General features: G+C 37.5%; 1 protein-coding gene and 1 pseudogene across 1 annotated transcript; one reads left to right on the forward strand and one right to left on the reverse strand.

Moving 5' to 3' along the window:
• The first annotated feature begins 27060 nt into the window (after nucleotides 1-27060).
• On the forward strand, nucleotides 27061-47232 carry Slc5a7 (solute carrier family 5 member 7). The gene is made up of 8 exons (XM_076833722.2): nucleotides 27061-27238; nucleotides 30492-30605; nucleotides 31386-31541; nucleotides 37231-37379; nucleotides 40943-41086; nucleotides 42230-42383; nucleotides 44714-44931; nucleotides 46603-47232. Exons 1-8 carry the CDS (start codon nucleotides 27061-27063, stop codon nucleotides 47230-47232), a joined length of 1743 nt encoding a protein of 580 aa, XP_076689837.1.
• Nucleotides 47233-56837: 9605 nt separating this feature from the next.
• Nucleotides 56838-56975, reverse strand: LOC143380652 (small EDRK-rich factor 2 pseudogene; annotated as a pseudogene).
• Between the last annotated feature and the right edge of the window lie 15114 nt (nucleotides 56976-72089).

Here is a 72089-nt window from a genome sequence, read left to right on the forward strand (position 1 = left end):
CTTCTTTAATAAGACTCTTAAAGCTCAAGAAATAAAACCAAGAACTAATAAGTGGAATGACCTCATATTACAAAGGTTCTGTAAAGTAAAGGAAACAATTAAGAATAAGAAGACAGCCTATACACTAGGAGAAAATCTTTGTTGTCCATTAAAATATTCTTGTTCTTCATTTCTGATATGAGACTCCCTTTAGATAATAATGTGAATAAATTATTAAGATAGTCATTTCCAAGTTAGTTACTTATTCAGACATTGATAATTAAAGGTGATCCTTATGGATGAAGTACATATGATTAAAAACTTACAGAAAAAAATGGCTCTATAACTCTAACTTATATAGTCATCCCAGTTCTAAAATATGCCAGCACATAAATTTAAACTTTAAAGCAGTTATACAATTTATGCTACAACATTTTTAACTCGTGAAACAAAGAAAATTCATCTTTTTAGAACAATATCCAATATCTTGAACCATGCCCAAAAGTGAAACAATTTTTTGAACACAGCATTTTGGTAAAAGATAGAGGTTAAGAGTTTGTGCTAACTTCTGACAGTCTCTAACATTGAGCAGGTTTCTGAGATTAAACTCTATTCTTACCAGCAGAAAAGTGCTTCTATCCATTGTCAAAGAAGTCTGTTGAGAAGATAGATGGTTCTGAGAAGGCATTATAGCTTCTTGGGTGGCTTAGTTTCAAGGGTACCCTATGTCCCTGACAATCAATCCTTACTCAACAAGTAAAAACATTTTGACACCAGTCACGTAAATCTGGCTCATGCTCCGTCCACACCACACTAGAGCAGGGATTAGAGGGAAGATATAAATGCAAAGAACGTGTGTGAAGAGGAGCAGTCTCATTGCCAGCTTTGGACCCACTCCAATACGATGAAATCTCCAATTAGTCAAAAGGCAGTTTATTAGATAAGAGTTCAGTTGAGCCCCACAGCTGTTCTTCTTGTAAGAAGTGATAAGCACATTTCAGAACAGAGTCTGTTAGCTGTGTCAGCTTCTGTGTCTCCAAAATACACAAAAACAACCTAGAGAAAGAGAAGTTTGTGTTGACTCCCAGTATCAAAGTCCCAGTCCATAAATAGCCAGCTCCACTGCTCTGGGCCCAAGGTGAAGTGGCACATCATGGAAAGTGTGATGGAGGGAAACCCGTCCCCTCATGACATCAAGGAAGGGAAGAGGGGCCAGGGGCCATGGGACAGAAATGCATCCTCTCCAGGGCATGCCCCCAGTGACCGAACCCCTCCAGCCATGCCCCATTTGCCAGTCAGTCCACTGAAACTCAGATGAACTGATTAGGTTGCAGCTCTCACAGTTCTCCTCCAAACGGGGGCTTTGGGGGATACCTCATACCAGAACCATAACAGAGTCATAAAGAGTAGAAGAATCGAATGGAAGACAGTAGGGGGAGGTTGTGATACTGAGGAACTACAGTACATACCGTGGGTCAAAGGAAAAGATGCACAAATGTTTACAGATTCTGTTTGTTAAGATAAACCGGTGTTTACTGAGGAGTGATTGGAAAGCAAGAGTTTCTTAAAATGTTTCAACAAAATTGATATATAATGTTACATTGTCAGCTGTTTTGGAAATGCCTTTTCACATAATTACTTTATTAAGAGTTTTCAGATATTCATTAAAGAAATACATTCATGGGGCTGGGGTTGAGGCTCAGTAGTAGAGCACTTACCTAACAGGTGTGAGGCACTGGGTTCAATCCCCAACCCCACATAAAAATAAAAAAAATAAAATAAAATAAAGGTATTTATTTATTTATACAAAATAAACATCTACGACTAAAAACACACAAAAAAAATTTAAATATACTCATACCTATTAGACCATCATTTTCCAAGATTAAATACATGTCACTATCTCTTTTTCCTTTGCTTATATTTATTATACATTAAATAGGGCTTTATTAGAGTCCCCAGTACAGCTATGTTCCACATGATGTGCTGTGAGGCTGTCCAGAGTGCCCTGTCCTGGAGATGTGAATAAAACCCTGAATATGATGTTTGCAGAGTGGTCAAGGAGCTAGCATGATAGTCACTCACATATTATGCATCTTAGAACCCGTTTTTTGAATAAAGAGCAATCCAGGAAGTAATCAAATCTGATCCAAGAAATGGAATATAATTATTACATTTATCCAAGGAATAAAGAATAGAATCCATGCTGGGCACTCAAATACACTATAAGCACAGAGAAAAACAATGCACTTTGAAGTCATGGAGAATTGCATTTAAATCCTGGTTCCACCCATCACTGACCAGCTGTGTGATTTCAGGCAAATCATCATTTCTTTTTTTTTATCTTTATTGATTTTAATGTTTTTTCAAATACACAACAGTAGTGGAATGCATTACAATTCTTATTACACATATAGAGCACAATTTTTCATGTCTGTATATAAAGTATGTTCACGCCAAATTATGCCTTTATACATGTACTTTTGTCTTTGTTTTCTGCATTACAATTCTTAATACACATAGATACCACAATTTTTCATATCTCGGTTTGTATATAAGGTATGTTGACACCCAACTCAAGTCTCCATACCTGTACTTTGTAGAGCATTTAACTGCAGATCATCATCTCAAGAAGGTCTTGGTTGTCTCATCTGAAGAAGGAGAAGAATGGCACCACCTCACAGTGCTTTGGATAGATGAAAAAAATTAGTGAATATAAACCAACCAATTCATTGTGAATTCTTTCCTTCTCGTTCCTTACTCCCTTTCCCCCAACATAGAACATTGAATGACAGTGAGTTCAAGAAATGTCCTAGCTCAAATCACTTGAGAAGTCAGACCATTGTCCAATTAGTTCCAATGATTGTGAAACAGAATGCAAGTATGTTGAACCTACAAAGGGTTTTGTGATACGACTCACGAGGGAAGAATAAATTGGGTAGGGAGGATTTTCAGAGTAGCTGTGAATAACTCTTCTTTTAATACAAGATTTTCTTCAGGTGATACTTGAGCTCATTACCCAGAAATCTAATGACTTAATTAATGTCACTGTGAAAGGAAGATAATTTATAGATGAGACCAAGATAAAGGAAAATTACTTGCAAAATAATTTGTTTTAAGAGAAGTGGGAAGAAACCATTTCCCAGAGACGATGAAACCTTTACATGATTCTTAATATTTGCCAACTATATACATGAGACATGATATTTCAATACGAACTTTTAAAAAGTATTAACGTGATCTGTGTTCTAATGAGAAAACAGCTGTCAGTAGTAAAAAGCAGCTTAGTCACAGGACTCGTTTCTTCTAAAGGCTATTGGATTAAAATGTTGGCTTTTCTCACCTGATCTGACATTGTTACACTTGCTCATTTTCAAGCAGGAATAGTTTAAAGAGAAACAGAAAGAAAATACAGCCATGTTGCAGGGAAGGCACATTTTTGCTGGCTTTCCTGATAGTTTTTCTAACTTCTGCTATTGTTATCTAACTGCTAATCTCCAAATTAAGCTATGGAATTTTTCTTTAGCCCCTTCCGTTTCTTGGTTTTTTCTTTTTTCTTTTTTTTTTTTCCTTAAAGAGAGAGAGAGAGAGATTTTTTTAATATTTATTTTTCAGTTTTCGGTGTACACAACATCTTTATCTTATTTGTATGTGGTGCTGAGGATTGAACCCAGCGCCTCGCGAATGCCAGGCAAGCGTGCTACCGCTTGAGCCACATCCCCAGCCCCCCTTCTGTTTCTTATAATGGAAAGTCTCTGGCTTCTTTTTTAATAGTGTAACAACCAATCCACAGTCACCTTGAGGATTACTGAGCTCTCTGCAGAGCTATCACTTATGGCTTTAAATTATAAGAGCCACAACTAAAGCCAGCGCCACTGTGACTTATGAATTGACTTCTCTCCTGCGGGCCCTTTCAGGCAGCTGGATTAAGAAATAGAAACTCATCTTTTGTGAACCCCTGGTGTGTATAATGAAATAGTTGAAAGTTAGTAATGGAAAAGCCTATTTTGAGAAGATAGATGTTTGGATGTTTAAAAATATTCTCTCCTTTACAATATTGAAAATTCATTAATGGTAACACATTGGCTATGATGGATGTTTGAGTAACAGCAGATGAATTGATCTCACTTCTCTGTGGGATTTTTTTCTTTCCTCTAGGTATTATCCTGTAATTCTTACCAGGAATTATTTTTTCCTCCATAGAAATAATTGTATTCTCCTTAACAAATCAGTAATTAAGGTATTTATTAAGTATTCTCCTTAACAAGTCAGTAATTAAGGTATTAAAAATGTACACCATTAATAATTAGAACTTTTTGAAGACTTGAATGGAGATAACCTTTGAATTTGGGAGTGTTGATTGCTACCTCCATCAAAAAGTTAATATATTTTGTATTAATAACTAGTGAGTGGAGAAATTCAGCTCTAGTCCAGGAGATTACCATGCAATGCTTGGTAAGAGGAAATATATTTTATCTTACATATATTCTGAAAATCCATACCAATAAATTTTGAATCACTGGTCAAATAATGGTAAAGGTAATGTTGATTTTCAATATTGTTCCATACTGAGCATCAGTGGTCACTGTCAGAAACATTCACTAAAAGAATGTATTCATATGAATGGAGTAAAAAGATTATAATCATCAATTACAATATACAGAACATGTTGGCTAATCCAGATGATTCCCAGTATGACTAAGGAATGATTAATATCACTTACTGTTACCAGTTTTACCAAATGGTTCATTATAGTCACATGCATAGGAGTTTTGTAAAAATTGAATTAAATGTAGGTTAATAGACATTAACCTCTAAAACACAAAGATAATTGATAGCAAAAATAAAGAGAACATGGTATATCTTTTGTTTCCAACGTTCATAATATTTGTGCTCTAAAACTCTAGATTCAATCATCTTTTTTATGTAAATGTTTTTTATTTATATGTGAGGCAGAACTGTGTGGTAGAGGCAGCAGCTCACATGAGAATCAGGAAGGGGGGGGGAGAGAGAGAGAGAGAGAGAGAGAGAGAGAGAGAGAGAGAGAGAGAGAGAGATCTGCTTGCCAAATACAAATATATACTCTGAAGCAACACCCCCAAAGACCCAACTCCTCCAGCCACGATCCACCTGCCTCCAGTTACCACTCAGTTAATCTCATTAGGAGATTCACTAATTGGACTAAGGCTTTCACAACATGCTTAAAAATCAACCAAACAAATAATAGCTACAATGATGGTTAAAGATGCACAGAGGCCAAATATAAAACCTCCTAGTTCTAACTCTGTAATAATTCAAACAACCCAATAAATAATGTAATGTTGGATTAAAACCTGAAATGTAAAATCTATATCCATGATACATACTGGCATGAATGAATGAACGAATGAACAAATTTAATTTAGGAAAATGGACAAATTGTCCACACAAAAGAATTTCAAGTAATTCATGCAGATACTCTCTTTTAAAAAAGTGGAGCAAAGCCCCTTAAAATGTGGGTCGATTATAGAGGCTTCCTTCCGAAGAGTACAGTATGAAAAGCAAGATGAGGAGAGTAACTTTTAATCACAGAAACCTGAAAAACTCTACCACTGTCATGTGATCAAGTCAATATCAACAGTGGTAAATCATATTGATAACAGGTACCTATGACATCATGTATTGAGAATGGCATTTTATCTACATGATTAAAGCATTTTTCTTCCCCCAAAACCCCTAATTAAATGTAAACATGAGAAAAGAGTGTGTGTGTTTGTGTGTGTGTGTGTGTGTGTGTGTGTGTGTATAAAGCAATTGGGAATAGTTAAAAGATACCTCATTGTTATTCATTACGATTATCAACTCAATCAAAAACAAGGAAAATCTGACACAGGATCACAGGTTATAGGAGCTGAAGGGGATGTGAGGATTCGATGTGATGTGATACCTAGAAGGAGTTATCCTGGAGAAGAAAAGAACACTGAGTAAAAAACAAGAAAGTCTGAAATAAGGTATGGACTTGAGAAATTAATGGACACATTTCTGTGTTAAAGAAGAAAACTGAGAAATTTTTAAATATTTTGAGAGATTAAAATGAAAGTTCAACTTAATAAATATTTATGAAATTCTGCAAAAACAGTACCTAGAAAGTTATGGAATTAAAAGCATAACTTAAAAATAAGAAAGAACTTAAGAAACTAAAAACAAGAGAGTGAGTTGAATGTAAAGTAAGCAAAAGGAAAGAAATAATAAAAATTAAAGCAGAAATCAATGATAATTGACAATAGAAAATTGATAGAGAAAAATTAAAAAATCAAAGCTGGAATTTTAAAATAATGGTCAACAAAATCAATAACCTTCTAATCAGGTTAACTGAGAGAATAGGAAAGAGAGCAAAATTGCTAATGTGAGACATAGAAGACAGGGTATCAGTATAGAGTTCAATAGACATAAAAGAATAACAAAAGAAAACTATTAATAACTATATGCTCACAAATTTATTAGCCTTGATGAAAACAATCAAATTCCTTGAAGATAACCCACTGGAATTCACACAGAAAAATAAATGCTCTACATAGGTCTATATGTTTAAAGAAATTAAATCAATAAAGAATAAGTTTCCATAACAGAAAACACGAAACCAAGATAGATTTACTAGCAAATTCTACCAAATGTATAAGAAAGAAATTATACTAACTCTCCACAATCTCTTTTCAAAAAACAGAAGCAGAATGAATACTTCCTAACTCATTCTATGAGACCAGCATTTCCCTAATGCCAAAATCAAATAGAGATGTTTCATGGGGAAACAAACAAACAAACAAAAAACTAAAGATCATTATCTTTTATGATACAGATGCAAAAACATTTTTAAAAAACAGAAAATTGAACCCAATAATATATATAAAAGAATATTTCACGACAACCAAGCTGGTTTTATCACAGTTATGCGAGTTCAACACTTAAAAATCAACTAATGTAACTTACATGACCATGATTATATCAATAGAGAAAAGCACTTGAGAAGAACTGACTCATCCAAACTTTAAAAACCTAGGAATAGAACTTCCTCAAGTTGATAGAAAACGATTATAAAAAACTTTCTGGGAACATCATACTCAATGATCAGAAACTCAAAACTTTTCCATGAAGATCAGAAACAAAGTGTTAAAACTGTCAACAAATTAAATTTAGTAGAATCTACTCAAGCAAAGAATGATTCATGAATTGGACAACATCATCAGTAGAGGTTCAGAAAGGCCCACCCAGAAAAGCAGTCAGACAGAGTTCATAGACGTGGGCAGGGGCTGTGACTCAGTGGTAGGCTGTTTGCCCAGCACACATGAAAATCTAAATAAACAAAATAAAGGTATTGCCACTAAAAAAAATTGCAGAAACTATGTGATTGGTTGCAGCACATACAGTATTTGGGTAAAGATTGAAGGAATTTGCCTTATACGGACATAGTCTGGTCAATTTTCTAACTGTGATGGGCTGAAACTTGACTGCTATGGTTGAGAGACTCAGCTATGTGTTACAGAACGTCTTACTAACTAGATTGCAACTTGTTTGCAGCCTGTGTTTGGTTGCAGTTCACTATGTAAGAATTTAAAGTATGGAGATTTAGGCTGAATTTAAATTAATGTCTGGTGTGGCTAGGATACGGAATGGCTCCTAAAAGCTAATGCATTGAGAGGCCTGGTCCATAATGGAGCAAGTCGTAGAGTTGGATCAGGAAGGCTGTGACCTCATCAGTGGATTAACTCATTAATAGATGAATGAACTAGTGGGAGGTGGGATCTCGTTGGAGAGTCAGTCACTGGGGGGCCCGCCCTGGAAGGACTGATCATGGCATCTGGCCCCTTCACCCGTGGTGGTTGGCACAAACTGAGCAGTCTTCCATCGCCACACCCTTCTGCCATGAGGTTCTGCTCTTTTTTATTTTCATTACACCTTCCCTCCCTCCTTCCTTTCTTTCCCTCCCTGTTACCCCCTCCCTTCCATATCAGGGATTGAATCCAAGGGCACTTAACCACCAAGGCACATCCCCGCAGCCCTTTTCATTTTTTGAGATAAGGTCTCATTAAGTTGCTGAGGCTGGCTTCAAACCTGAAATCCTCCAGCCTCAGCCTCCTGAGCTATTGGGATTACTGTCACGTGCCGTCATGCCTGACTGCCACGATATTCTGCCTGGCGTCAGGTCCAGTCAAATGCAGCCAGCTGACCATGAACGACACCTCTGAAACCATAAGACAAAATGAACTTTTTTCTCCTTCATGTTGTTCTTGTCAGTTATTTTAGTCCCAATGATGAAAACTGATTAACACAACATCCAGGAAATATAAATAACTTAGGTGCATATTCTAAAATTTATGTGAGAAAAACTACCAAAATGCGACAAAATAAATCAATGAAGAAATTTAAAAATGCAGATATATTCCATGTTCATAATAAGAAGACTCAATATTATTAAGATGCTGATTCTTCCCCCACTTGATTAACTGATTTAATGAGATTTCAATAAAAATTATAAATTTAGCTTGTGGAAATCAACACAATGACTTTAAAGTTTTTATGGGGAGGGAAAAGACCCAGAATGGACAATTCAATATTTGAAGGAGAACAAAATTGGCGGACTATCATTACCAACTTCAAGACTTTAATTATAAAGTTATGGTAACCAACATGGTAGAGTGAAATGAGATGACAAGCCATGAAAAGACATACAGGAAACTTAGATTCATATTACTAGGTGATAGTAGTCAGTCAAAAAATGCAATGTATTATATGATTGCAACTATCTGATATTCGGGGGAAGACAAAGTTTATGGTAACATTAAAAATGATTGTGAGAGGTTCTAGGGGAAGGAAGGGTGAATGGATCAATTACAGGGGATTTTAAGATAGTGAAATCACTCTATATGGGACTATCATCATGAATACAAGTCATAATATGTTTGATCAAGGCTGTATAATGTGCAACACCAACAGTGAACCCAATGTAAATTCACAACTTTGGGGTGAAAACAATGTGCTCATGTAGTATCACCAATTGTAAGAAAAATGCCACCCTGGTAGGAGTTGTTGAAAATGAAGCTGTGAGTGTGTAAGGTAGGAGGTATGTGGGAAAATTCTGTACTTTCTACCCAATTTTGCGTGTACCTTAAATTACTCTAAGAAAATAGGATTTTTCAAAAAATCCAGTGTTTCTATTGCCATCAGAAGCCAGTCCTTGCCAAATGTGCTCAGGCAACTCACTGACTCATTCTGAAGGCGCTTTAGTAAGAGCTTTTTTAATTCATTTGACCGACCATCCATTATATATCATGAAAATCTATGTGCTCTGTAAATAAGACCTTCTGCAATCAACAAAAAGGCACATGTAACACTAGACTCTTAGAAGAGCCTAATTTAAATTTAATGGAAAAAGTTCACAAATACATTGAAGAAAAATGAAAAATAACTTTTTCAAAAAAAAACTTTTGAAAAATAAAGTTCTTCTGCCTTTAAAGTAATACACAGTACAATAAAAATTAGCTTCACATGTACACACATGAATAGAAATCAATATTTCTGTTAAGTATAGCAGAAATCTTTATATTCTGACGTTTTAACTGAAAAAGAATAGAGCACTCTTCTTGTAAAAGAACCTTAAAGAAGTGGAATGAAATGTAATTATAACCTACCAACAGCATTGAAATTTATTAAAATACATTTTTTATAAGAAGGCTAGAAATGGTTTAAAAAAGAAAAGATCTTAGATGCTTAAGCTTTACTATGAAATGAAGTATACAATTTGGGCATTTTTTAATAATTATGTGATAGATTTCTTTTATATTGGACAATGACTTTAAAAGGTAAAAAAAATTAAATAGTAATCCACAAAATACTTGTTCCAGGTATCACATTTGCCTTCAGTTAAATTATATAAACCAGAAACTCTGAAGCAAAAAATTAAAATCAAGCAGAACATTTTGAAATTTCATCCAGTAGGCCTTCACATCATTTGCTACTACCATAGTCATCTTTTCATAATTTATCTGAAACTATGGACATTCAGTAGCAGTAATAACTTCTTAATGGTTTAAGTAATAGCATTGCACAAAATATTGGGTGATATCAAGGAGTTTGTAAAAATTTAAAAATGGCTCCATTTCACAAATGGCAGCATCCCTGCAATTCATCAAATATGTTAAGACACACATCTTAAACACAATCGCCTGACACACTACCAATTATTATTGGTGGGAACATGCCTGTTAGATTCTGTTTCACCTACATTTTGTTCTAAGAACATTCAAAGATACAGATGAATTGAAAGAATACTGGGGTAGGATTGTGGCTCAGTGTTAGAGCACTTGCCTAGCATGTGTGAGGCACTGGGGTTAATTCTCAACACTGCATATAAATAAAATAAAGGTCCCTTGACAACTAAAACATAGGTTAAAAAAAAAAAGAATACTTAAGTATTTGGTTATTTTACCCAACTATTTATTATAAGAAAATTTAAAGATATAGATAAATTGAACTCATTACATTTTAAAATTAACATTTTGTGGTATTTGCAATTCCACTCTAGTAATGGCATAGTGGTATCTCATTGAAGTTTTAGTTTGTATTCCTCAGATGATAAGTTAAGCAAAGCATCTTTCATGATATTATTATATTTGCATTCCTAGTTTTTCTTTTTTTTAATATTTATTTTTTAGCTCTCTGCAGACACAACATCTTTCTTTTATTTTTATGTGGTGCTGAGGATCCAACCCAGTGCCCCGTACATGCCAGGTGAGTACGCTACGGCTTGAGCCACATCCCCAGCCCCCTTCGTTTTTCTTTGATGAAATTTTTCTTGAAGTATTTTGCCAATTTGCCAATTTAAAAATATTTTTTCATTGAAATTTTAGTGAAACAACTGTAGAATCACATGCAGTTATAAGAAACAATACAGGGAAATCTATGTCACAATTTTCCAGTTTATTTCTATGATAGTACCTCCTAGGACATTGACTTTGACAGAATCTACTAATCTTAATCAGATTTCAGATTTACCCACTCCAACTTGTACTCATTTGTGTGCATTTACCAGCAGAACCAAGACAATAGAAGACGGGGTTGCTTACACCCAAGGACTCCTCAAGTTACCTTTTTAACTATACCCACCTTTCCTCGGCCTACAAATCCCAACCCCAGTCTCTGGCAACATCTACTCTTCTCTCCATTTCGAAAACATTGTCATTGAAAATGTGATAGAGTTAAATAATACTTTAACCCATAAACTGGATGTTTTCTACATGTAATTTCCCAATAATTCATGCAATCTATTGCATATTTTAGTGATTTGTTTTGTTTTGTTTTTCATTATTGAGTACTACCTCATTATGGTATTAATGTGCCACAGTTTGTTTATACATTTGGCTATTGAAAGAAATATGGGGTATTTATACTTTAGAGTTATTATTCATAGCTAGTATGAAAATTCTTGTCTAGGTTTCATATAAAAGTTTTCTGTGCAATAGATACCAAGAGTGCAAATGCGTGGATGTAAAATAATTACATATGAATCTTATATGAGACTGCCATCTATTTTCCAAGGTGAATCTAACATTTTACAACAAATTTGGAAATTTTACATTTTATGGTTTGGCCATTTTATGATAGTGTGTGAGGACTAATGTTTCCACAGTCTTGCAGGATCTGTTGTATTTTTTAGACATTCTATTGGCTGTGTGGTCTGAATCTGCATTTCCCTGATGGAAAGTGATGCTGAACATCTTTTCCTGCGCTTACTTGCAAGCACATATCCTTTCAATGAAATGCCCTTCATGCTTTTGGCCTCCTCCCAATCATATTCTTTGTATTTTTAGTATTGAGCTTTGTTTTTAATACATTCTACAAACTGGTGGTTAGATGGTTATGATTTGCAAATATTCTCTCCCGGTCTGTAGGTTGACTTCTCACCCTATAACACAGTCTTCCATGGGAAAAAAAATTTGTTTGTTCTCATTTGGTGAAGCCCAACTTACCTACTGTGGTCCATGTTTTGATGTCAAATCTAAGAACTATTTGTTTAGTTTTGTATCTTGGAGATTTTCTTATATGCATAATAAAAAGTTCCAGAGATTTTTCAGTTTTATATTGACATTTTAATTGTATACTAGAGAAAAAATATAGGAAAAGAAAAGATGTTGGCAAAATAATGAAATAGGTAATTTCAAATTCCTGTCATGGCACATACTATTTCAAAAACAAGAAGAAATTATCAGAAATAAATTATCAGAACTCTAGAAAACGAAAGCTAACAATAACCAGGTACATGCTGTATAGAGAAATATTTGCAATTTTGATTTTTTGTAGTATCCACTTTTTTATTATTCATTACATAGTAGCACAACTTTTACATGCTATTGAAGACAAGTTATATTATTTCAAGCTAGATTGTTATAAATTTAGGATGTTAATTGTTATTCCCAGAAAACCACCAAGAAAATAACTAAAATATATATACAGAAAGAGGAGTCAAAATGCTAACCTAGAAAAAGTAAAGAAAAAAGAAAGCAGGTATCGAGAAACTGAGGAAGAAACAAGACTTAAATGAAAAATAAGTACAGGTTGGGCATCTGTAATCCAAAAGTCCAAAGTTCAAAGTGGTCCAAAAACTAAAACTTTTTGAGTGCCAACATAATGCCCAAGTGGAAAATTCCACACCACAAAATTTTGTTTTACAAATGAAATTATTGAAATACCATATACAATTACCTTGAGGCTATTTGGGGGGAAAAGTGTATATGATATATAAATAATTTCATGTTTAGACTTAGGTTCCATTCCCAAGATGTCTCATTATGTATATGAAAATATTCCAAAATCCGAAAGAAAAAAATCAAAATTCAAAACACCTCTACTCCCAAACTCTTCAGATAAGGGACCTTTACTCTTTTACAAAAGGACAAAGGTGAGTCTTCCTCATCCCTTATATTTAACACATAAATAGATTCAACTCAATTAAAATACAGAGATTAGCAGAGTGGACTTTTTGAAAGCATAATCCAATAATATGCTATCTATATAGCAGACACAATTGACATCCAATGTCACAAGTAGTTTGAAAGATAAAGGATGGAAGAAGGGCTCAAGTTGTGGCTCATGGTAGAGCACTTGTCTCCCATGTGTGAGGCACTGGATTGGATCCTCAGCACCACATAAATTTTAAAAAAATGAAAGAATTGTGCCCATCTACAACTAAAAATGCTTAAAACCACCACCACAACAAATAAACAAACAAACAAAGGATGGAAGAAGTTGTTGTAACCATGCATGTGGAAATAAAGGAGAGATGGGGGGTGGGTACACTGTCACACAAAATAGACCTTAAGTCAAAAACTAGTATAAGGGTCAGAAGGACTTAAAATATTGTCAATTGCCAAGAAAATACACAAAGTTATTAGCATGTATCTGGGCACAGTGGTGCATGCCTGTAATCCCAGTGACTCCAGAGGCTGAGGCAGGAGTATCAGAAGTTCAAGGCCAGCCTCAGCAACTTAAGGAGGACCTAAGAAGCTTAGCAAGGCCCTGTCTCAAAATAAAAAATAGCAACAATAAAAAAACAGAAAACAGAAGGGTAACAAGCACATACATGCCAAAAAACAGCATTTCCAATTATATAAAGAAGACATCAATGCAACAGAAGGGAGAAATAAAACAATGTAGACTTCAGTAGCCCTTTCTCAATAAGTACAATAGTAAGATTAACAGAGAGAACTTAAATACCATCATATACAAATATGACCAAAAAGACTATGTAGAACTTCCACCCAACAACAGCAGAACGCACATTGTTCTCAAGAGCTAGTCTCTCTCTCTCTCTCTCTCTCTCTCTCTCTCTCTCTCTCTCTCTCTTTCTCTCTCTCTCTCCTATACCTTTGTTGATTTTCATTTGATTGCTTGCTTCAGCTTTTAACATTCAAATAAATCTCTGACAAAACATTATCTGAAAATAATTTAAAGTTACAGAAACATCCATAATGAATCAAGGTGTTGAAAAATAGGTTGGAAGAGAGAAAATCTAATTTCCAGGTTTGTCACATTCTAATCATCATCAACTGCCCAATTTTTTAAATTTATATATGACAGCAGAATGCATTACAATTCTTATTACACACATAGAGCACAATTTTTCATACCTCTGGTTGTATACATAGTATATTCACACCAATTCATGTCTTCATACATGTACTTTGGATAATAATGATCATCACATTCCACCATCATTTATAACCCCACGCCCCCTTCCTTCCCCTCCCACCCCTCTGCCCTATCTAGAGTTTGTCTACTCCTCCCATGCTCCCCCTCCCTACCCCACTAAGAGTCAGCCTCCTTGTATCAGAGAAAACATTCAGCATTTGGTTATTTGGGATTGGCTAACTTCACTTAAGCATTATCTTCTCTAACTCCATCCATTTACCTGCAAATGCCATGATTTTATTCTCTTTTATTGCTGAGTAATATTCCATTGTGTATATATGCCACATTTTTTTTTTTTATCCATTCATCCACTGAAGGGCATTCAAGTTGGTTCCACAGTTTAGCAATTGTGAATTGTGCTGCTCTAAACATTGATGTGGCTGTGTCCTTGTAGTATGCTATTTTTAAGTCCTTTGGGTATAGAGCAAGGAGCAGGATAGCTGGGTTAAATGGTGGTTCCATTCCCAATTTCAACTACCCAATTTTTGACAAAAGGTCATATGCATACAATGAAACAGGAAATTGTGCTTTATTTGAAGAAAAAATACAAATGATAGAAAATGCCCTTGAAGAATTTGTGATATCTGCACTACTAGACAAGGGCTTTTAAAAGCTGTCTTAAATGATCTCAGAGTTAAAGGAAAACATAGACAAAGAATGAAAGGAAACTGGAAAAATTATACTCAGCAAAAATGAAAATACCATCAGGTGCATTTTATTTTATTTTAGTTTAGTTCCTTTATAAAAAGGAACTAAACTAAAATATGAAGGTGAAAAGTATTATAATTAAAATAAAAATTCACTAGAGAGGTTCAATAGCAGATTTAAATTGAAGAATCAATAAATTTGAAGATGAAAATTAAATTACAAAGTCTGAAAAAATACATATAAAAATAATTCATAAAAGTAACCAGAGCTTAAGGAACCTGAAACCACCAAGTGAACTAACGTATGCACTGTGTAAATCCCAGAAGAGGAAGAGAGAGGCAAAGAACCAGAAAAATCACTGGAATAAATACTGCCCAAAACATCTCAAATTTGATGATTAAACAAAAATATACTCATTAAAGAGGCTCAATGGACACCGAATAGTTTAAACTCGGAGAGACCAACACCAAGACATACTATAAATAACTGTTGAAAACCAAAGACAAAACCTTGAAAGCAACAAGAAGCAACAGCTCATCAGGCACAAGGGAACCACATTTAGTTTATTTGTTGATTTCTCAGCTGAAAATGTGGAGACTAGCAAGCATTTCAACGATATTTTTAAAGTGCTGAAAGAAAAAAATGATCATTCTATATCTTGCAAATCATCTTGAGCAATGATAGAAAAATTAAAGTATTCCTAGGTAAACCAAAGCCAAAGAAATCCACTACAAAGAGATGCCCGCAGACATCCTGAAGAAACAATACAGGCTAGAATTTAAAGATATAAAGATCTCTGTCAATAACAACCACATTGGTAAATAATACCTTACTGTGATTTGGTTTTATTGCTCCCCTGTTTGTGTTCTACAGTATTTAAAGGACAAATATATAAAAATAATTACAGATCCCAATTAAAATTAGATAATTAGGACTTAAGGATATTGTGTTATTCCCAAGATAATCACAAAGTGAATAACATCTATTAGTCTGCTCAGGAAGGCATAGCAGAATACCACAGACTGGCTGGCTTAAACAACAGAGATACACTTCTTTTCACAGTTCTGGATATTGAAATTCGAATGCCAAGGTGCCAGTGGTTTTGATTTCTGGTGGGTCTCTCTCTGTATTGCAGATGTTTGCTTTCTTACTTTGCTCTCCCATCCTTTTCTCTGTGTGTATGCAGAGAGACGGAGAGTTCTGGTTCCTCCTACTCTTCTTCATAAGAACAATGGACCTGACATAATAGGATCCCACTGTATGACTCTATTTAATTTTAATTACCACCATAACAGTTCTGTTTCCAAGTACAGTTACATTGGTTGTTGGGGCTGCATCTAAAGATGGGCACAATTCAATCCATAACATTCCATTCTCTGCCCCAACCCATGCAAGTGCATGCCTTTCTCACATCCTCCCCGTCCAATACTCCCAAAGACTTTATGCTTGCCAACCTTAATTTAAATCCAAAGTCTTATTAGTAATGATGTGATCAGGTAGGAGCAGGACTTGAGTATAATGCATCTCAAAAATTCCTTTCCAGTTGCAGAACTGTGAAGACAAACAACATATGTATTTTAAAATACAATGGTAAGACAAACAGAGGGTAGGCATTTCCATTTTAAAAAGAAGAAACTGGAATGAGGAGAGGGTAATGGGTCCCAAGCAAATTCAAAATCCAGCAAGGTCAATTTCACTAGTTCTAAGGATTACAAATAATCCCCTTTGATTTGATGCTGAGCCCTTTAGGAGTGGCCACATTTGCTCCCATGACCAGAGGTGCTTCACCAGAAGAACTTTTATTCTATTTATTTTTTATTTATTTTTTGGGTACCAAGGATTGAACTCAGGGGCACTCGACCACTGAGCCACATCCCCAGCCCTATTTTGTATTTTTTCAGAGACAGGTTTCACTGAGTTGCTTAGTGCCTCGATTTTGCTAAGGCTGGCTTTGAACTCCTGCCTCAGCCTCCTGAGCCGCTGGGATTACAGGCATGTGCCACTGTGCCCAGCTTAGAAGCACTTTTAATTTTCATATGTCTGTCAACATTTTATTATTTGATGACAGATGCATTCTCAAAACTAAAAGAATCCTTTTCTACTACTTTTTTTTTAATGAAGTTCTTTCCAGAATTAGTTTTAATGTCCATGTTTCTACCCAAACTCACTGAGGCAATATATAATATTTCTAGATACATCTCTAAATTCTTCCTGAGTTTACCTATTTTATACTTCCAGCACTATTTCAACATTTTCAGCTCACTGTTACAGCAGAAACTCACATGCTAGTCCAGAAATCTGTATCATTCAGACTGTGCTACAATAAAAGAACCATAGACTAGATGACTTTAGACAATAAACACCAGTTTTCCTCAGTTCTGAAGGCTGGAAATCCAAGATCAGGTGTCAGAGGTTTGGTTCTGAGTGAGGCCTCTCTTCCTGGTTTGCCTGCAGCTGCCTTTTCACTGTGCCCCCAGGGTCTTCTCTCTGTGTATATGGGTGGGGAGTGGAGGGGACGGGGTTCTGGTGTTCTTCCCCTAGTCCTGCTAGAAGTGGGTGCCTCCTGTGTGGCCTCATTTAACCTGGGCAATGACTACCTCCAGAGTTACATTGCAAGTCAGATCTTTAACATCTGAATGGGGGGGTGGGGGGAGTAGGAAACACTGTACCACAGAAAAGTCCACGAGAGAATACAGGGCAGTAAAGGAGGAAATGAAGGGGAAATGACAAGAATATAGAAAACAAGGGGCAAAATGTCAGAAGCAAATCTTTTCTATTAGTGATTACTTTAAAGGTAAATCGATCAAAGTATCCAAACAAAAAGGGCAGAGATTGTTAGATCAGATTAAATAAAAGATTGCTCCTCTGATTGGTGGTTGCCAAGGGCTGAGAGGAACGCGGGGTGGAGAGAAGTGCCTGCCGTGGAGGAGTTCACTTCAGAGTATTTCGGACATAAATACAAGGAGTTGCCACACACCAGGAAGATGCACTAGATACCACTGATTGCTCACTTTATAGAGGTTGATTTTATGTTGTGTGATTTTTTTACCCCATGAAATTAGTTTTAGGGCAACAAAGCCATTATTCAAATATAAAAGAGTAGATAAATGAAATAAGTCTTTGGAAGAATATAACAGGATCTGACACCAAGCGTTCCCATTGTCCAAGACAAATGACTCAATAATGAACCAACAGAAAAGCGTGACCAATTCCCAAATGAGAATATAATAACAAGGAATTTGACACAGTTGGCATTATAGGTAGACAAGGATATTGATTACGTGAGAAAAAATGTCAGGCTGACTGAAAGAATGGAGAATTTAGCAGAGAGAACATTTTGTAAGGAAAAGATACAAATTCCACAACCCATAAATACAGAATACAAAATTTACATTGAATGAATGGGGTAGTAGCAAAAATAGTGATGACAGAAAAAAAGAGTGAATTCAAAGATAGGTCAGTGAAAATTATCCAGTCAAAAAACCATAAATATAAAAGATTGAAAACATAAACTCAAAAATCATCAAGAACATGGAAAAAGGACTCCGAAAATCCAATTTGAATTCTTAATGATATATTTCATTGTGATATAATGAGAATAGCATACATATTCTATTCTAAATACCAGAATTATATATACATATATAATTTTAAAACAAGAATGATAACACCAAGAGCTGGAAGAAACATGTAAAAGTCATAACCTGTGTCCACAAAAAATACTTGTTCACAGAAGCTTTATGCATGATCATTTAAATCTGAAAAGAACCCAAGAGCCCATTAGTTGGAGCTTCAATAACCAATCATGGTATATTCACACAATGAAATATGACAGCAAAAAGGAACAATTATCTACCCACTTAACAACCTGGAAAATTCTCAAGATTATTATGCTAAGTGCAAATATATACTGTATCATTCCATTTCATGGGGTTTGAGCACAAGCAAAATTAATGAAATAAAAATCCAAACACCATTTTTTTTTCTGAGGGAATAAAGGTGAGGATTGACTTAGAATATAAGGAAAGTTCTGGGGTGAGAGTAATGCTTTATATTTTGGTCAGGATTTGAGTTACTCTGATGTTTGCATTTATCAATTCATGTAATATCTTCATCTTAAGATTCCTGATTTTTTTAATATAAATTCTGATTTAACAGAAAAATACCATGCATATATAAGAACTTTAGCTAATTATATACTGGCTGAAATATTTAGGGGAAATTGCATTTATGTCATTTACTCTGAAATGCGTTGAGTAAATGATATTAATTAATAAATGGAATGAAAGATGGACAGATAGTTATGGGATTTAAAAAAATGTGTAAGATTGAATCTGGGTAGTGTGTATACAGGTGTGAGTTTTGAAACATTTCAATCTTGATATTTGTTTGAATATTTGCATAACAAAATGTTAGAAAACTGTCCAAAATGAAAAATAATTTATACAATTATCAAGAACAATAGTAATGATACCACCACTGGAGAGAAATCATTGAACTTAAAATACATTATTTTTCACTGTTACAATTTTGTAGATCTCAGTGGGGGTATACAGCTGAACAGTTGCTATATAACTGCTTTTTTTTAAAGTTTGAAGATTTAGTCATCATATGCCATTCATCATAAAGATAGAAGGAAAAAAATAGTGTATGCTGGGCAATTGCATTTAAATCAAAATGATTCGTATTCTAGTGAATAATTCTAATGTTATTGTCAGAACATGAGGTCTAGTATAGTGCGTTCAGATCTGAGTAACAGATTCTTTTCCAAAACAACAACAAAACAGCTTCTCCCCCACAAATTCTAATCCCTAAATTATTTTTTCTCCATCTTCCTTACCAATTTTCTTTTCATTTACAACTTTGCTTTTTTTCCTTCAACTTTTTATTATAATTATTGCAAAAGTAATATAAGATATAAAGATTTTAAATAAAAACTATGTACAATTTAGGAATAGAGAAATAAACAAACTGAGTGTAGGGCCAGGCAGAGTGGTGCACACTTGTAATCCCAGTAATTTGGGAGGCTGAGGCAGGAGGATTGAAAGTTGGAGGACAGCCTCAGCAACTTAGTGAGGGCTGTTTTTTGCTGCTCTAACCAGAAAACCTGACAAGAAGTTTAGAGGAAGAAAAGTTTATTTGAAGGCTCATGATTTCAGAGATCTTAGCTCATAGATGGCTGGCTCCATTGTTCTAGGCCTGACGTGAGGGTAGAACATCACAGTGGAAGAGTGTAGTGTAGGAAAGCAGGTCAGGACATTAGATTGGGGAAGCAGAGAGAGAGAACTCTCACCATCTCAACAAAATAGAAACTCCAAATATACCCTGCCCCATGACCTACCTCCTCACCTACACCCTACTACCTATAGTCACCACCCGGAAAGTCCCTAACAAGGGATTAACACATTGATTAGATTAAGGCTCTCACAACCCAGTCATTTTACCCCTAAAGTTTCTTGCCTTGTTTCACACATGAGCTTGTGGGGAACAACACATATCTAGACCATAACAACTTAACAACTTAGATGCCCATCTCAAAACAAAACAAAAATAAAGAGCTAGGGATGTCGTTCAGTGGTAAAGCACCCCTGGGTTCAATCTCCACTACCAAAGAAAGAAAAGAAAAGAAAAAAACAGAGCTGAAGCTTAGATTACACAACTTTTAAAAAGTCATTTATTTGGATTGCAAGAAATCTGTCACCAAAGGATTGTGTGACCTATAAAAAATAATGCAAATTAAACCCCCAATAATGTATATGTACATCACCACTAAAATGGCCACTTCTGCTTCTTTTTTACCACAGCTTTTAATTGAATGATTTATCATATATTTACATATTTTTTTAAAAAAAATTTAGTTGTAGGTAGACACATATTTTTATTTATTTATATGTGGTGCTGAGGATCTAACCCAGGCCTCACATGTGCTAGGTGAGTGTTCTACCACTGAGCTACAACCCAGCCCTATTTTTATATTTTGAATCTCTCTCTTCTCTCCTTCTCTCCTTCTCTCCTTCTCTCCTTCTCTCTTCTCTCTCCTCTCTCCTCCCTCTCTCTCTCTCTCTCTCTCTCTCTCTCTCTCTCTCTCTCTTTTCTCTTCCTCCCTCTTTTTCTGTCTCTCACCTTTGAGAAAATAAAGCATTTTGATGCATCTAAGTTTCTGACTGGTTATGTCCAGGACTGGTGCTAAGTGTTTGGTATATAAGGATGAGTGGAACATAACTTGCTTGTTTTCACAGTTCTCAGGGTAACAGAGAAACAGACAAGCAATCTACAGAGAATCGATGCCTCCCAGCAGCCCCACAGAGGGACACATTACCCAGTCAGTGCGGCAACCAGGATCTTTGAAGGTTCTCTCCAATCCAGATCTGTGAGGATTCTGAAAACATGAGAAAAGGTTGACTTCATATGAGATGGCACAGAAAACAAAAAGGGTGTTCCTCCAAGGGGACTGGGAACAGTTGGCAAGGACAGAGCGTCAAGCAGAGGCAGGAGGAGAGGCTGAGAAGTCAGCAGCTCAGGTCTCTTCCACATGGATCTCTACGCAATATCACTGCCACATCCATCTCGCAGCCCTACCTACAAGGGCACCCACTGAATTTAGTTTGTGATTAGTTAAAATGACCTTAGTCTGTGATGTGGTATACAGAATGTATAACCCCCAAAACACTCTGGTGTTATTTTTAGCAAAGTATTTCTTTGTGGGCAGGGACATTTGTCCAGCACACCAGCTGTGCAATAAGCTACCACCACAGGCTGGAACGTCAGCAGCTTCAACACTGAATCCAAGCAACAATAAAAAGAGGAGACAGGAGCAACTACTGCTTACCATGTACTACTGAGCACCACGAGGAAAACACCCGTTGCATTTGGTGTTTTAAAATAATGTACAGATATTTCTTGACTTATAATGGGGTTATGTCCTAATAAATCCATTGTGAGTTGAAAACAACATATTAAAAATGCATTTAGTACACTCTGTGTGCTGAACATCAGAGCTTAGCCTAACCTAACTTAAATGTCTCAAAACACAGCAGCCGACACTTGGGCGAAATCATCTAACATGAAGCCTATTTTATGATGAAGTGTTGAATATCTCATGTAATTTATTGAATACTATACAGAACAGTGTAGAACACAGGTTGTTTATCCTCATGGTCAGGTGAACTGATCAAAGAACTGTGTCTCCCTGGCACGTCCTCTGGACCAAGAGAGGCTACTCTATCACTTTTCAAAGTGGATGAAACTATCACTTTCACACCCTTGTAAAGTTTACAAATCGTAAGTCAAAACATTGTCAATCTAGGACTACCTATATAAACTTCAGTGAATCCTCATATTGCTACGAGATCAACAATCACCTGTACATTTTTTATTTCTACTTTACAGATAAGAAAATTATAACTTAAAGAAGACAGAATATCAGGGCTGGGGTTGTAGCTCAGTGATAGAGCGCTTGCCTTGCACGTGTTAGTTCACTTGCATTGGGTTTGATCCTTAGCAACAAATAAGAATAAATAAATGAATAAAAAAGATATTGTGTCCATCTACAATTAAAAAATTTAAAAACAAAAAGAAGACAGAATATTTGGGTGAAGATTCCATAACTAATCACTATGAACTAAAATTACTCTGCTTTGACTTCAAAGTTCTTTCTACTCTGAAATGCAGTAGAATCCCCCCAAACCAGCTATCATCAGGATCACTGGGAAATTTTGAAGGAAAAACAGATTCCCAAATGTTTGCTTGAGATCAATCAGAATTCTGTAAAATTCTGTAGGGCCTCAAGATCTGCAATTTTGAAAGCATGGTATAATACCAATGATCTCCCCAGTTTGAAAATGACCAACCAATTATAATTGAAGTAGAACATAACTGATTCAAAATTATAAAAGGTTCAGGTAAAAATTGTATGGGGAAACTTGGACACTATGAAGGGTAAATGACTGAAGGAAAAGTGGGTCCTCAAAACTGTATGTATTTTGATTTATATTGAAGTTTTTTTCAAAATACATTTTCAAAATGTATACACTAAGTTATGACCATCTTCAAGTTATGACCAATGTTTGGGAAGAAAATTGTTGCTGATGCTGCAAAGGATTTGACGTGGTGTAGCAAGATCATAGACTTTAAGCTCACTAAGGACAGGAATCTTATGTGTATATATACCCAGTTCCTACTATGATTCTTGATACATAGTAGGTCCTCCCATATGTTTGTTGAATGAGCAAATATTTCCCTCCTCCAGGAAGAATAGCTCAGTTTAGTTAAGACCTTTGTCTCTGCTTCCCCTAAAACAGCATTTATAATAGTATATTGAAAGGAAGCTTTTGCTTGTTTCTTCTTTCTTTTCAAGGCTGATAAGTTGCTAAGAGCAAAGGCTACATTCTACATGTATTCTCAGTACTTAGATCAGTGCTTAGAACATAAAAGGCACTTAGGAAATGAGCGTAAATAAATGATTTGCAAATGCAAAAACCTGCTATTTATCCCCTAAGACTGGAATTGATCTCCCACTGACTTCTGTTTCCCTAACTACTATCATGATCACATATCCTCAGGAGAGTAGTAGAGAAAGAGGTGCATGTTCAAGACAAAAAAAAAAAAAAAGTGTCTGGGAGGGGACACCCTGGGACATAAATGCACAGGCTGGATCGTCTGTGTGTCAGACACAGGAGCTCACAGGCCCGGGCAGATGAGGAAATGTCTCCCCAGAACTAGACTCAATGCATCAGAAGTCGTCATTTTCAACTGCTGTTTTTCATCATGAAGGACAGCGGCTCTGCCAGGCCAGATTTATTTTTTTTTGGCCATGGTCAAGGTCACTGTCCCCTATTCAGATCTGGCACTGAGTCTAGAGTCTGGCATGCCCAGCTTCTCAAAGTGGATTAGGTCCCCGGTCCCTCCCTTCCCTACAGCGTGAGCAGGGGCTGCGCTCTGGGTTCTCATACCTAAATGCCTGACGATGCTCCCTGAGGACAGGCACCTCTTCAGTCCCTCTTTGCACCTGAGTCATACTCCCTGACCTTAGCTCCACGCTCTATTCCAAGCTGTGCAGTCGCCCAAGCCTGTCCTGCTATAACCGCAAGCTTTGCGTCATCACCATCTTTCAGTACATTCTGGAAGGAACAATATAAACAAACACATGGCCAAAGTCCAGAATCAGAAATTGATTATGACTGTTAAAAACAAAACAATGAATGAGTAAATTAGTCTATTTTAAAATATGTGAGTAATTATATGATATTCCATCTCTGTCTTCCCTTTGTTAGATCTTTAAAATATCTTAAATTTTTTGCCCTTCCTGTATACAAATGGGATTATCTTGAAAGGCTCAGTCTTCTAGAAAAGCATTTAGCTAATCACAAAATCCAGCTGATATCACTGTCCACGCAGGCCTTCTGCCCTGTTTTAAACTGGCTGAACTCAAAGAAGGCTGCTAGATGCAGTGATCATGTATATAGAGAACAAAGGAAAAAGATGATTACATAAATTTGAAAGATCATTTCTAAATCCAGTGTAAAACCATGGAAGATTAGTCTGAAATTTAGCCTAGAGGGAGGTGGACAATAGCCAAGATGTATTCTTACTCATTCTATCAGTTATTTAATGTGCACATTCACTCTTTAATAAACTGTCATAGTGGAATATGGAAAGAAGTGAGAAATTGGTCCCAGGGCTTGTAACTTTGTGGCTTGTGGCTCTTTTATACTACTCTCTCTTCCATACCCTTTTTCCTTAAAAAAAAAAAAAAATATATATATATATATATATATATATATATATATATATATTACACACATACACACATATATTAAAATATATATTTTACACACATATACATATAAATATATATTTTTTACAGACACATACACATATATAAAAATATATGTATATATATATATATATACACATACATACATACCTAGACATACAAATACATCTATAGATATGCATTTACATTGGTGAATATGTAACTAGTCTAGGTAAAAAACACAGATGCAGGTACATAGAGAGATATATTGTAAAGCAGTACAGTAAACAGATGTTTTAGCAGGCAAGCACATAGCTGGCTCTTAAGGAGAGATATCCTGTCCAGCTTGTGTGCTAATCTCCTATTTATCAATAACTCCTAGGGTTTTTCATTGTAACCTTATTTTTAAGAGAAGGGGTATGAATGCTTAAAGGACCGCTTCCCAAATCTTTCGGAGTGTCTACTTAGGACTCCATCAGAAGGAAGGTCGTGGTCAGCCTCCACAGAGGCCCACCAGAGATCGGGCTGTGTGCGTGTGCGGGATGCGGGGTGGGTGCAGAGCGCAGCCAGGGGCTGGCCTTCATGGAGAACCTCAGGAAACAGCTCCCGGCTCCTGGGGCCTGGGAAGCCGGAATGTGAGCCTCCTCTCCATCCTCTGTCCGCGTCTGTGCCAGGTTCAGGTCACCTAGGGGAAGTTAGATCAGGGAGGACCTTAGGGAATCACACTCCTTTTCTTGGGCAGTGGCAGTGGCTTGCCAACCCTGGCGGCCCGAATCCAGGCTTGGTCCCCGCCCCTGCGGCCCCAGCCCCTCGCACCCGGGTCCAGCGCGAGGGCGCCGTCCACACCCTCCTCTGACGTCCGCCTGGGGTCCGAGGTCGCCCCGCCCGCCGCCCGGCCAGCGGGACTCTTCCCACCTCGCTGCGCGGCGCGCCCTCCCGGCTCCCACACCTGTCGCCTCTGCGCGCTTCCTGGGTCCTGGGGACGCGGTGAGGAACAGCCTGCACCAGTGACCAGGTCGCCTGGCCCGGCCCCGCAGCAGGCACCCGGAGCGGTCCCCTCGCGTCCTGGCTGCGCCCTCGCGCACAGCCGCTCAGCTCGGGGGGCGGCTGGAGGGCGGCGGCGGCGGAGCGCTTCCCGGCGCCGCGGTGACCCCAGGTAGGAGCGCAGCCGCGTCCCTCCCCCAGCTCTGCGCTGCCCCTCGGGGACCCTGCGAGCGCGGCTCCCGCAGTTTTAGAGCGAAGGGAGGTGGCTCTTGGGCCTCTCGGTGGAGATGCGGGCAGCTCCGCTCCCGGGCACTTGTGGCTCTCCAGGTGCGGGCTGCTGATCTGGGTGCAGGATACCCGCCGAGGGGCCCAGAAAGGGGAGCAGGGGCCAGGGGAGCTCCCACACGGCCGCTGGAGAAAGCACTTGCCCACTGGGGTGCTCGCGATGGCGCAGCCCACCCGGCCCGCGGTGTTCTTCGCCTCCTTGGGATTGCAGGGAGGTTAGTAGTCCTGTCCGGTGTCTCACCACCCACCTGCCACTTGTGTGCACAGATGTCCGAGTTTCCACCAGAAACTTCCGTGTGCGGATCGGGGTGCATGTAATAGCCCTGGCTATGAGAACAAGAATGCCGGACCGCTAAGGATTTAGCACTTGACATCTGTCTTTTAAGAGTTTTGCGTTTTAATACCCTTGACCCTCTGTTTGATTTTAGGCAACACATTTTTAAATCATTTTTTATAGATACCACTAATGGGGATGTGTGAAATGAAGGAAGAACAATGGCAGGTAAAGAGGCGGAACCCTTTAAACAACAAGTGCATATTTAGTTGATCCATAGGAACTTGTTGAAAAGGTGGAGTTGATGCATTTTTAAATAGATTTTCCTAAAGTTTGTCCCCCGCCCCTCCCCATGTCAGATTACTCTTGGAGGCATTTCCTGAAATCTTTTCAAAGAACTAGTAGAAGAATGAACAAATTTTTAAAAATTCTTGGTATATTGCTTGATGATACACTAATGATACTAATAATTCTAGTATAGTAACTTAGTTTTAAAAGGCAAATGCAATCACAATTTTTGGAAATGATTTCTTGACAGAATTACTGAGTTAAGATTCAAGGTTAATGTTAAATTGAAAAAAAAATTATTAAACAAAGTGTTTATGGTTCTATTTGTTAAGCAATATTTCCTTATTTATTTATTTATTTTTGTTTCTTGAAAGGTCAGGACATGGTTAAACTGTTAAATAGAGGTAGGATAATATAGTGGACACTTGTTGGCCATGGCCAATTTCACACGTGACTTCAGTGTACTCTTTCTTTAAGTGGCACAGGTTCGCTCAGGAGCCAGCTGGCTTCTCCTGGCTGCCTGTGTAGGCACAGTGCTGGGCTGCTGTTTCTTAATGCATTACTGTTTTTTCTCCACAAGTCTAAATGAAGTAGCCAACTGCGGAAGAATCTGGACCCTTAGTTAAAAATGGCTTTCCACGTGGAAGGACTGATAGCTATCATCATATTCTACCTTCTCATTTTGCTGGTTGGAATATGGGCTGCATGGAGGACCAAAAACAGTGGCAGCGCAGAAGAACGCAGCGAAGCCATAATAGTTGGTGGGCGAGACATTGGCTTGCTAGTTGGTGGATTTACCATGACAGGTAGGTTCCAGGGCTGCCTGCTTGGTGCAGGTCACCCTTACTCGGCTTCTCTGAATGTACAGCATGTGGTCTCAGAGTGAGTGTCATTGCAAACATTGCTCTTTGTCCTTTGGGGATTCTTTAGGTTTGCTGGTTATATATTTTGAAAATAATGAATATCTGCTCGAAAACAAAATGGTTTCAACTCAGTAGTTCTTGCATAAAATGATTTTATAATACATCAATGAATCAAATACCAACGAAAAAAGTCTGGGCTTTCTGTTCTGTTTAGTGGGTGGAAACAGTAAAGACAAAGAAGTGGAGGAATGAAAACATGCCCTAGTCTTACAAGTCATGCATTTGTAAATTAATATGATAGTGTTTCCGTGTGTCCAGTAATGCATGCAGGAAGGTGTGACTTTGAGTTATCTTAAATGACAAATGTCAGTGAATACTAACTAGTGATGGTTTTTAGCCTAAATAAATCCATTTGGAGGCAATACAATAGCAAACTGATTGATCCCTTGCTTGGAAACCTAATTTTCCTATTTAGTAATTAATTTCCTTACAGGAAGACAATATTATGGCTCCACAACAATGAAAAAGGAATTTCCAGGAAACTTGATAAAAAGGGGGAAAAGCCAGGGTGTATCCTTTCTGGAATCCCCTAGCCACTATCTGTAGCTTTCTCCCTTTCAAGCCTTCTTTGTATTAGGAGGGGCTGGTATTCTGTCTTTGCTTTGCCCAGAGGTGGTTTTGTATGTGGGGCAATTTCTTTCTTTTTTATAGTCATCTTATTCATTGAAAATAATTCTGAAAAACAACAACTTAAAATTACACTTTCATTGATAACACATCTTATGTGAGTCTTAGTAAACATTTAAACATTAGCAATATAATCTATATTAACAGGAACTCTCAGTTCTCATTAGAAAAATAACCCATTGGAAATCATATCTGAATCATGTCTAGTTTCAATCCTGAAGTGCAACTTAAAAATGATTCACCCTGTATATCAAATAGTTTACCAAAGCACTGTAAAGACAGCATCTACGGTCTGAAAGTCTTGACTTTGTCCATTTGTAATCTACAATGTTCTATATACACACACTAGATTTTACCTTCCAGGCATTTATAGTCTCTTTGTTTAACTAGTCACCAACTATAGATGGATTCATTTGTTCTTTGTAATAGCCTTGTGAAAGGACTGTGGGGTTAAGTGAAGAGCCAGGTTACATTGTTAACCAAGACCAGGGCCAGGCCCAAACCCAGGTCTTCTGATGGCCACGCCCCAGGCCCTTGGTACTATACCATATAAGCTCATTAACTGGCCTCACTTTATTTCTTTATAAAGCTGCTTATTTTGCAAATCCCACTAAAGTAATACACGAACTGCTGTATATCAAAGTGTTTTACTCATTGCAAATGGTTATTTACAATAATAATAATACTGTCCTATTACTCTAGTTTAATATTCTATTTAATATGGTCATAAAGAAATTTCAGGATTTGTTCCTTTACCATATAGAATGATTTTTTCAGTGTAATAGTTTATGAAACTATATAGAATATATTCGAATAACACTATTTCTTATGAAGTGTCATGGTCTAGCTTGGTTTGTGAAGTTCTCTCTCTCTCTCTCTCTCTCTCTCTCTTTCTCTCTCTCTTTCTTTGTGTCAGAAGATCCTTAATGAATATTATAATTCACTTAAAATACGAACCATGTTATTTAACCCTTATCAGATTCATTTACTTATATATATTTCATTTACTTATATATTTCAAAAAATGTTGATTCTTTAAAAATACAGTTTTAAAATGTTCAAGTCCTCACTCATGAATTTAATATAAAATACACAGGCATGGACAATAAATTACAGCATAGAAAGGACAAGATTGATAAAAAAATGAAGGGAATTAGTTTAATCATAGTAAGTAATGGAGTCTTCACTTCTATATTATAATAGGGACAATTGTTCAACACCATTTTTTTTTTTTTTTGGACAAAGGACAGGAGAGCTACACAATAAAAAATAACCATGAATTAGCTTTGTGCTTGTAAGACCATCTGATTATTAATTTTATGCAGTAAAATAGTGCTGGTGTGTTAGCAGCTCCAGGTACCTAGCAGGAAGACCAAGTCTCAGGTTCTGTGCCTGTGAGAATTCTTTCTTCTGTCCTTTTTCCATACTCAGTGTGTGTGTATCAGGTGAGGACTCTTTCTACAATTTCAGCAGGATTTAGAATGAGAAAAGCAAATGATGGTGTTTGCTACTTATTAACACCAGATGTAAAAGCTACTCTGAAGATGGGAGTGTTTGCTAAATACAAATCTTGTCTACAGACATCAAGATTTTGTATGTAAATTTTCCATTAAATGTACTTAAAATTACTCTGCAGGAAAGTCTTTTCATATTAATCTTTTAAAAAGCAATTTAGGGGATGGGGATGTGGCTCAAGCGGTGTCGCGCTCGCCTGGCATGCGTTCGGCCCGGGTTCGATCCTCAGCACCACATACAAACAAAGATGTTGTGTCCGCCAAATACTAAAAAATAAATATTAAAATTCTCTCTCTCTAAAAAAAAAAAAAAAAAAAAAAAAAAAAAAAAAAAAAAAAGCAATTTAACCCCAAGACACAATCTCTTCTTTGCTTTGTGTTAGATTAAAAGCCAGGTAAATTCTGGCATGAAAGCAACAGAAGCACTTATCTGTCAAGTACTTATGTATCAAATACACGTAATTATTTTACTTATACTCTATGAGAGTTTAGAAAATTCCTTAAAGTCAAATTTTATTTTCTATGTGATGATTCAGCCTAAAATTCAGTGTCATATCTGATAAGCTTTTTTAACAGCCTTCGACACTCAGAACTTTATATACATTTTACATAAATAGCATTTTGAATATTTTGACTGTATTTTTGAAGAATATAAGCTGCAGAAATGTAGAGTCCCTTTAACCTCAGTTTTTCAACAAGGATCAAATACTTCATTATCTTTTTTAAAGAAAGCAGTAGTTTGTAGATCATTATTGGCCCAAACTCATTTTAACAAAAACTTGCTTTCTTTGGTTCCTTGACCTCCCTCTTTCAGCTATTATTCTATAGAAATTTCATATATCTGAAGAAAACATGTGTCACAGAATTCCTCAGTCTGGAGTAGCCACATTGAATGACCCCATGGGACTAGTGGCCTGGTGTTGGACAATCAGACCTAGAGTATGACATGTAAGATAATGTCATATGTCATGACCTCTCTTTTCATTCTATTTCAGCCACATGGGTTGGAGGAGGGTATATCAATGGGACAGCGGAAGCAGTTTATGTACCAGATTATGGTCTAGCTTGGGCTCAGGCACCAATTGGATATTCACTTAGTCTGGTTTTAGGTAAGTGGAAAGTTAAATCTCCTTGACTCATTCAGTAAAGCCTAAAGAATAAAAGTCTAAATAACAAGTGGGTTAGCAAATCAAACAGTGTGAATAACTACTGTGGAAAAATGTCACCAGATAGTTCTAAGTAGGTGTTACAAGAAATTGATATGCAACAGAATAATAATGCTTAGGTAATCTCTTGATTATGGGACATGAAAATAACAACAAAAAAAAACCAACCTTTGAGCTTATAACTTTTAAAACAGTGAATTTCTTAGCATAATCATATTTTATTCTTTCAAAAATATTATGGACATATCATTAAAAATGAATCAACTTTATTATACCTGACTTTTTTTGTAAATTAAACTTATAAAAGACCAAGAATATTATATAAAATGGTTCCTCTTTTATTTTCTTTCTTATTTTTCCCCCTCAAATTGTTCTGTTGGACCTTGTGCTTTTTCAAATGTCTAAATGTACTGAGTGATACAAATGCACCAAGCCATCTCAGTGAACACTATCCTACTCCATATATCTAAATTTCATATGCCTCAATTATAACATTTTGTTGTCCATTGGATACATCTATTAAATGAAGTAAGGAATTTATATTAGGTTGCTGAATGCTTCTTGGTAATGCACTCACAGTATATTTCCGACTAGTTCCTCAATATATACAGTGTTTTAAAAAATTCATTTCCCTTAAGAAATTATAGCATAGTAAAAAGCTGGCAAAGACTATTATATTATGAATTTTTAATGTTCTCATAAACACTCATGTAATTTTTTTAGGTGGTCTGTTCTTTGCAAAACCCATGCGTTCCAAGGGATATGTGACCATGCTAGACCCATTTCAGCAGATCTATGGAAAGCGCATGGGTGGACTCCTATTCATCCCTGCGCTAATGGGAGAAATGTTCTGGGCTGCAGCGATTTTCTCTGCACTAGGTAAGCACCAATGGAACATTGTTCTACCTTCATTTCCAGTTTCCTGAACATCAGACCAACAACCTTACTTTCTTCAGTCTTGGTGTCTTAGAAATTATTAAAACCATATCCTAAGTCATATTTATATTTACAAACACTTAACTGAAATTCTACATTTACTTGCAGTACTGTTGTAGAGATTAAGTCCAATCTCAAGTGCATTTGTTTTTAACTTGAATTACATAATTAGAGCAATAACCATGAGTTACTTTATAGGGATTCAGGGTTGCTTTTGTAAGTTGTATATGATTTTGAACAAAATGTCATTAATTAAGTAAAACTAAGAGTGTTATTTAGGGTTGAGTTCAAGCCCTAGCACCACCAGAAACAAAAGTGCAGTTTATCTAAAAGAATATTTACTGGGTGCCATGGTGCCTGCCTATACTCCCAGTGGTTTGGGAGGATGAGGCAGGAGGAGCTCAAGTTAAAAGCTAGCTTCAGCAATTTATCAAGGCCCTATGTACGTTAGTGAGATCCTGTTGCAAAATAAAAAGTTTTAAAATAAGGGCGGGGGCACTGAGAATAGGTCTCAGTGGTTAAGTGGTACAAAAGAAAAAGAAAAAAAAAACTACTGTCCATGAGCCAGGTTTAGGGAGAATACTTTTGATGAATAAATTTAAATCAGTTGAGTTCCATTTTCATTTTTTCTAGAAGTCTCATTTATGTGAACTGAGAACTTTTTAATCTTCCCTGTTTTTTCCTTCTGATAACTGCCTTGTTAATTGATATAAAGCATAGGCAAAACTATCTAAATTCCTCAAAGAATAGTACCACATCATTTTTAAAGCATTAGTATTTCTAGAGATATTGACTTTTTGCATAAAATATACCTAATCAAAAACAAATATAAAAACCAGTGTGAGTCTCAACTGTAAATAATACTCCCAAAGAAATATTGCCCACCTTCTCATGATAACAAGTAATGTAAGCACAATCGCCTAACCTGAGATATTTTAATAAAATGATATTTGTAAAAAGCACGATGCTATGGTTTATTAGTGGAAAAATCTAAGTGTGGTAGAATGTAGCTTGGACTTCCCTGCTAGGTAAAATGTCTTCTTAATGAATAATGAAAAGTTTCCCCACCCTTGACCTCCTCTTCACCTTCAAAGACCTACAGGGGAACCAACTGGGCCAGTTGATCATGATTGAGAGACTGAGGCTGCTGAAGCAGCTAGGAGACGTAGTGCCCACATTAAGGTACATAAACCTCACCTGCTGCAGACCTACCTTCATCCTGCAGGCTATACGTCTCAGCTCTAAGACTCATCCTTAATTGCTTGCACTCCTACCTGGTTCCTCCATCAACCACCCCCCTCCACCTCCATCCACCTCTGCCTCTTCCCTGCCAGAAGCCAGGCCACTCCCAGCCTCCCTGACCTGTATGTAATGCAGCCATCTCCATGTTTGCAGGTCTGCCCTACTGTGGGCGCCACATGGCAGCCAGACTCATCCTTCTAAATTCTAACCTCATATTCTCATCTCATCATGTCCCCTTTCTTGCTTAAAACCAAACTTTTGAACAGGGCCCTTAACTATGACCTGGGTCTTCTCTCCTCTGATTGTCCCCTGCACCCCACTTGCCCTCTATCTTCTGTCTGAATTGGGGTTCTCTATTGCTTCTTACTGACACTGTGCAAGCGCAGGTGTCCCTGCTTTGGATTCCTTTCTCCTCTTTTTTTTCCTCTCTCACCATTTGCCTCCCTAATTAGCAAGCACCCTGGCACTTACAGGGAGCAGTGCTCCAAACTTGCTAGGAGCCTTTCCTGCAGGCTTTCTTAGGCACCTGCAATGTTTCCTCATTGGGCTCATCATCTCCCTTTGTATGATAATTTGCCTGTTCACTTCATGCCCAACTTTTTACTGTACATGATGGATTATAAATTTCTTTAGGGCAAGAATCGTGTCCCTTGAATAGCTATAATAAATTAATAAATAGTTTTGAGCTCTACTTTTTTGACAGAAGAAGATGAATATTGCTTTTTCCCCCCTCCCCAGTGTAATTCCATGATGTCTTAAATTATTGGGTTGTGTACACGTTTAGGGAGGTAGATACTGAGTTTAGACTCAGTAGAGTCTAACTTACGACCCAAGATCAACTAATGCTAAGAACTTGTACTTGGCCTTTGGATTTTCAGTTTCCTTGCGAGATTTAGAAAATAAGGAATTTCAGAGGAACCATGGGAGATCATCAGGCTCATTTGATCAAGAGTGAATGTGTACCGTCCCACCGAGTGCTGAGGTCCTTCTTGCCAATCAGCAGAGTTGGAAGGTCCTCAGCTTTCTTCAGTGGACTATGTCAGTGTTTGCCTTCTGGGCATACATTCATCTAGATGTAATTTCCCTTCTTTTCTTACAAATGGAAATACCACCAAACTTTAAGGGGTTAGAACAAAAGTAAGATAAATTTCCTCCTATTTTGTATGTTCTAGAATATAAATCCATCTTCTAGTTTTTATTATTATGATTCCATATGGTCTTCTTTCTCTCCCTTTCTCCCGAACTCCCATTAACATTATTTTCTTGGTCTCTGTAGAAACAAAGTTACTTGATGTGGAAAGAAGAGAATTTGATGGTTATAATACACAGTAATAACTCATGGGAAAATGTCATACTGCCCTGGTGCAAGATAATAACACTCCCCAATCATTGCTAAGCTTATACCCTAATGAAATTATGTGTAACAATATACCTCTCTTCCCACCTTGCTCTCATTAGCTGAGAAGCAATGGGAGTTTATTTGTCATTGGTTTCAATACTAGAAAATTTTGGTTTTAAGAACAAACTACCTGCTGGGTATTAAAAAAGGAGTGGGCTAAATATCTAACAGAATACAACATGTTCACTCTAACTGAATAAGGATCAATTTATATAACAGTCCTGAAAGAGGAAAAGAATTAATGAGCTAATATTTCCAAAGTATTTTAGAAATAGAAAGCATAGTGGCAAAACTCAGAACTTTATTACAATTAGTTTCTGTTGGATATATGTGTCTGTGTATGTATTTCAGTATATTCAGTAAAGCATTCTTCTTTTTCGTGTTAACACATGCATATATGAAATAATATATATTATTGCTTTTGCTTGAAATCTGTGTTGTGGCAGAATATGTGCTTTTAAATTATCACCCATATTCTTCAAAAATAATAGCTTGAATAAGTCAGAGCTAGTGTATATAAGAAAAAACTTGGGATACTTAAGAATAGACAAGTGTAAGATTTATTATCACCTCACTGTGCATATGCATGATTTACTGAGGAAATATAGGAGAATCTTTTTTTTAATGATTACAATGAACACTTATGTAAAGATAGGCTTCTGCAGACCAAATAATTTTTAAATTGTATGTTTCAAGTATAACCAATTTCATGAAAATACTTTGAAGACAACTGCATTCACAGATGTCAACTGTGTGATTTTATCTTTGCCTATTCTTCCCTGTCTCTCTTTTTCTTCTTCCCCCTGAATAACCTCTTTGGGATTTGGTTCAAGGTAGAATTTATCCTTCTTGTATTTTGTCCCTTGCTCTTGAGGCAAGATTCAAGGTCTCATGGCCAAGTTCACTGCCCTCTTAACCTGAAACACCTGTCATCATAAAGGTTCTCAGGAAGCCTAAGTCATCTTTATCCTGATATATCATCCCACATTGATAAATCCTGCAGTTTATTGAATTGGCTTCATGAATCCTGCAGAAATCTCATGCCAGTTTTGATTACTATGCAGTTACTGGCCTAATGCTGATAGGACAGGCATGCTTGCCATCTTGACCTGAGAGCAAAGTTACACCAACTATGTTTGGTATAAATGGTCAACACCTTATACCTTTTAAATGTATACTTCTTCTGCAGATGGCTCAAATTAAGAGATTTTTTTTCATAACTTTATTCACAGTGTATTTATTTTCTTATCTACAGAAGTAGACTATATTTCTCAGTAGATCTATTAGAATAACTTTGTTTTATTCACTACCATTGATATAATTTTTCAGAAAATATTTTAGATAAAAAACTTAACCCAATCTTAACAGTAATAAACAGGAAGGTAACTTCTCTCAGATCACTAACTTACAACCAAATGATGACATCTATAGGACTGCAAATCTCAGTCCAGTGATTTTTATTCTGTAATTGAACCTCTCATATTATGAGGTGATAACATACATGTTATTAAAGTGGAGAACCACACCCAAAGAGGAATGGCAAATAGTGGCAACTATCAAGAATAGGATTTGAAGGGGAAATAACCTCTTAAATATCTATACAGTCATAACTCAGATAATTACCTAAAGATACTTGTAAATAATTAACCACTCTCCTCTGTCTTTTATCCTGCAACTCCTTAGTAGATGTTTCTTTTAATTGATTTTTTATCCAGGAGGATAATGTTATATTATTATCATGGCCAAAATACACACAAAAAATATTTTGTATTGATATCTTGGGTCAAAATACTTTGAATTATTCTTTAGGATGATGGATTTTCATCCATGTAGATTGTAAATATTGTTATGCCAATTAAGGAGGAGGAGGAGAAGAAGGAAATTGTGAGGCATCTGGCTACAATTGATGGTGTAAAAAAATCACAGATTTCTTTCATATCTACTAGTATACCTATAATTGCCATTTATAATAAGATGAAATATAAACTATATAGTTTTGAAAAAAATGGAAAAGCAATTAATGAGTTATGAAGCAGCAAGTGAGTTAAGAAGCCATTAGTAGGGCTGGGGATGTGGCTCAAGCGGTAGCGCGCTCGCCTGGCATGCGTGCAGCCTGGGTTCGATCCTCAGCACCCACATACAAACAAAGATGTTGTGTTTGCCGAGAACTGAAAAATTAATATTAAAAAAAAAAGAAGCCATTAGTCCAAGAAATGGGCCCAACCTTCTACACCATTAAATTGTCCCTGGAAACATAGGCATTGACAAACACAATAAACAACCTGTAAAGTAAAAGAAACATAAATTTGAATTCTAAGAATATAAAATTTGATAATGGAAATGACCTAAAAATATGATATTCATCATTAGTGTTCTTCATTATATTGATATCTTAGGAGTAGAACTTGTATGTCCCACCAGCAAAATAAAATAAAATGATCCTTTATGACTTTGAGGGAGAAAAAGTTGAAAGATAAGTTTTAACAATTATATAATTTTCTTCTACAAATTTGTCTTAATTGTTGGCACCTCGGAGGGTTCGCCAGCTATAACAGGAAAGCGGAGGGCAAACTAAATGCAAAAGAGCCAATGAATAATCATTGTAAAACTGGAAATGACTGATCAAATTGCTCAGAAAGGCTTATTTTCCTTATGGATGTGAGTAAATACATTGCATATAATTAAGTCAGAATTTCAGAGGGTGAAATTGTGAATTCATGGAATGGAACTGGATGTCTCGGTTGTGCAGGGTGTTCAGTGATAGTAAGCTTTGGGTGTCTCTCGTGTATCTGAATATATATGAAAAGAGACATATAGTCGGTTTGATAACATACAAAGGTCTCAATATAAAAATTCACTTTAGCCAAGGTCATGCAGCGCACTGTGTACGACACAGGGAAGTATAGCTGCTGTAACGGAACCCACAGGATGCCTTGCCAGAACTCACCCCAGACCATGGCCGGGACTCTCACTTCTTATTTGTCCCCACAGGAGCCACCATCAGCGTGATCATTGACGTTGATGTGCATGCTTCCGTCATTGTGTCGGCCCTCATTGCCACTCTGTACACCCTGGTGGGTGGTCTCTACTCTGTGGCCTACACAGACGTTGTTCAGCTCTTTTGCATTTTTCTAGGACTGGTAAGTGGAGCCTTCCTCAGATTTGCCTCCTGGTCTTCCTCCTCCTCCTCTTTCTCTTTCTTAACAAAAGATCATGTGGTGTTTTATACCAACTCAGCAAAGGAATTAATGTTTTCCATAATGAGTAATACATAGTAAGTTGTATACTATTTGAAATTTTGTATTTTTCTATGAATTGATTAGATTGAAACTGTAGTTATTTCGTTAGAGGTTGACAGAAAAATGTGTGCTATGACTAATTCTTAGAAAGATCTAGGTCTTTGTTTTCTTCATGTCTAGATTTCATGGAAACTTTTGTGTGACACCCTTTGAGAACTGATGATATCACACTTTCTCCACAGTTAAGAAAACTAAAACTTTGATAGTACCCCCACACAAGTTTCTTTCCTATCCTTGTGTTCATTTATCTATGAGACTGTTTATCAATTAAACTCTTCATAGGACATGGAAATTCTATTGAAAACTTATTTTGTTAGAAAAATATCCCATTGGAAAAACTGTAGATTTCAAATTATAATGGTTAATATCTGGGGTCAAAGAAAGGGCTTAATTATATAAGGAATTATTTGTATTATCTATTGTTCTTAAGTCATGGATTAAATTAGGTAATATAGGTTTGGTGCATTAAGAAAGAGTACTATATAATTATGAAATACAAATACTATGCGTCTTATATTAAAAGCATCTCTGCACATCTTAGATGCATTCTAGTCAATGTTGATTCTTTGCAAACTCACATCTTAAAACAGGGAGATTATAATTATGCATATAACAATATCCATCACCTAAGACATGTCAAAAGAAAAATAAAGGAAATGGTGTGGCCACTCTTGTAGGTGTCACTGTGGGTTCACATACATGATCTCATCAAACACATACATTATGTCAGCTACAGACCCTGCAGGGACAGAGCCCTGGTCAAAGGCCACAGACAGAGCCAGCCAATGCTGAAGATGAATCATTGTCTGAAAGAGAGTCAAATCACTCTTCATTCTCCTCAGCTTTCTTTATTTTTCTTATAATAAAAAGCTTTTTGCTCTATTTTACTTTTTACTCTAGACACTTAGAGATGAAGAATGAATCCCATTCCTATTTTTTCAATTTTCTAGCATTTGTAATAATATCCTAGAGGAAAATTTAAAAGAATTAACTAAAATTAGATTTACAGTTTAACCCTAAATTTATATACCCTAGCAAAGATTATATTTCCTCTTTTTCTCCTGGACATTTTATTTGCATTTCGTGGAATGTAATTCAGTCATATTTTAATTGAATTTGAGAGTATTTAATTTATTCAATAACTTCCACTTTTTTTATTTTTAAATTGCCAGTATCAAGTTGACAGTGCAGAAATTCTGATTTGTACTTAACATCATCATAAACTTTATGAAACAGAGAAAACAGAAGTAAATCTTCTTTCACTGTGTAGGAAGCCAGGTTCCTTTGACAATGGCAGCTGTCATAACTGACGCACTTGTTATTCCAAGAGACACAGCCCCAGGGGGTAGGTCTATTCGTCAGTGATGTGTGTGATTTCTCATTGCATTGCATGATACCAGAACTTAAAATACACAAGTACATAAATCAAGTAAGCAGGTGTAAAGATGGTAGGTCAAATATGTGTAGGGATACATGTGAGAATGTTTTCTTACTACAAAATTAAATTGATAAGAAATTAAGGTAAGAATTGTTAAGAAATCACTATTGAATTAGCTAAATAAGACTAAATAAGCTTTAATTGCTGTTCATGCATATGTAATTAATTAATCAACGTATAACTCAAACCATCTTTTCTTCCCAGTTTCTCTAATTCTTTGGACTTTACCATCACCCTGGCAGCTCCAGAGTTATAGATTTCAGATTTCCTCTGACCTCCCTGATGACCTCCTTCTGACCTTTCTCTGTTGACTCTCTTCATTTTCCTGTTCAGTGCCAGTGTCTTCCCATTCCTAATGTCACTGCTTTATCCAGGGGTCACTGAAACCATCTATGGCCCTTCCATACTACTATATTCTTCTAAATCTATTTTTAATATTTATGGTGTTAAAATTTAGAGTAAATTTCACTGACTTTAAAAAAAAAACTCCAAAGAAATTCTTCTAGCCAGGCACATGGCACATGTCTATAATCCCAGTGACCAGGGGTGAGGTGGGACCACTGCAAATTTGAGGCCATCTTCAGCAACTTAGTGTGACTCTCTGTCTCAAAATAAAATTAAAAAAAAAAAAAAAACAGGGTTGGAGATGTAGTTCAGAGGTAAAGCACCCTTAGATTAACTTTTTGGGGTGGTGGGTGCCAGGGTGACCTTAGGGGTGAGTACTCAACCACTGAGCCGCATACCCAGCCCTTTTTGAAAGGTATTTTATCTAGAGACAATCTCACTAAGATGCCTAGTGGCTTGCTAACTTGCTGAGTCTGGCTTTGAACTCGCAATCTTCTTGCCTCAGCCTCCTGAGCCTCTGGTAATACAGTCATGCAGACACCATGCTGGGCCCCTGGGTTAAATTCTTGGTACCACATAAAATGCTTGCAAATTCCTTGAGCTTCCACTTGCATACAAAGCAAAATATCAATATTTTGGCTTGCAATTCAAGGTTCTCTCCACGTCTATCTTTACTGCTCCCATTTCCCTAAGCTACTCCCATGCCAGCAAACTTTGTCACACAACAGATGCAGGCATATGCACACACACACAAAACATAAAACTTGTACTGTTAGTCTTCTACTTCCAATGGCTCAACTTGGAAACTTGTGTTTTTGTTTTACTTTATTATGGTGCAAAAATGAAGCATGTTCAGTAAAAACCACAATTTTTATTTTGATTTTGGATCTTTTCCTGGGCTACCTAGGCACAGCGAGTGCAGTCTTTTCTCTAGTGGCAGTAGCCATTGCTCCTGGTCAGTCACATAATCATATGGGAAACAACTGACACTCCGCAGTGCACAATGTGGCTAAGCTATGGTGCTGGGTAGGTTGGGTGGATTCAGTGCAGCTTTGCAATTTCTTCAACTTATGATGTGTTTGTTGTTGTGTGACCCCGGGGTAAGTCCAGAAGTGTACGTTTTCTTCCACTCTTTGCTTTGCTTCCTCCAGATGGTCTCCCCCTTTGATTTATTTTTCTTTTACCTATTAGTATTGGGCCCATTCTTCAACACTTGTTTTACCAACAAATTTCTCATTTAAAGCTTTCCGTGTCACCTTAATGGGTGGATATCTTTCCCTAATTCACACAAAACATAAAAGTGTGTGTGTGTGTGTGTGTGTGTGTGTGTGTCTGTATGTCTTAAATGTAGTATTTTCTTCTCAAAGTTTTCAGGTGACTGCTCCTATAGTTTATATGATATGGCATAATCAAGCAGAAGTAGACAATGTGTTATTTTAGGTTTACTAAATCTGTATTCCATGATGTCTCACAGAGAACATAGTTTCATGTTCTTCTTTGAATAGGAGAACTACTGAGCCATGCCATGTACAAGAAAAATAAACCAGGTGTATCAATTTTGCAATATGTTAATCAAGTTTAAAATCATAGACTAAGACTCCAGTGTTGCTCTTTGTTCCAGTGGATCAGTGTCCCCTTTGCCCTGTCACATCCTGCGGTCTCTGACATTGGGTTTACTGCTGTACACGCCAAATACCAGGAGCCCTGGCTGGGGACCATTGAGTCCTATGAAATCTACACGTGGCTTGATAGTTTTCTGCTATTGGTAAGTGATGCTCTGACCTGAGGAAGGCCGTCTAATTGCCAATCAAAGGCATTTTCAAATTTATCCTTGAATATTTACCTGCTGGCTCATGGCCTTTTCTGTGTAAGTACCACATACTGATTTTACCACTAAAGCTCCATCACGGCCATTTCTGAGCTCACCTCCAAAGTGCATTCACAGATTGCTCACACACACCGTAAGCAAGGATGTGTTATGTCATTTAATTAAAGCCCAATATCACATTTAGCTGTCAGGTAAAAACGAGTATAAACAAAATTCTGACATTCTCCCTGACATTCCGCTATATTCTCTATGTTCTTGGGCGCTTTGCAAAACAATGCAATGCATTGACTCTTCCAGTAGAATGGAAATTGCGGAGCAGGAACCATGGCCTTTTCAAGTTTGTGTCATACGACCACTACATGTCTGGTGCAGGGTCAGAGTCCATAAATATTTATTGGGTTGTATTGATTCAGATTTCATTTCATACTTTCAGAATCTTAATCATTTTTTGATAGAATTTTTTATGGTTCAAATTTGGGGTGAGAACCAGCTGAGGTCTTCTGGATAGTTTTAAGGCAACTTAAATCAGTAAATTTAGGGAAAACAAGGATTGTCTTGTCTAATTACTAAGGAAAACAAATTAAAGAAATCTCCACAATCAAAAATATGCAATAATGTTGTTTTGGTTCTCTTGGGCTACTATGATCAATTATCATAAAGTGAGTGGCTTAGAGACAACAGAAATGTATTTCTCACAGTTCTGGAGGCTGGCAATTGCAAGATCAAAGGGCTGGCCAATTTAGTGTCTGATGAAGACCCTACTTTCAGAAAACTTGTTGTGTTCTCACGTAGTGGAAGGAATTCATGAGGGCTTTACCTATGACCTGTTCAATTCCCAGGGCTTTACCTATGACTAAATCCCTGTCTAGTGCCTGATTTCATCACCTTGGAGATTAGAATTTCAATAGACACATGGACAATAACAAACTTCATATCACAACAAACATAATCACAGGAGCTGAGATTTCTGGCCCTATTTCTGACTATTCTAAATGCAATTGTTATAAACGTCTTGCTTAAAAATATTAATAAATGTGAAATTCCTTCAATTCACTCTGAATCTTTGGGGTTCTCATGCAGATTCTGGGTGGAATCCCGTGGCAGGCATACTTCCAGAGAGTCCTCTCTTCGTCCTCAGCCACCTACGCTCAAGTGCTGTCCTTCTTGGCAGCTTTTGGGTGCCTGGTGATGGCTCTGCCACCCATTCTCATTGGGGCCATTGGCGCATCAACAGGTAAATCTCTGGGAGCTTCACCATAGTCGTCACTTAATTTGCCAGTTCCACCACCGGTTGCCTTCCCTGTTTTACTTCCCTCTTACCCCCACATAGTAAATGCCTCTTCATTCATGGTTCCTTATGTGCCTCGTATAGCATTCAGCAAATTGCGTTGCAGTTCAGCGATCTCCACGTTTTTTGATTGCTTACTCCACTGACAAACATTCATAAGTACACCTCCTCCCCAATTTTGCTATATTATCAATTGTATCCACTTCCGTCCCCAGTGGTTCTCAACCATGGTGCACAGTGACCCCACCTGAGGAGTGGAGAGGGACTTTCTACAAAACATCTACCCCTGGCCTGCTCCACAGGGTGTTTAATAATCAAAGATAGAGCCAAACACTAGTGTGTGCTTGTGTGTGTGTGTGTGTGTGTGTGTGTGTGTGTGTGTGTGTTTAATAGCCCCCCCTGGTGAGTCAAAGCTAAACCAAAGTTGAGAGACACCAGCTTAAGAGAAATTCACCTGTCATCATCATGACTACCCACAGACCACTCTGAACTTCAGAGTCTACCTCAATGATTTCAATAGTTTGTTCAAGGTTTTTTTCCCCCTTGGAGAAGTAAGTGAGTATGTGTATGGATTAAGATAAGCTAAGAAACTAAATGGTGAAAGAGAAAGGGAGAGAGAAAGAGATAGAACACAATAAGACATGTTTTTTTTTCCCTGTTATCCTTTATGTGAAACATTTTAAACTCTCACCTTTGATTTGAACTTGGTCGCTCCTCATCCTGTGTTCCCTATACAGTGGAAGAGAAACACAAGCTCCTTTGGGCCTCTTTCGTAAGCACATTGATCACATGCAGGAAGGCTCTGCCTTCACGACCCAGTCTTCGGTCAAGGACCTGTAATACCTAATCTCCACTCTTTGGGATTAGAAATGAAATAAACTAGGAGGGCATGAACTTCAGACCTTGACTAACATAATGATGGCGATGGAGATTTTTGGCATGTTCAGTGTTTTCCATATTTTAGAGTCAGACTTCTGAGTATTCTAAATGTGATTGCAATGCAACTCTTAAGAGCATTTAAAACACATCACATTAACGAGATTCAGAAGAGTAACCTAAGTAGAGAAAAATAAAACAGTTAAGAAACAATGTATCTCTTACCTCATTGTATTTTTTAAAGATGACCCAGGGTGATGCTCACATGGTGGCTCTGACTTTTAACTCAGGAGCTATTTATTGGATCTTTTAGTTTTTGAAAGAGCAGTCATGGTTCAGAGAATACTCTTTTCATTCCATTGTTGGTTCATGACATCAATGAACATTCAAAAAGATAAAAAAGATGTGCAGTGTCTGCCTTTTGGGGGGTGGAAAATTAAAAAAAAAAAACACCAGGATTTATTTCACAAGCAGAAGACAGATCTGGAGATTATTTGGAGGGTGGTAGGAAAACAGACTGATGAAAACAGCATAAAGGCATTTTTTTTCTGGACTGAGTGTAAATCCACAGTTATTTCTGGTATCATGTCATCTCTGTTAAGGCTTAAGAGTTGGCAGCGTTGCAGCATGGCTTTAATGTTGATCATGACGGAAAATGGGGAAAGGAAAAGTAGCAGGATCCAAAGGAAACCACCCTATCATTCTGACATTAAGGAAGTTTAACAAATTGTTTACAGGTTCCTTGTGTTCTTCAACACAGTAAGCAATAAAGAAGCTACATATTCTAAGATAAACATATGCTTCAGTCCTCTTACCTTAATTCAAAAAACTTAGTTCAAAATCCTTCTGAAAAATCTCAGTTTTATGAGTTTAATTTTTATTCAGTAAAGATGGTTCAGTTCTTAATCTAGCAAGTCTCCTGCTTCTTGTAAGTAAAATTCTACACAAAATTAAATGAAATTAGAAAAATTATGCCAAGATAGCTCCTAAATCAAGCTTATATACAGGAAAAATGAGAGGTAACAAGAGCCATGCTGTAGTTTCTTGCACACAGATAACTAGGCCTAAGGAAGTGGTCCAGAGAAAATTCTGTGGTTCAGTCTAAGAACATTTGTTTTCTATGATTCTATGTAATATAATGCCACATGGCAGAAAAGGAGTATGTAAGTCATCATCATATTCTAAGCAGATGTCATGAGTGAGACTGACGGTAGTCAATACCCTTTAGAGGTCAGAAGATGTAAAACATTTCCACATGGCCATCACATGGACTTTCCACTTAAGCAGGCTCACGTATGTGATGCTCAGTTGGTTTCAGAACTACCTAGTAAACAGCATGACCCAGATGGGTAGAGAAGATATGCCTCCTGGTTGTTACGCTTGTGGTTTCTACTCAACAGACTGGAACCAGACTGCATATGGGCTTCCAGATCCCAAGGCGAATGCAGAAGCAGACATGATCTTACCGATTGTTCTGCAGTACCTCTGCCCTGTGTACATTTCTTTCTTTGGCCTTGGTGCTGTGTCTGCTGCTGTTATGTCTTCAGCGGATTCCTCCATCTTGTCAGCAAGTTCAATGTTTGCTCGGAACATCTACCAGCTTTCCTTCAGACAAAATGTAAGAATGCTATTTTTTTTTTAAATTTGTAATTTATGATTATTGTTGCTATTTCTGCTGTCATTGTACTTAATGTTTGTAGAATATGTATGCTTATAGATTCCTTATATTCAGCCTGTGCTGTAACTAAGCAGTAAAAAAGCTACATATTCCAAGACAAACCTGAACTTCAAGTTATCTTACCCTATCAAGTTCAGATTCAGCATCCCTAATCCAAAATGTGAAATTTGAAATGCTCCAGAATCCGAAACATTTTGATAACTGATATGTTGTTACAAGCAAGAAATTTCACACTATGAAACTTTTATACACAAAATTATTAAAAATTCTGCATGTCAGTCTTTGTACATAAGGTGTATATGAAACCTATATTAATTTATTTTTTAAACTTGAGCCCCATCCCAAAAATCTTTCACTATATAAGTGGATATTCCAAAATCCAAAAATATATGAAATCCATTGCTAATACTAGGCATTTTAGATAAGGAATGTTTAATCTGTATATATGTGTTCATATCCTATATTAATTCCATTTTCTGTAATTCTATATTCTGTAAACTTTGATTAGGCATACTAGTTTAAATGACACTGAGCTTACATGTGCTGAAAATGCATATTAACAATACATTTTATCATTCATGTTTTCTTAAATATTTATTTTTTAGTTGTACAAAACACCTTTATTTTGTTTATTTATCTTTATGTGGTGCTGAGGATTGAGCCCAGGGCTTCACATGTGCTAGACGAGTGCTCTACCGGTGAGCCACAACCCCAGCCCTATCATTCATGTTATACTTAAAGGAACAAATCAATACAACTATTTTCCAAGATATTTCATCATGTTGCCATAATTAAATTTCTTGTCTTCTGACAAAAGATTACTGCATCTTAAAATATCTTAGCAAACCATTTAGTCTGATTAAGCACAGTGGGAGACAGAAAAACACTGGTAGAAGCAGGACACTCTAAGTTATTTTATGCATATTTGTGTAAACTCTGAACTGCTCTTCATTCAGACTCCCAAGTCTACCTTTGTCATAAAATATCCCCTCGATTTGATTTTCTTTACTGAATCAAGTGGTTGCAGAACAGAAGGCTTTTGTAGTCCCGAGGGACCCAGAACACCTCTGGAGAGCCTTTCTTCCCTACTGAGCGTGGTCTCTTTGTGTTTCTAGGTCATGTTACAGAGTAGTCCCAGTGGTTTTAACAAGGAAAGGTCATGGATAAGCCCTTTTGTGTGGCACCAGAAGGTGGTCAGTCTTATAGACAGTAGTACTCCTACAAAGAGAGGAAGTGAGGACAGTCACAGCTCTCTCCGTGCCACATGAAGACTATTCATGAATATACATAAGCAAAATTCTCCCTTGCCCCATGGTCCCTGGATGATATCCCATTAGCTCATCTTCTTCCCCTGTGCCTTCAGGCAAAGGGTGTGGTGATCTAGCTTCATGCATATGGCACCCAGAAGCCCCACTCCACCACCCACCTGGGAGGTCATCAGGATTGCAGCGTCAGGTGTCATAGGTTAGGTTGGGTTTGCCCACAGAGAAGGTCAGTTGCCCTGGGGGATTCCTTAGACAAGGTGTAAAGGGTGAATAAAGATGCATCCTGGTCTTCACCCACGTGAGTCCACATATTGGTGCCATGCTGACCCTCGTCAATTTCTTACAGGCATCAGACAAAGAGATTGTCTGGGTCATGCGGATCACCGTGTTTGTGTTTGGAGCATCTGCAACAGCCATGGCCTTGCTGACGAAGACGGTGTATGGGCTCTGGTACCTGAGCTCCGACCTTGTCTACATCATCATCTTCCCACAGCTGCTCTGTGTGCTCTTTGTCAAGGGGACCAACACGTACGGGGCCGTGGCGGGCTACGTTTCTGGGCTTTTCCTGAGGATCACTGGAGGGGAGCCGTACTTGTACCTGCAGCCCTTGATCTTCTACCCTGGTTATTACTCTGATAAGAACGGTATCTATAACCAGAGATTCCCATTTAAAACACTTGCCATGGTCACCTCATTTCTAGCTAACCTCGGTGTCTCTTATCTAACCAAATACCTATTTGAAAGTGGAACCTTGCCTCCCAAATTAGATGTATTTGATGCTGTTGTTGCAAGGCACAGTGAAGAAAACATGGATAAGACAATTCTGGTCAACAATGAAAATATTAAATTAAATGAACTTGCACCGGTGAAGCCTCGACAGAGCATGACTCTCAGCTCAACTTTCACCAATAAAGAGGCCCTTCTTGACATCGATTCCAGTCCAGAAGGCTCTGGGACTGAAGATAATTTACAATGACACCATCTAAATAAAATACTGCTTTTGCAAACAGAGCACTATAGTAGGATAGTCCTGGAAAGATGGTTCATGGCACATATAATACATATTAAAATTATAAACAACGTTCAAGAGAACAAAATCCTTGCAAAAAATATGAATATGTACTAAAGGAGGGATTCAGGAAAAGTAATGTGCAATTGCACAAATACAGACTAAGCTAGAAGGAAACAGCTATGAATTTTATTCTATTTTTTAATTTCATTTTATTTCTCATCCATAGTAGTTTCTATTTTGACACTAGATAGTTTCGTTAGAAATATAAAAAGGAAAATGCCCCAAAGAAAAGATGGCCCAATTATTTATCATTTTTATGGAAAAATAGTGTGCAGATGAAAGAGCCTAAGAAAGGAAATTGGATGATTTTGATCCAAACTTTGTTAATGCACTTTTTAATGACCAGTGTTAATGCACTGGTGAGTCAGATTGTCAGACTGAGGCTCTGAGAATAACTCACAGCTACTCTGATGAATGATGTAATGAGTTAATCAGTTGATTTTTCTTGATATGATGATTAACCCCTTCTTTCGTGGTCTGAACTGAAACATTTGCTGAACATGCAATCTCCACTCCCCACCTCTAGCACAGGGGATCCACCCCAATGTCTTGAGCATCTAGACAAGTTCTCTGCTGCTAAACCACACACCCAGCCCTGTAATCTGTCATTCTTTGAGTAATGGCATGTATTTTTCTGAGCACAGGCAAAGCAAACACACAAAAATTATTTCATAGTGGCACTTTTTTTATGTGCAAGATGATAGAAAAGAGAGATAATTTTGGAAAAAGAACACTGGGATCCTTTGAGTACATCCATAGCTAACGTGTGTAGATAATAATACCTGGAGCATAGCAAAGTTATTAGGTGAATTTACAGCAATAAATCAAGAAGGACATTAAACAAAAAGTGATATGAAGAGATAAAAGATACATTTTTATCTTCAACTGAAGTATAAACAGTTTTGTTGCATGATAAAAGAAATAGTATTTTGGGTAACTATTCAAATCAGGATTGGAAGTGAAAATGGGCCATGGGTATGGAGCAGTAGCTACACAATACCATTATGGTTGATGAGAGACAGACTACTAGATTAACATATATTAACAGAAGTTCCCAAAGCACCTCCTAATAGTAAAATTGGAAAAACAAATCACACTTATTGTTTTATATTCATTAATGAGGTGACCTAGTATTAAGGGATCTGCTCTGTGGCACTTTTTTGCATAAACCAGGTTTAGATATTGGACAGAAATTTTATATTGAATTTTAAAATGTGACCAAAAGTGGAAAGTAAAAATAAGTTCTAAAAGGAAGAAGCCATCAATTTTAACACTTGAAGTGTACATAGTTTTCATGAGGTCAGTCATTATTATTTTACTCCTTTTCTGGAGTTAAAATACATATATATTTATATATATAATGGTTTTTATCCATTATAGAATTATAAATTTTTTGACCACCAATCATACATTATTGAAATAACTGGAGCTGTATTGACAAAATCAGAGTAAATTTATGAGCTGAAAAATATTCTGGTAATTCTATTCAATAAAGAAAGCTAGTCTGAAATTTGAAACAGAAGCACTTTTTTCAAAAAAATATTCCTTTTTGTGATTCATAAGCAAAATGCTGTTAACTCCATGTCTGGCATTAAGTCTATACAAGGAATAGAATAGATTTTTTTTTTTTTTTTTTTTTTTTTAGGTTTCAACTAGAATTATCTCAAAACAAATATTTTCTTCATTATAAAAACAAGTTAAATTCCCAAGGTAGTTTGTTAAATGTGAAATGAAATCATTTTACATATTGTCATGTCCTATATATTTGCAGTGCTTTATTGAAACATGATGATAAATATGACAATGCGTTCAAAATTTTTTATTGAAAACCATATATACCTAAATGAAGATAATTTTTTATTCATATATTTTTTTGAGGATCTACTTAGTACTGTGGAGTACTTGTGAGGGGTATACTTTTGGAAACTGAGTACAGGAATCCAAGATACTGAGACATGATTGAGAAGAGAGCCAGGGAAAGGAAGTTGATTAGAGAAAAAAAAAAAAAACAGATAAAAACATATGACATGTAAAAGTATTGATTAATGGGGACTACAGTTCCTGGAAAACTGATATTCCACATGTACCATGCACCCAAATAGCAACTCTGTCCATTCCATCCTGTGACATTCGTCTCAGCTCATTGAGGCACAGGTATACACTATTAGCATCAGGAAGCACATCATCTACACTGTAGCCTTCAACAGTGGGGCATACTCTCCACAGACATTGCTTTTAACAATTTCCTTGAGTAACAATTGTTCTAACAACCTTATTTAAATTCTGTGAAAAAATAATTAATATTGATAGTAAAATTTCTTCCCATTTAATTCATTTTGTAAAAATAGAAAGGTACAGGGAAATACAAGGTTTAACCTGTCCAACTATTAAAACCAGTTAAATAATTTAAGTTAAAAGATAATGGACTTTTATTTAATCCATTATTTCCCATCTGTTCTCAACCTAGGTATATAAAAAACTAATGTGTTTTCAGATTTATAAATGCACTAAATATTAGCAAGTGATTTTTAAAGTGCCAAAATGTCAAAAGGAATGAAACAATCTCGAGATTTTTATTTATCTGCACATTCAGGCATAAACTCCCCTTCAATTTCCAAGGAAGATGGAGGAGACCGGCTCTGTTTTGTCATCATGGGTAATGTAGATGGTGTTGAATTTTTCCAGTCTCATTCAATGTACCTTCAAACTTCATCGTCAATGAAAATAAATTACCCAGAACATTTTAGACACCAACTATATTAACCTTTGGAGGCAATACCTGTGGCTAAAGCATTAGAATAAGACACATTTTCATATTTTGCACTGTTTGTAACATGTTTCTTGGGTAATTTTAATGTTTTTTTCCCCAACCCACATTCAAAACATCAAGCTTGTTGCTGGACTGATATATAAAAAACAAGCTTTCAAATACTCCGTGTCAAAAATTAAACTTCATTGCTACACTTACAAGTCATGAATTTTATGTGAATATCAAATGAATGTAAGCTTGAAACAATTAAATTTGATGTAATGGCTATTGGCTTTTTTATTTGAAAATAATGAATTAGCAATATATTTTAAACATGAATTATGAATTTTTCCTTTTTAGCTTTCAAAAAAATTTACTCTGGTATAATATATAATTTATTATGTTTGCTATAATGTATAATTTATTATAAGTTTGCTACTGAACAGACAGATGCATATAATGGTCCTAAATCATATATTTTTGTCTGTCAAAATATTATATCAAGTTATGCTTAAAATAAGATTTGCAACTATACATGTAAAAGTTTTAAATGTAAACGTATTGTATTAAATTGTGCTGGTGCAATTCAGAATATCCTTGTCCAATTTTTACTTTTTGGGGACCTCTCTTAAAATAAATATAAATGGTGCTTGAAGATAGTCATGTAATGGAATTGAAATGAACCACCTCATTTCTGAGGATAAGCAAATGCTAAATGGAAATAGCACACCTTGCATAGATCTTAGGCCAATATACAGTATCATATCTCCTAATAAGATATAAATTTTCTTTCTTTCAAAAGCTGTTCTACCACTATGCACAACTTTCTTTGAATCAAAGAAATTGGCACACAAAATATCTATTGTATTAACAAAAAGAAGATGTAAATCTTAAAAACCAAATAGCTGTCTGATAGTTGTGGATATAGTACATAAAGCCAGTCACTAAGTGATGAACTGTTCCTAATTATGCTATAAATATGCATTGCATATCTCTTATATAACTCTTCAAGGGGGTCTTTAAAAATGAAATCATATATACTCTCAAGAGAACTTCGAAGTCTTATGCCTTTATCAAAACCATTAGTGTCTTTGGGTGGAAGGACCAGAATAAGCTTAAGGAGGAACAAAGGAAAGAATAAGTAGTTACAGGAGGGAAGCATCACACTCACTTGTCTGTCATTGTGGACATTCTTCCAGGTGTCCAGAGTAAGCATGCATTTTTGCTTTATCACAAATCTATGCTATAGGGGGAATTATTAGGACCCAGGAAAGAGAAAGTATCAGTATCAACACTGGAGATAGTGTATGTGAAACATCATGGGAGAGAGTTTGAATTTGATCATTAGCACTTTCTTAAAAGAGACGTTCTTGAAAGAGACCCAGGGAGCCCCAGAAAAATGATGATGATTTTTCCATTTAAATGATGATGAAAAAAATGATGATTTATAGCATTTAAAATATAACTATCTGAGGAAAAACCCCCAAACAGTGAAAATAGTCATGGTGGATTATTTAAGTTCTCTAAAATCAAGGAGTATAAGGTAATTCTGTTTTGAATTTTGGTTGGTAATTTATAGTCACCTTTTTAGAAGAGGTACTGTATGATGTATTTTTGGAAGCAAAACACTGTTGACTTATCAATTTATGATTTAGAAGCAGTTAAACGGAACACACAAGCCAGGTAGAATTTAAATCTAATGGTAGAAGAGTAGGTGGTCTTGAAAGGGATCATGGTGAACAGCCCCCAATGCCCTGTGAAGGCCTCTGGAGCAGGCAAACACCAAAAGATGACCAAGGAATCTGAGCCTTACTATGGAGGGCGGTTCCTGGGAGAATAATTGAAATACTCAGGGTACCACTTTTATCTTTAAGGCTTCTGATTAGACTGTCAAAGTCTCTCATATTTTCAGATTTTGATTATCTTCTTATTTGGAAGCCATTCAAAGAATTGCAGCACAATTTTATAACAGTAGTCAAGAATAGAGCTATAAAGAAAGACACATATGGCCTCCATAGTTGCATGCTCTTAGCTAAGTCACATAACCATACGGGAAGGGCAAGTACCTGTCATTAGTTAAGTTATATGAGGCATTCAAAGTACTGTGGTAGAAAACGCTTAAAATGTGTAGAGATGTGGAATAATAAATACAGCTCTCCAACTGGAAATATTGTGGAAAAAACATATGTAGCTATTTGGGAAATCATTTTGACTTTGAACCTTGTCTTTTATCCAACTATTTATCAGATTTACATTAAACAGGAAGAAATTGGAGTCACTTTTTAAAGCATGTTAATGGAGAGATCATATTTGTTTTACTTGTTTTTTTAAACATTTTTATTAGTTGTTAATGAATTATTTTATTTTATTTCTTGGTATGTGGTCCTGAGGATCGAACCCAGTGCCTCACATATGCTAGGCAAGCGTTATACCACTGAGCCACAATCCTAACCCTTAATTTGTGCTCCATAGTGACGTAGGCAAAGTTTACATCTTAATTTACATTGGATTTTAGAGCAATGCCACCTTCTAAGAGTTCTTTGGGATAAGAGTGACAAATAGAGGAAATCCACTGGAGATTTGCAAGTTTAGAAAAGTCAGTGAAAATTTCTTTAGTTGTCATGTGTATTTCTGATCTTTTCCTTAAAAACCATAAAATAATTCAAAGAATTTTTTAAAAAGGTATAAAAATAACAAGAGATTGCAAGAGTAATTTTCTAAATTTGAGAATTAGCCAAATGGTCCTTTAAAGTTCATAAACCTGTGTGTTCTGGGTCGGGTGGGAAATCAGTACTGAGCCAATCAAGATTTATATGAAATTCAAAACAGGAAGGTCAAGAAGTATTGCAAACCATATTACTCTATATAGGTTAAAATGTCCCGGGCATTGATGGCCGTCGGCATAGAACGTAAGCTATGACTTAAGTGCAGGAAACAATGTGGGCTGAACCATGAAAAGCCATTGCAGCACCAAACACATTTGTTCGTGTTCACAGAGCTCAGACACACACAATGGACATTGAATGATCTGCTTTTTGTGAGTCAACATCAAGTCCAAATTTAGCCCTTAAAAAAAAAATAATCTAACCTACATAGGCTTCTATTTTATACCAATTCCCTTTTCATTTCATTTTAGACAACAAAATTTCCATTAAATAAAAATATATTTAGCAAATACTTTCCATATTTCATTTTTTTTCAGAGAAAACCACAAAGACCTAGAAAGTAGGTTTTTGAAATTAAGATATAAAAATGCAACATAAATAAAAACACTTTTCCACCTCCTAATTTTTTAGACCTCTTATATATAAACTTTCTGATATTAGTTTCTTAGAAGTGTGGCTAAAAATAGAAAAACACCACTGAAAATAAACAAAATTTAAAATTTTTTACAAAATGAAATCTTAGGTAAAAGCAAGTTTTCAGCATTCACACTGATGTCCCTTCAGCGTGAACTGGGCAGAGTCCCCTGGCTTACTCCTTGGGTTTGGGGGATGCTGCATTCAGTCCTGGTTTCTCTCTTGCTCCAGCTGGAGTGAGTTGATGAATGTCTCAAGTCATTCTCTGTGAACCATACAAACTGCTCTCTGGTTCGAAACTTAACACCTGCATTGCTCACGTCTGCCCTCCAGGTCACTCCAGACACATTTCGTCACTCCTACCAGAACAAACTGAATCATTCCAACGTCTCAAATTTAGGGTTCATCGCAACTTGAAGTATTCCCACACGCATACCATTGGCATTCCCAGGTGAGTACTGATACCACCTCCCTTGGGTAACTATCCACTTTCTCCTCCTAAGAGATAAAGTGGGATGCATTTTTATAATTAGATAAATTACAAGTCATCCACCCCCTCACATCCCACTTTCTTATCATCTGAGATGGATAATTCACCTGTATTTGTGTGTTCAGACTATCTCGTGATGATGACAATATACAGTTAAGGCTTGCTATAAATAAACTTCTCACCTTATCTAGCTACTTGGCAAAAATATCAAGCATGGGACAAATCCAAAATCCCCAACAAGTGCCCCCTTGAAACTTTTTTTTTTTTTAAAGAGAGAGAGAGAGAGGAGAGAGAGAGAGAATTTTTTTAATATTTATTTTTTAGTTTTCGACAGACACAACGTCTTTGTTTTGTATGTGGTGCTGAGGATCGAACCCGGGACACACACATGGCAGGCGAGAGCGGTACCGCTTGAGCCACATCCCCAGCCCCCCCCTTGAAACTTTTGACCTATCTTAGCCCACTCTAGAACATCTGCCTCTCAGCCTATGTTGAATTGTCTAAAATCTATAAACCCTTGAAATACTGTGTTATTTTCTATATGTGTTTCCCCCATTTGTTTATTATTCAACAAATTTTTATTGTACTCCTGCCATATGCTGTTTTAGAACTTGAAGATACACATATCAGTAAAAATGTCAAGGTCCTTTTGTTTAAGCAGTTTGCATTACACTTAGGAGCGGGAATGAGTGCTAAGGGGAGAAAGAGTAACAAGGTAACTAACAAATGAAGAGAACAAATAGGGTGTAATGGCTGGAGAGATGGAGGAGGAAGGGCACTTTAAATTGTGCAAGCATGGTAGACCTCCAGAAAGAACTGGCTTAAAATGAAATTTGAATGAACAGAGACAGTCTGCGAGTGTAGGGAAGGATGCATCAGGTGGGAGAATAGGAAGAGGACCATCCCTCAGAGGGAAAATGGAAAGTCATTCCAAACTATTGTTCCTCTTTACCAGTGTGCTGCCATCTGGGGGCGATCCCTGGATTCTGAATACATGTGGATTCTGACAAGCTTCTTACTGTAGTTTGAGTCCCACACCTTATCCCAATCTTTCTAAATTGAACCTCTGATTATAATCAACATACAGTATCCTCCCAAGATTTCCTTTATCTTCCCTTTTCTTCTGTCATACTGGCATCTTAGTCTTCGATGCTTCAAACACCAGGTGGAGAAAGTTGAGAAAATGCATGAAATTGAATGTATGGAAATACAGAACTGAGTAAAGAGCAAGAAAATGAAAGCAGGATACTGTCTGGGAAACAACTATAAAAAGAGACTAAAGGACAGAACAAGGACTGAACTTGGGCAGTGGCCATCAGCATGTACAGGATGGAATGAATTGGAGAGAGAAGCAACAGATTCTCTAGAAGCTTCAGCAGGCAAACTCCAAAGATTTAACCTATTAGGGTGTGAGCACAATAATGTGTAAGAGAAAGCCAGGAGGAGCTTGTATGGGAGAGTGATTAATTACTTTCAGTATCCATGTGGGGATTGGTTCCAGCACCCCTCCCCCACTACCCTATGCATACCAAGACCCATGATGCTCCAGTTCTTTATATATAATGGCATGGTATTTACATAGAGCACACACATACACACATCCTCCCTTCTGATTTAAATCATTTCCTGCTTAGTTGCAATGTAATTGCTGAGGAAATCGTTGTTATACTGTGTTGTTTATGGAATAATGACAAGAAAAATTCTGCACATGTTTAGCACAGACACAATTTTTTCTGCATAGTTGGTTGGATTCATGGTTGTGGAATTGGCAGATAGGAGAGCTAACTGTATTCAATTTCGGCTGTTTATACAAATTCTGCGTAATGGAATACACACAAAGGACTTAAAAACAGAACATTACAGGGACACAGCCATATCAATGTTTATAGCAGCACAGTTCACAATAGCTAAATTGTGGAACCAACCCAGATGCCCTTCAATAGATGAATAGATAGGGAAACTTTGGCATATATACACAAAGGAACATTACTCAGCATTAAAAGAGAATAAAATCATGGCATTTGCAGGTAAGTGGATGGAGTTGGAGAATATAATGCTAAGTGAAGTTAGCCAATCCCCTCAAACCAAAGGCTGAATGGACTGTTTGATATGAGGATGCTGACTCATAATGGCATAATGGTGATAGGCAGAGGGAGCAGGGGAAAAATGGAGGAACTCAAATAGGGCAAAAGGGAGGGAGGGCAGGGGATAGGAATGAGTTAGACATCATTACCCTAAGTACATGTATGAAGACACGAATGGTGTGAACATGCTTTGTCTACAACCAGTGTCGTGAAAAATTGTGCTCTATATGTTTAATATGAAATGAATTGCATCCTGCCGCCATGTATAACAAATTAGAATGAATGAATAATTTACTAAAGACAAAAAAATTATAAATAAATAATTTAATAAAGATTAAAAGTTTAGATTCCAGGCTTATGGAATGAATGAGTCTTTTACCTAGAACACTGGTTCTTAATCCTGGGTGTACATTAGAGACAGCCAGGAGGATTTTACAATACACTGGGCTAATTGATTCAGAATCTCTGGAAGCAGTGCTTAGCATCACTGTTTTTCAAAACGTTCTTCGCATCATTCTAATATGTAACTAAGATTAAGAATAACTGGAAATTGATGGAATACAAGGAAGAACGGGCTATCAAAACCTGGAAATTAAAGTGGAGCTGATTTTTTTTTTTTTTTAAGGAATTGCAAAGGTACTTTTAATACTTCGGGGTCTGCCCCACAGGAGTAAAAAACACGGAATGGCTAATCTCCCTCACACTCAGGAGTGGCTCAGGGGGAGAGAGGCTACCTGAGGGTAAGGAAGCACAAAAGGGACTGGGGCAAAGGGGATGCCATTGGTGCTGGGACCTTTGAGCACTACAGGAGGAAACTCAAGCATGGTGGAACTGGCCCCCCAGGCACACCGGCAAAGGGCAAGGGCGTTGGAGACAAAGCCGCCAAGCTACTTGGGTTCCTCCTTCTTCTCATTTGTCTTTTTCTGCTGATGTTGCATGATCTCTGAATCCCGCTGCTTCGGGGTAACACCCAATAGCTCGACATCTTGGCACTTTCTTTTAACCGAGTTGCTCTGCTTTTTCATATTCTTCTAGCAGGTGGGCAAGCCTACGCTGGTTACTGCGGGTCCTGGTGACAGCAGCTGTAGCTGATTCTTTCTATATTTGACTTACAGAATTATAGATTCCAATATAATTTCACCTAGCAAGGAAAATAGACATTGAATGAATGATCTTAAGAGTGGGAAGTGCTATAAAAGGGAGAATGGGTACGTGTGGAAATGAATAAAAAGGGGGAAAAATCCAGTCTGTGAGGTCAGGAAAGGGTAGCTACCCCTTATTGCTTAACACATTCAAGTGATGAAATTCCATGCATATAATAAGCAATAGTTAACTGTCTTCAGACCACCCAGTAATCACCAAATCCAACTAAAGTAAATCAGGACTCTGTAGGGGAAATGGCTGTTTCCACTCTGTGGCAAGAGTTGTCAAGAGGAGCCTGGGACTTTTCATACTAGAGGCCGAACTGCTGAGGTTTTGTCAACAGACAGTAGAGCCAATGAGTGAGATGCGCCCTGTGGAGTGTCTCCCGCCCTCCACCTAGGAAGCACCAGGCAGTTAGGATGCCCTCTGTCCTGCCCTCCACCTAGGAAGCACCAGGCAGTTAGGATGCCCTCTGTCCTGCAGGCAGCACTCACAGGGCAGCCAGGGGAAGGGCTCTCTGCCCATTCCAGCCTGGCATCTCCACTCTTGCAGGAGTTAGCTGCACCAGCTGCAGAAGCGCATACTCTAGGCACACATGTGGTACTGATAGAGATCAGGTAGGAGCCCCAGCTGTACCCAGCAAATAAAGCAGCCCAGAGTGGTGCTGCAGCAATTAAACACTAAATTGTCATTGAAATCACGCCAGCGAGGCAGGGCATGACCTAAGCTCTAAACCCAGACTAGGTGTCTGCCTGCTAAAATAGATCAAAATGGGACCCAGAGACTGAAAGCACAATATTCCAACTGTCCAGGATCCCTTGAAAACTCATGTGTCATGCCAAGAGCCAGGAGAATAACAACTGGAATGAGAAGATAAGCCAACACTCTGATGAATGAGATGTTGGAATTACCTGACAAGGAGTTGAACGCAGCCATCCTAAAAGGCTTCCACATGCAAATACAAAATATTCTTGGGGAAAAAAAATGGAAAATATGTCCAAAGACATGGAAGATATTGAAAAGAACTTAACAGCCATTATAGAGCTAAAATTACCACAAAAATGAAAAGACTAGGTGGACCCAATAGCAGAATGAATAATGCAGAAAAAAGAATCAGTGAACTTAAAGATAGAACATTAGAAATGGATAGAACTATGAGACAGAAAAAATGGATAGAAAACTAAAGAAACAGAGTAAGAAACCTGTGGGGCGATAATCCATAGATCTAGCACTCAGATCAGTAGAGCCTAGAAGGGGAGGAGAGAATATGATAATAAAAAGTACTCCAAGAAACAATAATTAAAAATTTCCTAAATAGATTAAGAAGTTAAGCAAATCACTCAAAGAAGCTAAGCAAACAAACTCAAGGAAACTGATGCCAAGACTCATCATTTTGAAACTTCTGAAAACAGAAGACACCAAACAGCTCTTAAGCCCAGGGGGAAATGGCATGTGGCTGTAAGAGAACTTGAGTTCAGATAACAGTAGCTTTATCATCTGAAGGCACAAAGGCAGGAAGAAGTGGCATGACCTGTTTCGAGCACAGAAGGGAGAACACGGTCAACCACGAATTCTATTACCTGGTGAAACAGCCTTCAGAAATGAAGGGGAAATGAAAGCATTCTCAGATAAAGGGCCATTCCTTTGATTATCAAAGCAATAATCACAACACCATTTGGTGGAGCGCCCACTGTGTAAGGGAAATACATAGGGTGATTACATCTTTTAAATGGAGAGGACGAAGGGACCCAAATAGAAGCAAACTTTCTACACCTATTCACTCTAAGAGGTAAAACACTGATTCCAGCACACTGTGATGCCAGTATTCACACATGTATTGCAAGACCTACAATGCCACTTAAAACACTGCTGAAAGTCATATGATCAAAGACACTCTAAGTAAATAAAAAAAGAACTCTAAAAAATGTTCAAGTGATCCACAGGAGGGCAGAGACTCTGAGAGAGTTAAAACAATCCAGACGAAGAAGAAAGTGAAAGCGTCCACAGGTGTGCCTTTACTGATGGCACAAAAGAAACTTGGGGTGACAGATCTGTTCTGTACTTTGACTGTGGTGAAGGTCATACAAACAAACACACTTGATACAGCTGCACAGAACTACTGGGAAGTGAAATGTCCTTGGAGAATATAATCTGGAGAGTGCTCCTCGCTTTCTGACACTACACACCATAACCTCCTACTCTGTGGCCATTTTTTTTGTTGTTGTTATTTGATTTGATTCAGAAGTATAATAAAACTTCTCTTATGTCCCTGAGGATGCTAAATGACTACAGCCAGTACTAGGGCTCTCATTATGTTCAAGGGTGTCAGCAACATAAAAGAACATCATCTTTCTTCTTCTTCTTCTTTTTTTTTTTTTTATTTCAGAAGTATTGAAGCCACAGGACTCCAACACATCTCTAAGTCTTGAAAGCCAAGACACACAGGGCTATCTGAATTTTGGGTTTTATTTAAATACCAAAAGGGTTAAAATTAGTACCCACACTAATTACCATTCCAAGGAGACTCACATGTTGCCAAAGATAGCTGACTCCTTCCCCGTTATAAAAAAAAAAAAAAAGAAAAATCATTTTTGCTCATCTATGGGATGGATGTACAATGCCCAGGAATGCTGTGCCTGTACAGCATCTCCATACCTTCATGTAAGCCAAATTCCCTTGATCACCATTGGATCTTCTGGCTTATTACAACAATGGTGTCTCTCATCATCTGATAGTTGAGCATCTCCAGGGGCACTATTGTTTGGGGGTCTATGCATCTTAACTGATTGTCAGCCCCTTCCAATAACTGCCTTACCTGTGGGGGAAAGCATCACTTGAGTTTCTTAGTGATTCTGCAGACCCTCTTACTAGCACATTCTTTATAGTTCTCGTCAAGAGTAGATCCTCTGGACCTTCTCATGAAACATTGTTATTATGATGAAGCTTTTCTAGGGATTTGGGGCTTTTCCAGGAATATTTTAGCATATTCACTCCAGAAAGCCTATTCCCCCAATTTTTTAACTTCCTCCCTTACTATCTAAGATGACAATTTTGACACTTCAACTCCATTGAGCCAAGTCAAAACATTTCTATGTTTACAGGAGTCATTCTAATAGCAAGTTCACACCATCTCCTGGGTGAACTTGTTGTCAAACTGTGAAGTCCCATATCTCAAGGCATTGCCTCAAGGAGGCATGAAGACCAAACACACAAGATCTCCACCATCTCCTGCCATCAGCCACTCCAGTGCTGACACAGTAGCAAGTGACTGAAGTGGCCACTTTGTAGAGATGGAGGCTATTGACAGGACCAGTAACAAGGGATCCCTATTGGAATGGCTCATCTACACACCACTGCTCAAGCATCTGATCTGCCACTAACAGAGAATAATCCTGAGTCCTGATACAGCATCATTCCTGGAGGAAACCAACAAGCCACCCTGTGGCAAGTCAATTCCATGGGCTCCTTCCATTCTGGAAGAGCAAGAAATCCATTCTGACAAGAATAGATACATACCCTGGTGATGTTTTGACTTTCTTGATAGCATCACTATGCAAGGCCCTACAGAGCATGGAGATACCAAGGCATGATCCCTTATAACCACCAGGGCACTCACTGTACAGCAAAAAAGATACAGGAGTGGGCCTATGACCATAGGATTCTTTGGTCTATAGTGTTGCATCCAGACACTGACTGCCTGTTGTATTAGAAATTGGCTTCTAGAGATGCATTGCTTCAGAGGTACCACCTTACAATGATAGGGTCCCGTCCTGCAGATAGAGGTATACAGCTTAGACAATAACTCTATATGGTACTGTGCTTCCAATGGGAAAAATAAATGGAGCCTGGGAGCCAAGGGGATGGCCTTTCAACCATCTCTCCCTACTGGCTCAGTGACAATTTGTGTTCCTCATTCCTGTAGCTCTGAGTTCCACAGAATTGGGGATTCTAACTCCCCAAGAAGGAATATTTTTGTTAGTGCAGACAGTAAGAATCCTATTGAACAAAATGCCAAGCTGCATTTTATTAAGACTTTCCTCTCAAAATTTCTGATCAGCTTGCCTATTCTTCCTGATGTAGGAAAAAAAATCAGTCACCTCTGTTTTCCTCAATCCTGCGTCTTTACCCTGTATATTGGGTGAACAAAGCAAAGCTGGCAAACTTACAAAAAGCCCTTTTAGAGTTTATGAAAGGGAGAAGCTAAATATACTTCAATTATTCTCCAAGTGTACATTCCCAATACCATAGTGTGTCTGCCAAATACAAATGTTAACAAAAAGTGAACATGCTTTTAATTTTCCAGGTGTAATTCATCCAAGGTGTATTCACCCAAGGCAAACCACTGACATCATCTGCATGGTAAAGAACTCCATATCTCTGCATTAATCCATCCTGGTCACCAAGTGAGCTCATCCATGATTCATGTGGACATTCCTGGTTTGGTCTCTTGCCTGTGGAAAATGCCATCGGTTTCACACTGTTTCAGACACATTTTACTAAGGACTTAAAATAATTCAGGAGAAGTGTCATAATCCATGATCTTATAAATATGTCAGAAGTTGAGTTGAATAGAAAGATGGAACTAAATATAGGATTCCCTGCCTTTGCCTTTTTAATTGTTTATTAGAGATATTTCTGCTAATCTGTGGTAATTAGCAGCAAAACTAAATAATCTGCCATTCTGAATCTCAATTATAAACAGATGTGAACAGAAGCCAACCCATACACCCTAAGAACCTTGTTTTGCTTGTGTTAATTTAGTTGTGAGAAAACTTTAAAATGCCTAGAGACTTGTGGACCTCAGATTTCCTTCCTTAATGGGATATTAGTAAGTTCATGGGATGGAATCATAGTTCCATGTACCACCCAACCAGTATATGCCATGTGTCATTGGCCAAGGGAAAGGCCCCTGAGGCTAGTAGGCATGCTTCTGGATTGGTAAGAGAATAAGTCATTTGATTTTATTAGTTTGGGCAACGTATTTATTGGGTAGTCATAAAAATGAAAGATCAAGCAATAGTAACAGTTCCGATTATATTTATCGTAAAGTGGAGGATTTCATTTAAAAAAGCACATTATAAAAATTTTCAAGTGTTGTTACACTAATTATTGAATTTGTTCACTGAATTGCTTCAAAGAATTTGCATATATTCAATTATGATTTTAGAACCATAGGTGATTTTTATATACACATCTATGTTTGCTTAAAAATATTCATTCACGAGCAATAAGTATAATTTTAGCAACAAATTTGTATTATTGAAAGAAAGGAAAAGCCATCTAATTGAAAAAAAAATTATCGTTCAAATAATGTCTTAAAATAAGATAGTAAACTAGTTTCCTTTATTTACATATTTTGTGAGGTATAAAGGCTAAAACTTGTTAGAAGATATTGTGAATTCTATACTAGTTATGGGGACTCTTACACTTCCCATCTATTGGTAGGCCAGGGGACTTTACATAATTATCCTATTCATAAATTTAGTATGTAATACCATTCAAGGAGATAAGGATTTGAAGGTTTGTAAGTGTCCTTTCTTAGAAATATTTTGTTAGTCAATCTGTTACTTATCCTGAGAACTCAAGGTTACATTTTGAAATTATTTCCCTTGTTGTAATGATTCAGTGATCTCCTTCACCCAGTGTAAGTGTATAATTCAATAGTTTTTTTTTTTAGTATATTTACAGAATTGTTCATCATCACAATATAATTTTAGAACATTTCTATCAACCTAAAAATCAATTTTACCCAGCTTCAAGTGGCCTTCATTACAAACTCCAGCACCAGAAAACCATCAATCTACTTTCTGAGGTACCTTTGTCTACCTGCACATTTCATAAAAATGAAATTGTTCGGTTCTTTATTTCTTATGTGAGTGCTAAAATATTATTATTTATGGTTGATGTACATTGTGCTTTTATATGTGAAATAATTTATAGTAAAGAAATACATATGAGATTTAAAGTAATAACATCAATACAAACAAAAAATGCATGTTCTCTTATAAGTTGAAATTTGGAATCTTTAATAAATTTTTGGTGAATTAAAAAAAAATTTTCAAAATTTTCCTTAATTATACCTGTTTGTACTGAAATGCACTGTGTGCAAAATAATCCACAGCTTATTTGTTTTGCTTTCTATAAAATGTAGTTTTGTGGGCTGGGGATGTGGCTCAAGCGGTAGCGCGCTGGCCTGGCATGCGTGCGGCCCGGGTTCGATCCTCAGCACCACGTACAAACAAAGATGTTGTGTCTGCCGATAACTAAAAAATAAATATTAAAAAAAAAAAATTCTCTCTCTCTCTCTCTCTCTCTCTCTCTCTCTCTCTCTCTCCCCTCTCACTCTCTCTTTAAAAAAAAATGTAGTTTTGTAAAGATCAATTAAAATATCAGAATTAAGGGGTTTTGTAAACTATAAATAATCACATAATAAAAAGCTCTTTTATTACTTCTCCATTTTTTTTTTCCTTTATGAAAAATGTACTCCAAACTGGGAAGTTGTAGTAAACTGGTTAAGAGCAGATCAAAAACCAGGAGCTGACAGTAGAAGAGTATCTTTTTGTTTTACAAGAACAACAACCCAGGGGACTAAAAAGACCCATGAAAGGTCTGCCCTGCAAAGCACAACTTTTGAATGATGAGACACAGGAAGCATTTTATCTAATTGAGTTCTGAATCTGACAACACTATAATCTAGATTAACAACTTTTCTTTTCACTCGCGAGTCTCGTGAACACACACTTGAAAGCACACAAAAGAGAACAAAAAAAGAAAAAGAAAATGGAGGGAGACCTCACGGAAAATCCATGCTTTGTTCAGCACCTGAGAGGCGCATCTTTGGGGGGAGAATGGCAGCCAGGCCTGCATGTGGGTCTGGCTCTTACATGGCCTTAGCAGAGCCCAGTCCTAGGAGGAGCTGGTTGATTTTGGCTGGCCTCTTGGCCATGGCAGGGCCCTGTAATGAGAGAAGTTTAGGGTGGGCTGGAGGACAGGTAGGTGACCATATTCTTCAACATTAATCCTATGCTCACTGTATAAAAATATTCTAGTCTTGCTCCTGGGGTCTAGGAATGTGAATATTTAACAGTTACTTCTGGTGATTCTGGTTATGAGGAGAGTTTGAAAGATGATACCCAGTCCTGTTTATGAGGCAATTTTACTGACTGAAAAAAAAGTCATTCTAATTGCAATATTCTGTGGGGACAAGTGCATGGCGTACTGCATACATGGCATACGTTAAGGGTGTCTGAGCGGCCTTGCTCCGCGGCTCCCTCCTGGATTGGTGGCTGCAAGGACAGTTAGCAGAAATTGCATTGGTGGCTGCCTGAGTACATACACATGATAACTGTCCAGTAAAATCAGACCTGCTTCCTGCGTGGTCTCCAGAGGTCTTGAATAGCACCTCCGCAGCCACACTCTCCTCTACCCTGTTCTGTGGACCTCCTCTGTGGATGACAGGAGCCCACGCAATATTCAATGCATTATCATTTATAAAAAAAGAAAGTATATATGTATGTGTATGTGTGTATGTGTCTTTACATATATATAAAATATGTATGCTCTCTATATATGTACAAATATATAAATGTATATTGTGTGTGTGTGTGTGTGTGTGTGTGTGTGCGCACGCGCATAGTACACATATATGTCCTGTCTCATGTCTGGGATGCTAGTTTTATAGAGGAATATTCTCCTTACTTAATCTGAAGCTTTTCATACAATGGTTTCTTAGGAAATTCTAATGTAAAAATCTAATTCTAATGTAAAAACCTGAATTCTAATGTAAAAATTCTAATGTAAAATATTTCCTAAGAAATTCTAATGTAAAAACCCAGAGGCGTAGTTCACTCTGCAGAATTCATAAATAAGTGCCTCCTACTGTTGCCCAGGCATCAGGATTTATTGGTCTCAAATATTTTCACTAACATAGACAACTACCTTTGTGAAACCTGTAGAGTAAATTATAACTTACCCCTTAACAGGCCCACTGAGTCTTCGAGAATTTGAAAAGACTTTCTTTTATTTGAGAGAAACCATCATCAATGAATAGTAAATATAGTTCTTTATTTAAATCATAGTGTAGATACATTTTCTTTTCTTCAAGCTACACGAGTGACAGAGAGTGACTCCGGGTGAATTTTGAGTGACAGGTTTGCTCTTGTAATATACAAACTCTTGTGGAATATTTTACAAGTCCCTCATGTTGGGTGAGAGAAGTGTGAAAAGGAGTGATACAGCACATGGACATCAATCTCCAAATTGAAGGCAAGGTCACTGGCACAACACATCACACACAGGGAACTGACACATCACACACCAAACACTCTCTTTCTAACAATGCTTTCCTCTTTATCATGTTGGTATGGAAATTAAATACAAAAATTGCAATGAATGCAGCATTGGAGGAGTTTTTCAAAATACACTTGGGAGGCCATCAGGATGCAGGATTTATTTAGGATTCCAGATGTTAGGTAGGTTAGTTAGCCATGAACAGATGTGGGGGGGGGCCAATGATGGAAGATAATGAAAGAAAGAGATTAGGCATATGCATAAGGAAAAATTCAGGAGTTATAAATAAAACTGCCACCAGAAAACATTTGGGGAGGGAAACCTGGAATGCACAATCTCCCGAAAGCCATAGACAATTAAAATCCCTTGAGAGAATTATAATTTCAAATCATGGGGAGCTCTAATTGAAGCAGAGGAGCTTTAGAAAAGTGGGTATGGTATGTCAAAGCCCCCCCAGCTGTAAACACTTCTAACCCCTCAAGGGAAATTGCTGTTTTCACACCATGTGTCATCATTGCTAATAGCCAAATTGTCAGGGCTCTCTCATACAGCCCAAACTATGTCACAACCAGATGCTCTGGCAACCAAAATGAAAAGTTTCTTCAGCAGTATTGAAACTAATTAATGGAGCAGGAAAATTGAAGGAGATTTGATTTTTCTAACAAACTTCAATTTGGAGCACACCTGTTAATTCCAGTGGCTCCTGAAGATGAGACAGGAGGATCACATGTTCAAAGCCAGCCTCAGCAATTTAGTGAGGCCCCACGCAACTCTGTCTCAAAATATAAATTAAAAAGTTCTGGGAATGTGACTCAGCGGTGAAGTGTCCATGGGTTTGATCCCCAGTTAAAAATAAATATATTAAAAATAAACAAACAACAAAAAAACTTCCAACTTGGTGAGCACTGGTTCGTTCATACAATTTCTACATATGTAACCTTCACTTCTCATTCTATTAAACTTTTACTTGCTACTCTGTGTTTCCCTTGAATTCGCTCTAGTGAGATAAAAAAAATTAAAAAAAAAAAAATGGGTGCCTAAGGACCACAGCAGCTGCCTGGACTCCCAGCCCTTGCTTTGTGACACAGCTGCTGCCTAAGAATATGAACTCTGGTCACCTTCATCCTTCGAATGCAGTCATCTAGAACAGAGAGCTACAATGTGTCCAGAGGCTCAAGATACATTTCAAGAGGTTATTAGACTGTTTCATGGACATAACTATCTACATTCCTTCCTTTGTCTTCGATTGGCCACATAGTTCCTGCACCTACTAGCAATTTTAATACAAGTTTCCCCACAAAAGAATTTTCACTGCCTTTGCACTTCATTCAATGTAAGTTCCTGTCTTTTTCAGAACACTGATTCAGAGCTTTCTGAATCTTTGAGAGTCTTTCTATGTTTGTAGTTTCTAAGTTTGTATTGACCCAGATGGATATCAAGGACATTGAGCATGGTACTGTAACTGAAAGCTCAGTCCTTGTCCCTCATGCCAATTCAATAAAGAGGACATGGTTTTGAAAGTGTCATTGCTTTGCTAGCAAAGGAAGAAACACAGAAGACGCCTGTCCCAGAGGCTGTGACTCTGCCCAACAGGAAGAAAGGGGATTTTAAAGGATCGATTCAAAGGCGACATTCCAGATGTGCCCTGACTGGGGGTCCCAGGGCACCCTGACCCTGTGTTAGGATCCACTTGTTAATTCTGGAGATATTCACTTCCTAGATCCTCTGGCAAACACCTCCTTCCTGTGGAGTGCAGATAACTCAAAGTAATCTCCCCACCCCAAGTTAGGGAGGGGAAGAGGCTGTAGAGGCAAAGAAAAATGTGTACCTTAAAAAAAAAAAATAGCCTCAGAGTTATATTCAAAAGGTGAAGTGGAGGGCTGGGGATGTGGCTCAAGCGGTAGTGCGCTCACCTGGCATGCGGTGTGGCCCAGGTTCGATCCTCAGCACCACATACAAACGAAGATGTTGTGTCTGCTGAAAATGAATATTAAAAAAAAAATTCTCCTTTAAAAAAAAAAAAAGGTGAAGTGGACCACTGTTACAGTACCTTGGTTTATAGACAGCCCTTATTAGTGTACACTATGAATACTTTGGATTTCATCTTTTCTTTTTCATTGTTTTTTGCTTTACTTTTGAAAAACCAGCCTCTACCTGAGAGCAAAGCCTGTCCAAGGAAGGGACATCACCTTTGTCCTTGGAAAAACCCACAGAGCACTCCTAGGCACATTCCCACCCTGCTAAGTGGTTTATCTACAAATAACAGGAGAGATCTGCTGCCCCAGGTGTCCCTGACTCAGTCAGGCTAGGTGGGGACCCATAGCAGCCCCCTAGCAGCCACCAATCAGCATGAGACAGGGAAATACCTGGGATGCCAGATGACCCTCCCAGTGGTTTATGATGGTTGATAACATGTTGGGAAACCACGTAGCTCAGCAGGAACTCCCCTCTTGGCTTAAAACAATCAGTTCAAACGAATACCCCCTTTGTACTGACCAATCACCCCTAGACAACTTGTTCCCACCAGTGAATGTGCTGATCATGTTTTAGAGTTGTTATTTGATTTTCCCGCGGTGTGTGATGATTTGCTAAAAGAGGCTATGATGTATGTGAAGTCCCTGCCTTCTCCAAAAAATGTATAAAAATGCTGCAAACCCTGGGTTCGGGGCCTCTCAGCGTCACCAGTTGCTGTGTGTGCGTGTGGAGGACTGAGCTAGCTCGCAATAAACACCTCTTTGCTGCTTACATTGATCTTGGGTCTCTGGTGGTCTTTGGGGGTCCCGAATTCGAGCATAAAACCTTTTATTATAATTTTTTTATGTTGGATAAAGATGAAACTAAAGAAGTTTTATAAACCTTGCAAAATAGTGGATCTCAGAAAATCAGCTATAATAGACTTATACATCTATTTTAAAGCTTAATTTATATGTTTTGAATTTTAAAAGCAGTTTTTTTTTCTTCCTTTTTTGTGCTCAGAGTGGGATGGTCTGGGTGATGAAGGCTGGAGTGGTTCTACCACTCAAATCCTGAGGTGAGGACTTGCCCAGAGTTTCCAGCTTCTTCCCTGCTTTGAGCTTCATTTCCACCTGTATCAAATAAGCATCCAGAAACACTTGGAATACTGCCTGGCCCACTGCAGGCTCTACTTGTCCTATTCTTTAATTTTCATTACATCTTTATATATACACGCAAAGAGATGTCCTTGGAATGGGAAAGTAAAACAAAGAAAATGCTGTTTACTACTTTGTTTTCTGTGGGGTTGGTGTCTGCTTGATAGAGTTATCCCCTATTGGTAGGGGAGAGAGAGATATGGGTGGTCCAGACATGAGGTTAAGAATGAATTCCATAAACTGGGTCAACTGTGCTGACTTCCACATGCTTTCTTTTCTAAAAATCAACTTATCTGGAAACCTACTAGTTTAAGTCTACAGATGTGTGACATTTCTCAGCAAACTTCCTGTCGTCTGCGGGAGAAACCAGGCCCCAAATGCCAATAATGAGAACATGAGTTTCCCCGAAAGGGTACCTTTTTTTTTAAATCTTTTTAATTTATTTTTTTTTAATTTTTAGATTTTTCTTAATTATTTATACATGACAATAGAATGTATTTGTGCACTTTGATATATCATACATAGATGGGATAGAATTTCACTTTTCTGAGTGTACATGTTGCAGAGTGCTCATGTAGTCACTTATATACAAACAGTAACAATGTGTGTTTCATTCTACTATTTTCCTATCCCCACATCTCCTCCCCTCCCATCCCATCACTTCCTTCTTCTTAATCTAAGGTAACACTATTCTTCCCTAGTGCCCCCACACCTTATTGTAAATTAGCATCAGCATATTAGAGAAAACGTGAGGCCTTTGGTTTTATGGGACTGGCTTATTTGGCTTAGCATCATATTCTCCAACTCTAACCATATACTGTCAGATGCCATAATTTCAGTCTTCTTTAAAACTGAGTGATATTACATTGAATATATATCCCACATTTTCTTTATCCATTCATCTATTGAGGGACACCTAGGTTGGTTCCATAGTTCAGCTGTTATGAACTGAGCTGCTATAAACATTGATGTGGCTGCCTAACTCTAGTATGCTGATTTTAATTCCTTTGGGTATAAATCAAGGAGTGAGAAGAAGGGGTACTTTTGTGATGCTTACACAGACCAGATCCCACTAATCATAAAATCTGTAAGAACAGGTTTCAGTTAGAGCCAGTGGGGACTGGAAAATCTGGTGTCATCCTGCTGTCAGTCAAAAGGCAAGAGCTAGACTGGAAACTTCCCTGGGACCGGAAGTGAAACTAGGGGGCAGGAGGGAACTCTATTGCTTTCCTCTCTTAGAGGACCTATTCTTTCCCTCCTAATAAACTCATGCCTGTTACTGTGGTTGACAAGTCTAAAATCTTTCTGGCTTGTTTACAGGAATTGAGATTTAAAGCGTCTTCACGCTGCCTCAATTTTGTGTAAGGCCCACGACCTGTAACACTATCAACTCTGGTTGTTATCCTAGTCTGTGGTTATCAGGAAAGGTCGGTAAAACACAGTGAGGTCTGCATTCATTTCATTGTGATTGGATTGTATGTACAGTATGAACATCACCAGAGAATATACCTACATTAGTTTGAGGCAGACTTAGTGGGGTTTCTTGAGTTCAGAATTTTTTCTTTTGCACAGTGACATATGCCTGTAATCTCAGTGTCTCAGGAGGCTGAGGCAAGAGGATCGCAAGTTTGAGGCTAGCCTCGGCAACTTAGTGAGATCCCATCTCAAAATCAAAAGTGAAATAAAAGGACTGAAAATTTGGATCAGTAATAGAATGGTAGAGTGGGTTCAATTCCTAGTACTGAAAAAAAAGGAAGAAAAGGAGCAGAAATTTAAGCTTGTTGTTTCTGCATTGTCAAATGTAGGTTTATCAAAGCATATTGTCATATGCTGTTTTTAAAATTAGCATTTAAAATTACTTTTTAATTGATACATAATTATGCATCTTGATGGGGTACAGTGAGATATTTCAGGGTCTAGCGAGATTGGGTGAAAGACCTAAGCAACCTCATTCTTCTTGGGACCTCATTTTGCTCTGAAACTTAACCTCTGACCTACTGCAGTCCTAAAGCTCTGTGGAAACAGTTCTCGGAAAAGCCGCAGATGGTGATCACCTAAGAGAGGCCAAGATATCAAAATATCTGAAATGCCAGACGGCCCCCACCTAGGTGTGGTGACCAGTATCTAAACTAGAAGCCCTGCAGCGCTTGGCACTTACCCCCCTTGCAACATCCTCAAGATTTAAACCAATCAATTTTAAGTGCATCAACCCCTTGAACTAACCAATAATTCTTTCCAGATTCTTTCCCACCACTTGATAAGCTAATCATGTTTTAGAGTTGTTGTTTGATTTTCCCACAGTGTGTGACGATTTGCTAAGAGATGCTATGATGTATGTGGGGGCGTCCCTGCCTTCCCCAAAGAGTATATAAAACTGCTGCAAATCCTGGGCTCGGGGCCTCTCAGCATCACCAGTTGCTGGGTGCATGCTGAGGACCGAGCTAGCTTGCAATAAACACCTTTTTGCATCCATCTGGGTCTGTGGTGGTCTTTTGGGGGTCCCGAATTCGAGCATAACATGGGCACATTCAGGGGTGGTGTGGCCGTAGACTTCAGTGTCTGAATACAAGGTGTAGTGATCAGATCAGGCTCACTGCATGTTCTCACTTATATGTGGAAGTTAATGTCGATCTCATGCATGTAGAGAACATAAGGATCGGAGTCCTTACCTGCAGCCGGGAAGGGAATGGGGGAGGGGGAAGCAAGAAAGGGTGCTAATGTGCATGGGGGCACAATTGGTATGTGTAATAGAATTGTAATGCAAAAAAAAGTCCAGTGTTCTTTCAGTGTTCTCTAGCAAAGTAGGACAACTAGGGCTGAAAACAATAGTATATTTCAAAATAGTTACTAGGCAGGATTTAAAATTTTCCCAGTACAAAGAAATGATAAATGCTCAAGGTGATTCTGCTGTAGGGCTGGGGTTTGGGCTCAGTGGTAGAGCGCTCACCTAGCAAGTGTGAGGCCCTGGGTTCGATCCTCAGCACCACATAAAATTAAATAAAATATAAATAAAATAAAGGTATTGTGTCCAAGTACAACTAAAGAAAAAAAAGGTGATTCTGCTGCATTTGAGACATCTCCAATTCTATCCTAGCTGGGGCCCGAGGCTGCCTTCCCTGGAGTAAGGAGAGATGAGCTTCATTACCAAGTCAATGACTACACAGTGGGCTCCAGGATTCTTGCAAAGGATGAGCTGTGGTTTTGAAGTGATGCTAGGGAAGGTTCACAGCTACTGCCATTCTTCCTAAGTTTGGTCCAGCAGGACAGTGCTTTGAAAATGCCTGGCCTTTTTAGCATAAAACTCTCAAATTCACTATTAAAAGTGAATGAGAGGCTGCATTTGTAGCTCAGTGGTAGAACACTTGCCTAGCACCTGTGAGGCACTGGATTGGATCCTCAGAACCACATAAAAATAAATGAAATAAAGGTATATAGAAAAAGTCAATGGAACAATTAAAAAAACAATAAATAAATAGAAGGAAGACCAGTAGAGTAGAGAATGGGAATGGGGAGAGGGGGTGGGAGGGAAAGAGGAAGCACTGGGAACTGAAATGGAGCAAATTAAATTCCCATTTCTATGATTTTGTCAAAATGAAC

This window comes from Callospermophilus lateralis, chromosome 14 (assembly GCF_048772815.1).
Source record: "Callospermophilus lateralis isolate mCalLat2 chromosome 14, mCalLat2.hap1, whole genome shotgun sequence".
Lineage (NCBI taxonomy): Eukaryota > Metazoa > Chordata > Mammalia > Rodentia > Sciuridae > Callospermophilus > Callospermophilus lateralis.

Bases quoted from the DNA above. Each gene is read 5' to 3' on its own strand.
- Slc5a7 (XM_076833722.2), top strand. From the start codon at position 27,061: ATGGCTTTCCACGTGGAAGGACTGATAGCTATCATCATATTCTACCTT. The intron at 30,606-31,385 runs GTAAGTGGAAAG...TAATTTTTTTAG, and splicing joins TTCACTTAGTCTGGTTTTAG to GTGGTCTGTTCTTTGCAAAA. The intron at 44,932-46,602 runs GTAAGAATGCTA...AATTTCTTACAG, and splicing joins AGCTTTCCTTCAGACAAAAT to GCATCAGACAAAGAGATTGT.